This window comes from Lactuca sativa, chromosome 6 (assembly GCF_002870075.4).
Source record: "Lactuca sativa cultivar Salinas chromosome 6, Lsat_Salinas_v11, whole genome shotgun sequence".
NCBI lineage: Eukaryota > Viridiplantae > Streptophyta > Magnoliopsida > Asterales > Asteraceae > Lactuca > Lactuca sativa.
In genome coordinates, this window is record NC_056628.2 from 18,716,014 (window position 1) to 18,788,102 (window position 72,089).

Sequence of the window (72,089 nt, forward strand, 5' to 3'; positions counted from 1 at the left end):
ATATATATATATATATATATATATATATTTCAATTTGACTTTATCGCCTCACCTATGTCATGTGTTAAATATTTTTTTTCATTCGATATCTTGGACTTTGTATATTTAACAATAAAGCAAACAAAACTTTTGGACTATCTAAGAAGTTTTATTTAGAGTTAAATATTTATTTATCGGATAATGATTAATTTCTTTTTCTAATCCACCAGATAAAATGGTTTTTAAACGAAATATCCCACATTTTATTATAGGACAAATAAGAATCAATTACAATTGGAAAGTGATTTATAGACAATAATTTTTTGTCATACACAATAATTTATAAGTTATGCAGTACAACATTTTAAAGCACCAAGATAAATTTTAGTTATTTAACTAAAACTAGTTGCATTATTCATCTTAAAAACCACTTTCTCATATAAATTAAATAAAATATAAAATATTACCGAATAAACAAACCTTTAATCTTTATATGTATATTTATATTATTTGATTCGTCAAACCGTCGGCCAAATATTTCGCCGGAACCATTAACCAAGAACGCACGTGTGCATCCCTGCCAATTAAATTAATTTATGTTACTTCCCAAAATTAGTTAATAATCCACAATATCTTTATCTATTTAGTAATCAGATCTTCTGTATTATATAAAAGTTTCGATTTGAAGCTTTAGAGATATTGTTTGTTTGTCTTTAGTAAAAAGCCTATATCATTTGTTTTTTTAGATGTATTTGAACTTTGACATAGTTGACTTATTAGGACCGTTTCATATGTTTTTTACTGGGTCTGATAAGATGTTAAGTATAAATTGGTCAGATTTAGACCGTTTGATATGTTTTTTACTCGGTTTAATAAAAAGTTAAGTACAACTCGATTAGATTTAGACGATTTGATACCATACTTAGAAAACTCTTACTCGGCTATGATTTCTCCGAAATGCCCCTTAGTTGGTTTGATTCATGACTCGGTCAGTCGGAATTTGACTCAATTGGATTTGATTCGATCAACAACTATGAAAAAAACATAATCTTCTTTATTAATTAAGTGCGGAATATTTACTCACTGACTTTAGAAACAATATTTATATGATAAATATCTGTTCTTTAATACCATCTTTATGTCAAATTTGTTGTCATATTTTAAATAAGAGAATAAGTTCATAGTTGAATATAAAATAAACTTATTTCATCATGACAACTACTTGGCACCACATAAAAGTGGAGTTGTACTTGACACACAATTAATTCATCATTTTTATATGAACGTCGGTCAATAAGTTTACCAAAATGAATTCACCTCGTAATAATGGGACAACCAAATAAAAAAAAACATATTTGAAAAAAGAAAAATAAAAAATAAAATAAAAAATCCATGTTAGCATCAAAACACCACCATGTATAAATACATTGGGCATCGCCGAATAAAACTTGTAATATGTAACAAGAAGAAACATATGCTCGACATAGGACCATGACAAGACACCAATGAGATGGAACGACATGACACACATGTTTTAAACAATATTTCTTCATTTGCTAGCTATTTAAAAGCGTGAAAGATGATAGTGTCGGTGCACTTTTATTTATTTCAATTGAATATGTACTTGAATATAATTATGTTGGTTAGTTTACATCAAGTCATACGCATCGTCGTATGAGCTACTTCAATCTAATGGCATTGCATAGTTGTTAGAGCTTCAAGTGATATGTGCAAATGATAGTCCATCAGATTCTCAATGAACTGTTATGGTAAATGAGGTGATTGACTGGTACAATAACAAGAAAAAAAACCCATGATTTTCAAAATTAACTTTGAAAACACTTAGGACTCTTTAGGTTGGGATTATTTGAACATGTTATAAAGTTCTTCAGAATTTGGACCAAATAGCGTGCATGGGTCAAAAATGGTTTCTTCTCATGCATAAGTTATGGTTATTGGAATTTGGAAACCGAACTTCCAAGTTTCAACTGGAAAGAAGGTTGGGACTAGGAGATTCTCTTTCATCTTTTCTAAATGTATTGACGATGGAAGCTATTGACATTGATATTCGAGTTGTTGTGGCAAATGTGTTATTCAGAGCTCATGTTAGTTTTGATCGATTTTAGATTTCTCAGTTTTCTATGTTGACGATGTTCTTTTTATTAGGGAGTGGTCTCAAGAGAATGTTAAAAATATGGTACGTGTGTTAAGTGTTGAATTGCTTTAATTTGATGTTTTGTCTGATGATAACATTGCAAATGTCTAACTCGTATGGTATTGGTGTTAGTTGTAAGGAAGTCGAAGACTTGACTAGTATCATGGGGTGAAATCTAACACGACTTTCATTTATTTACGTTGGGTTACCAATTGTTAATATATGGTATGAGTGGACGGTGAATCTTATTATTGATACATACAAAAAGAAGTTCAATCGGTGGTTGTACTACTATATCAAAAATAATGTTAGGTAAATTGGGTTTATATATGTTTTTTTAAGTGTCGGATAAAGTTATAATATTATTGGAAAGTTTGAGAGACATGTTTTTTAGGGATGAGAAATAGATGATTAAAGGTTGTTTGATTTTTGAATTACTCTATGATAAGGGCTTTCAAGAAGAGTGATTCTACATTGAAGGTTGTTAGAAGAAATCAATAACAAAGATTATCATGGACATACGTCAAAGAATTCTATTTATTATGATTAAACCATATAAATATTTTAATTCCGTACGGTTAATCTTGTTTGATAGATTCTTACTTAGATTTGTAATCGTGTGAATCTGTCCGATTGTAAAGTATTTCATATTTGATCTCATTTTGTATGAGTTAACCGAATTAAAGTTACCAATAATGGCTAGGATGATTGACATTCATTTTAAGAAATTGCTTTTCGCTAATAGATTAAGGGTTTTTTACTTTTTTTAAACCACTTCTGATTACTTCTGGTTGCGTCACGGAGAACACACACACAACACTTGGGCATATATAGTTTGTTTTTTTCAAAGACTTATAACTTAAAAACTATTGTGTATATGTTGCGTGGTGCAACACCGAACCTTCATCTTCAAGCCATTTCTCACCTTACGTTAAGTTATATTATTCAACATATATTCGTTTTATTTTTTTTTCAACAAAATGTTTATTATTTAAATAATAATGTAAAGGATATTATAAACAATTCAAATATATTTTACATAATTTCAAAACCGTTTGGTAAATTTCATATAAATATATTTTTATGTTACATTGTCTATAACCAAATATTAATAAATTATAAAGTTAATCACAAAAATTATCAAATTTATTGAATATAACTGAAGAAATAACAATTGCCTTGGAAAATTTAACAAAATAACATGTTGTTCATCAAATTAACAATTTTATTTATTGTTATTTAGCAATTATTATATTTAATTATTTTATATAAACGTTTTAAAAATCATATCGTCATGATAATATTTATATATGATTTGCATATGATTAAAACTAAATAAAATTTTGATTTATAATTATTTTTAACTATTGTATAGTTAGTTTTAATTGATTTTTCTGCTTCACAAGGTTACAAATGTGATTCACAAATTACATACATTTTAGATTAAAAAAACAAACAAAACCTTAGTAACTTATGTTAGTTAATTAATGTAGTTAAACAAATATGATTTAGTTGATATAAATATAAACATATTATGATAAACCTTTTTTATCCGATATATATCAAAAAGATGTGAAAATACAACAACCATTTTATTTATTTGGACCATTAGAAACCCAAAGGGGTTATGTTGAAAAGAATGAAGGGGCAGAATGCATAACTAGATTAAAATTAAACTATGGTGGTCATATCGAGAACCTTGGAAAACTTTTGTGGCCAAAACTGATATCTTTCCTTTATGTATACACATACAGCCATCTAGATTTATATATACATATAGAGAGAGAAAGAGATGTATAGATATATTCTGCTTATATATAGATACGGATATAGAGAGAGAAAAACGCAGATTTCTATATAAACCCATGGATGCCAAATCCAATGTTTCTCAAATTTGAGAAAATAGGGTGAGGTTTTTGTTGCAAGATAGAGGGAGAGAAAGAGAAAATGGCGGATTCAAGCGATTCTATCTCCATTGACATGGAAACGAGCTCTCTCGCCGGAAAGGTTTGCAGATTGAAGCATCATTAATACCTATATATAATGAGATTGAATGTTTATGTTAAACTTGAGGAATGTACGTTTGTCTGTGTATTTTATATTCGTCCGAGTTTTTTCTTCTTCTAATTTTCTGCAATAATCATCGAGTAATCTTCAGATGACAGCAAGATTTCCATTGATCGATCGATTGATTGAATATGGGATACATACATTACAATTACAATTAAATTAATATCTGATTTTCCGTTTTGCTTTCTGTTCTTTGTCAATTAATTGAAGCAAGAATACGTATAAAGAAATCACACCTTAATTGTTAATCATAAAATTTCGCTTTACCTTTATTTATTACTTTTTGTTCATAAATGCATTTTGTTTATTCGTTTTGATTGCATTTCATCATGATTGACCACCAACTGTAAAGAAACAAATGATTTCTTCATCTGTTGTGCTTAATTTCATTAAAGACGTTGAAGTGTAATCTACTTGTCAATTGTCATTATCAGAAGTTTGTATTTCACTTCGAGGATCTGCTTTTCTTTTTGTTTAAGTTAACTTTTTCAGTGGTTCAGTAAATTCTAAGTAAATATTAGGTAATCTATGATTCCATGAATCCATCGTTTTCTTTGAAAGGGGGATTCGTGTTATTCATTGTGTACTAATTTGAATTGAATCTATATCTTAAATTCATGTTCTCATTGTAACACAAATTAATGATTTCATTTTCAGGAACACCTTGTAAAAACTTCCAGTGGATTTGTTTCTGTTGCCATATATGGAGACCAAGAGAAGCCAGCTCTTATTACATATCCTGATTTAGCTTTAAATCGTAAGTGATTCTGTTTATTCATTCTTTAATCAACAAAATTTTGTTAACATAAAAGAAATCTTGCTTATTTGTTTGCCTGTTTGAACAGATATGTCTTGTTTCCAAGGTCTTTTCTTATGCCCTGAAGCATTTTCTTTACTGATTCATAATTTCTGCATTTACCATATTAGCCCCCCTGGCCATGAGGTCAGCAATCATAACTTCATTTTTATTAATTTATTTATTTTTAAATATATAAACAATTCAATAGTTAAACAATTTGTATTCCTATCTTATTTTGTACATCTTTAAGAGGTTTTGCAGTTGGGAGCTGCAGCAATGTCATATAGTGATCCATTGTTATCTGTTGATGACTTAGCTGATCAGGTTGCTGAGGTTCTTGACTATTTTGGGTAATTTTAAATTTTTATAAAGAGTCTTTTTATTATTTATTTATTTATTTATTTCATTTTCTGATGAATTAATTTTGCAGACGTGGTGCGGTTATGTGCATGGGAGTAACAGCTGGTGCATATGTACTCACCTTGTTTGCTGTAAGGCGAATACTTTTTGTTTTATATATATTTCTAAAATTTTATTTAAATTCTGAATTTGCAAGGTTTAATTAGTCTTTTTACATATTTTGTATAACAGATAAAATATACACGGCGTGTGCTTGGACTCATACTTGTTTCTCCTGTATGCAAAACACCTTCATGGACAGAATGGTTGTGTAACAAGGTTAATTCTCAATACTAATAATAATAATAGTAATTATAATATGCTTTTTTTTATTTTGTAACTTGATTAGTTATTTATTTTGTAGCTTATGGGAAACGTACTTTATTACTATGGGATGTGTGGTTTGATAAAGGAGTTACTTCTAATCCGATACTTCAGCAAGGTGTATATCTTGATAATTATATGATTTTGATTCTATTTTTAAATCTTGATGAGTAATTCGATTTTATTTTGATAATGAAATAACAGGAAGTTCGTGGAGGAGCTATAATTCCAGAAACAGAAATTGTTCACTCGTGTAGAAAAGTAAGTACCGAGTATATAAATATAAATATTTTTTTTAAATAAAATGTTCTCACCATAAACTCGGCTTTTTACAGTTGCTTAGTGAGAGGCAGGGTCCAAATGTGTTCAACTATCTTGAAGCTATTAACGGGTAAGATTTTAATACTTTCTTTTTTATTAAAAAATCATTCGGGATGATTTTATAATTTTTGTCCAATACATGTCATGTCAGACGCAGTATAACCTGTCCTATCATATTTAGTCCTATCCTAATCCAATGTCTGTGTCAGATGCAGACACAGTACACAACCTGTTGTGTTTTGTTATGCGTTGTTTTATCATCTGACGCAGTACAACCTGTTCTGTTTTTTTTTTGTTCAGGAGACCAGATATAACGGAAGGATTAAAGAGGCTGCAATGTCGTTCCCTGATCTTTGTGGGAGAAAATTCTCCATTCAATTCGGACTCTCTCCACATGACTTCAAAACTCGATAGAAGATTCAGTGCATTGGTAGAGGTATTATTATTATGATATGCATTGAACTGAGACTGATGTCAGATGATTATTATTATATAAGTATAATGTTGGTTATATGTATGTATAGGTTCAGGGATGTGGATCGATGGTAACGGAGGAGCAACCAGATGCGATGTTGATACCATTGGAATATTTTCTGATGGGGTTTGGATTTTATAGGCCCTCACAGATGGATGTTAGCCCAAGAAGCCCGTTAAGCCCAAGTTCTATTTCACCCGAGCTTTATACACCGGAAAGTATGGGGTTAAAACTGAAGCCCATTAAAACCCGACATTCACAAATGTAATAATGTGATTGGTTTGGTTGGTATGTTTGCAAGATTTTTGTAATTCTATGTATCTCAGTGACGTGTGAGGATCCGATTAGTAGTGTTTGCATATTATATAGGGGAAGAAGAATGTTTGGAAGGGGGAGGTATATAGATATATAGGACACAAAATGATAGAGAAAGAGAGTAAGAGAGAGCAAAAGATTGAAAATTGTTTTGAAAAGATTTAAGTAGAAAAGGGATAGTATCGTGTATATCTTTCAAATAAAATGTTGTTATATACTCTATTATTATGCCTATTATGGTGAAAAAGAAATTAATAAATTTGAAGGTGAGAGGGGAATGACTATGAGTGCCTTTTCTCGTCTATCTTTTATGTTATTTGATTAATTACATATGAGGATAAGGGGATCTTTCATAGGATATGCATCTTAGTCGTCTTACTAGTATTTGATTCTGCGCTTTGCTGCGGGTTCTTACATGTTTTTTTTTTTTTTTTTTTTTTTTTTTTTTTTTTTTTTATCACAACTAAAAAACACTAAAAGTTTAAAAGAAATGAAAGTTGTATGAATTATTAAAAGTTGAGAAGAGTTTAAGGATTATTTTTGTAAGTTGGATTGTTTATGAATAATCTATAAGAATGTAGTGGTCATAAATATAAAAGGAAGTATTATAATGCGCATTATAAGGAACCTTAAGAAGAATTTAGGAACTATTTTTTACAATTTTTATCTAGTTTCTTGCCGATGTATTTGTTGCTAGCAAAATATGTAGGCTGGTACCATTATATATACCAATCTTGCAACGTGTATTTACAAAAATGTAGATTTTCAATATAAAAGATTGAAAAAAAAGTTATAATGTGGAAAATAGCAAGTAACAAAATAAAAAATGGTATCTATTGTGAAGAAGGGTAATAACTTATGGATTATAAGGGTAAAAAGCAAATAAAAAAAATAAAAAATGTTGCAAAGTGAAAGTTAAGTGGGTTATAAAGGTAAAAAATAAAACAAAAAAAAAAAAAAAAAAAAAAAAAAACTAGGCATGTTAGATAATTTATGAATAAAATATAAAACTGTAAGGACCATTTCTGAAAGTTTAATTCGAAACAATTGAAACATAATATTTGAACTGTAATTCAACCTTGTACACTATGCATTTTGTGTAGTACTTTTAGCTACAGTAAATTTGTAAGAGAAAATGTAAGTTACAATTTGTAATATTTATAATTTATGTTGGATGAAAATTAAAGAAAACAAATCATGTATTTATAATTGTAGAAATTAATTAATTTATGAAATATATTTTAAAAGATAATAGCAAACATGACAAAAAATAAACGGGAACATCCAGTTCGACATTTTAAAAGATAATAAACATGACAAAAAAAAATGGGAACATCCAATTTCAGTTTTTTGTGAATATTTCTCGAAATCTTTTTTTCTTCATTACTTTTTTCAAATAAAATATTCATGGTTTTTGGTAAATAATATGCTATACCTAAAAAAAAGTTATACTTAAAGTAATAAAATCGATTTATTCGCAAATAGATTTTTTTTTTCTTAAAACATTGATAAATAGATTTTTAAGTTTTTGTTCCGTTTAAAAGAAAGAAATAAGGTAGTGAATAGTGACATAGTGTTGTGATTGATGCGAGTACAATGTACATATCCTAGGTTGGTTGACCACTTTCTTTGTATCCATTGAGAAAAAAGACAAGTTTTATTAAAGGGTTATATATATATATATATATATATATATATATATATATATATATATATATATATATATATATATATATATATATATATATATATATATATATATATATATATATATATATATATATATATATATATATATATATATCAATCCGTTGAGAAAAGGCATATGGTAGATTACGATTTATGTCTTATGAGGCATATAAAGATCAAACATATAAGGCACTTTAAGCCAAGCTCGACCATAACTCAACGCTTATCTTTTACTGTTTGTGTATACATACAAAACTATCGTTTTCATATAATTTCAGACTCTTGTCATATTGTTTTTGGATAAACAACAAAAAAAATCAGTATAGTTATGTCCATTTTTTCCGAATTTACAGCACCCACCCAATTTAACATATTTTTATGATTCGACCACTATAACATTTAAAAAAAAACAATCAACCAAGAGGATACAACAATTTAACAAATTTCTTTGGTAGGGATCTGTCAAGAGAATACAACAATCAATCAATATCTTCTCTTGATTCTGACGAAATTCACTATGCTCTCTTCATTGTTTGTGGAATACAAAATTATATGAGGAATATGTGTGTAGTTTTTTCTGAACCCGAAATCTGGTCTTTGGTGATCCATTTATAGATATAGATCGACTGTTTTTCCCTCCGAAAACTATTAACCGAAAATAACTATCAACACAGTTAAAACGAATTTAACATATTTTTAATATAAAATAAAAGTCAAAATAGAAATTTCCTCTTTCTTTCAATGTGGGACAAGTCCCATAGAAAAAGTTTTCCATTTAACCAACAATATTCACTTCTACCTTTCAATCCCCTGTTACTACTAAGATATATACTAACCCCAAGTTGCTTCTTTTGGGTCATAATGGGTTTATTGAATTTGCATTCCTTCCAAACATCTTTTGAAAAAGACAAAACCTCCTTACATGCATTTGGTTTGTTGGCAGAGCTTTAACGATATGAGCTTTTATTAAAGCAAATTAGGCCTTTGATTGTGCTTACAACTTTAGAAATTAAACCAAAAGGAATGTGGCTAGTGGTATAGAAGTTGTTGGAAAGGTTCCTTTTAGCCAATAGATTGAGGGTTCAACTCCCGATTGGATTTGTTTGTAGTTGAAACTTTTAGAGATCATTACAAATACCTTGTAGTTACACAATAGTCATACCGATTTGATTGAATACCCCTCATATTGCTTTTTCCAAAATGTAATTGTGTTTCTGTGTTTGTTCGAGTTTCTTGATGGGTTTTTTGGTTTGTAATGAGAATTGTTGTTGTTCAAAAAAAAAAAGTTATATCGATTTGATCACATTCCATTTCGTTTGATACTTTTTCAACTCAAACTCTTTACACCAAATTAACACTCTCTTAGATAAAACTATATACACACCTTAAAGCTCAACACGACAGAACTTTATGACATAAATCATGAACAGTTTCAATGATGCATTATATGTATCATGTTAAGAAAAGAAATGGCTACAATGAGTCCAAGTGCAAAGGTTGAGGATAACTCTCTGTTCACATGTTTCCCAACTATTCACAAGTTTCCTAACTTCAACATTATTTTTTTTACTTCCTTTTTGACATGCATGGGATTCACATACTAAAGTATAAAGTATCATTTTCTATAACCAGAATATATACAATATACTTGGTGTCTTTGCATATCATAAAAAATCATTTTGAACCTTTACATACATATGCATTGTCCAAAAGTTTACTAAGATTGTTACTTTTAACTAATGTAGATGGTTTTGCAAAAAATGAATGGCAATCTATAAGAAACTTAAACCTTTTGGCTAATTGACATATGGTATTTTATTATTTAATTAAAGTTGATATATAGAACAAGTGGGCTTCAACGAATGATTGCTAGTTAGCCAACATTTATTTATTTATATATATATTTGTTAAATTAGATAAGAGCACCTCTTGATAACAACACTTTAACTCTATTTGGAATCTTTAATTAATTACAACTACCAATAAAATTATACAATTTGATTTGCGAAAGTCGATATCATTGCAACTGTTGACAATGAAATCAAAGAACTATTTGTGAATAATCGAATACTAAAACTAACCCCCAAATTTATTTGATTCAACAAAGAAAGAAAGAAATCAAGAAAAAAAAAAAAAAAGATTTACTAATTAAAGCTTCAACACCACCCTATCAGAATCTTTGACTTTTGGTGGTAGAAGTAGAAGTCATCATACCTGGTCCACCACCAGCAGCACCACCAGTTGTGCCGCCCATCGCCGGCCGGCGTAATGATTGTCATTAACTCATTCATTCGCTACCATGCAGAGAAGACATGGCCACCACACTCAATTTCTGAAGATTCAATTTTACGACAGTATCTGTAAACATCTTCGTATCCTCCACCGTGTTCCCTTCTGGTATATCAACAATGTAAGATTCCAAAACAATGGTGTAAACCTTTCCATCTTTGTTGAACTCATTGACAGAAGTAACAGAAAGATAGTTATTCAATCGGTGTTCTCCACCCACAACACGAAAACTCAAGATGTGTTTCTCATCGTCCAAAAGCTCGAGCCTTTCTGTGCTGGTGGACGCCGGAAGGCCTGAGATGACGGTGACTTCTCGGATACTCCCAACACCGCCATCACCAATCATGTTACAGCTCTTGATGAAATGCTTGTAGCTTTGTGGGTTGTCAAAGCGGCGTATCAAGGGCCACACCACGTGGGCGGGGGCGTCGATGCGCTGCGTGATCAGTGAGGTGCATGTGTTTGGCATTTTGTCGAACATGTGGTAGGCATTAATTATGGGTTTTAGCTCTGAATATTCATCTGGAGTCAGGCCTTGTGGGATTGAATTATTTCTGTCCATTTCAAGAACCAGAATAATTAGCAATCAAGCAACTGAGTAGGGTTAGCTAGTTTGAATGAATCATCAAGGAAGAGAGATGAGATGGGGATACTGCTCTGCTAAATTAAGAACAAGATCACATGGAAATGGGTTTGATTGTTTGAAGGTGATGGGAGAAGAGAGGAGAGGAGAGGAGAGGAGAGGAGAGAGGTTGGTGGATAGGACAATGGCACATGAACCATGGAGGTAGAAGGGTTTTCTTATGAATTTTTAGAACTTTAGGGGTCACTCCTTCAAACTTTTGAGTTATTTGCCCTTTAGGTTACAAGAAAGTTTATATTTGCCCCTCCTACTTTTCTTGTGTTTCTATTCAGTCATTTTTAAACCAATTATTCCATTTGGGTTAGCTTTACTTTATATCAAGTAATGATAAAATCCTTTAGCTTTGAAATTTATGGAAATCATTTCTAGTGATTTTTCAACCAAACACAACGTTGATGAATTTGTCCATTCCAATTCATTTGGACTTCTTCTATGTAAAACTGATTAATGCATCTTTTTGACAAACTAGATTTTAAATTTTCAAATTCTCAAAGCTAAAGTAATATATAATTTTTTTTCTAAGAAAACATTTTTTTGTAAAAAGATAAATGTACATTAGCTTTAAGAAAATGATTTATTTGAATTGGTTTCTATATGTGAATATGGAATAATTATTTACATGTCCCAACATCTGTAACACATTATTTTCTTGACTTGTATATGATAAGCAAATCCACCTTGCAAATTGTATACGATAAGCAAATCCACTTAACTGGTATGTGAATCAAGACGTTTATTGAGGTATACATGATGTATGGTTTTGGATAAGAAGTACGTATACTCTAACTACAAGGACCGGAATTGAAAATATATGAAACCAAGGGGATCAAAGTATGAATTTGGATATTGCTTAATAATTTATGGCCAAGTTGCGCAGGATTGAGGTTTCTTCCCAATTAAGGGATGGTGGATTTGATAAACAATTTGTTGAGAGTCAACTTAACTCTTCAAGTTTGTGCAACATGACCCCAGGCCATCATATATATTTATAATTTTTTATACAATTATGCACCACCCAAAATCTTCCTTAGAAGCTATATTATTACTATTTTTAGTTAGATTGTGACTTCGCCTTCCTATAATTAGAAACTTAACATCATTACTTTCTTGTAAAAATAATTAGAATCAAGTTTAATATATAAAAGTCTAAATGTTTTTCGAAATTAATTTCATATAAGGCTTAACAGATTGTAAATCTACATGACATGAGTTACATCATTATCAAACACATGCAACATCCTGGATATTTATATTTACTACAAAGATGAAGTTTTCTTTATAATTTGTCACAACTTTTATTAATATGGACATCATGACTAATTTTACTTGAAATCGAGATGACAGTCATCATTATTATTATTATTATTATTATTTTGTGATTGTGGTATGGATCTTTGTTTAATAACCCGAAAGGATAGGTGGAAAAAACATTTTTTGAACAAAATGTTTCATGAAAGTAATTGCTTATATGTTGTAAACATTTAGTACGCAGAGTTTAAATAACTAGCTTTAAATAATGCAAGTAAAGATCCCTACATATAAATAATAACATTTCATACCATGGTAAAATGCTCCTTAAGACCTTTAACCCCTTCATTTTGATTATATTACAATACATATTTATAAATCATATATTCATACCCTCCTACTCAAATTAATGGTATGATTTTTCTCCACTATTAAACAATTAGAAATGGCAAAGGTAAACACAATTTGACACATAGAATATTAATTAGCTAGTCGGCGTTGATGAGATATAGTTAACTTAATTAAAATCCAATGTATATAATAAGATTTATATTTATTTTGCTCTTTCATTTGTTGGTGGTTTTAATGTTACGTGACATTTTTTGTAATGGAAACTAACATGTGAGCTAAAAGACTTTTTATTTGTAATTTGAATTATAAGTCGGTACAATAGAAAAGCGGGGGTCAAGGGGCTCCACCCCTTGCAGGGTCTTTGTTGGTGATTTTAGTGTTATCAACATATTTTGGTGTAATTGGTATTAATGATGAGATAGGCCGAACTTCATTTACTAACCGAGCTTGGAGGTATGAGAGTACACACTTGGTGTGATAATTATGGACTCGGAAATATGGGGGTCTGGGGCAACACCCCTGGGTGCAAGGGTTTCAAGGGGCTGCAATTCCTTGGCTGGGTCTAGGGGCAGCGCCCCGAAACCTAAACGGATTTTACATTGGCTCCATGTAATTTTCTGCCAAAACTCTCCTGATGACATCTTGATGATGTAAGCGTTAGTTATGTCTAATAACTACCGGTTTTGGCGCCAAATATGAAGGCAAACACCACAACCTCTTTTCCCTCTAGTATAAGAACCTTTCTCTGGTTCTAGAAAAATGGTTGGAACTCATATACAGTAAAAGTATATTTTGTTCTCTCTATCTCTACAGAACACAAAACAACAAGGTATATTTATGTGTTTTGATTTTGGAAGTGGCCAAATTTCAAAAATGCATTTCTTGGATTATCCCAAAATGGATTTCAGGATACCCCAGGCATAAGGATTAAAATCACAGATTTTAAAAAGTGAGTGCAATCACGATCCTAGAAATTATCCAAGTTAATCAATATTCTAAGACCCGAAAATCTTACAGTCATAGGGGCAGCGCCCATAGAGGGGTCCAAGGAGCAGAACCCCCTGGCGGTAGTTTGGGGCAGCGCCCCAAAAGGTCTTCGGAAATTTGAATTAGTTTCATTATGGAAAAACCGTATTCTAGTGGGTGATTATGGTAAGATTGACAAATCTCGTCAGTTTTGGAAACCATTGATTAAGACATTAAGTTCAAGATTCTCCTAACTAATTTAGAAGATAGAAACTCTAATCTATCATGCATATATATGACTCGTCTTTTGAGTCGTAGAGAACCCTTCTCAACTCTTTTTCTTCTACAATAAACTCAGAATTAGTTTGACAATTTGACTTGTGTTTCTGTGCCTAGATACATAAATATCCTTTTGGATTATCCTATATTGGATTTCATGTAACACAAGCATATGGTGAAAATATCAGTTGGCAAAATGAACTTATACGATCCATAAGTAATTCGATTCTCCACCATCACCTTACTTATATTCCCCAACATCCAGGGTCGGCCCATGGGCCTAGACAAGCTGGACGACCACCATAGGCCCCCAAATGCCATAGGGCCCCCATTTTGTACTGGGTGTATTAAGTTACCCCATTATTTTTTAGCCTAGTCCACTAGTTTAAGGCCCAATCCTAACATTATTAGGCGCTAAAAAAACTGAGAAAGCGGGAGCTAGAATATGTAGCGTCAAGTGTGCGATGTGAATTCCAATTTCCAAGGATATGAATACCGATTTCTATGGAAACTCCAAATGCATTTGCAACACACTTCCACTCGAGACTGCATCCAACAATAGATACTTCGATCTCTCTTTTTTATACGATTGCCAATTTCTTATTATTCTTCTTTTTTGATTTCTGATTGCACGATTTCTTTCTTCCCCATCTGATGGATTTTTCCCTTGATTGAGAGTTGTCGAGATCTTGTCGCATTGACGCTTGCACCCATTGAGAGTTGAGAGCTGATCGATTTCCTCTATGATTTCTGATCCAACGATTCATATCTCACACAGTCAATTCTTATTTCTGATCTTGAAATACCTTATTGATTTCTATTTCTTTATGAAAGGCCGAATCATAGAGTTCAAAGACGCAAATCGTGCAATTAGTTTCTGAATCAATGTAAGTTCAAAGCTTCTTCTATGTTAAATTCGATTTATCTAATCTGATGCAAATTTGATTTTATTCTTACCATGTAATTCAAATATCGATATTTTAGGCTGTTAGCGTCAATTTTTTTAATCAGATGCAATATATGATTTTTTTTCATATATAGTCATATAGGTTTCGAAGTTAAATTCAATTTTTTTCGTAATCTGATGTTGTGACTTAGATTATAATAATCTAATTTCTATTGCATTCTTTGGCTGTCAAACTCAATTTTTTCTAATATGATGTTGTGACTTCAGTTATTCTGGTTTATGTTGTAATCTTCGACTATTAAACTCGATTTTGTTTACATATGTTGTTGTGACTTCGATTATTTTGATTTCTGGTGCATTTAGATTTTTTATTCTAACACAGTTACATTATGAAATTCACGTTTCTTATATAATAAGATAATAAGGTAATGTCACACTAAAGTCTACAAGCTAAGGGCTCCAGTTTTTTCTTTGCCCTAGACTACAAATTGTCTTGGATGGGCCTCCCAACATCATCTTCACAGAATCACAGTGGAATATTATTATATCTCTTTCAAATAAATTACTTCTCTGCTTTTGTTTTTATGTGATAAATGGTCAAAGATTATTCAATTGACAGTCTTTTCTAGAGGAAGTTCCAACAAAATAAAAGGTATATAACGTCAACTTGGTGGTGGTTTGAATCGAATAAGGAAAAGAGGAGGAGTAAAATGTGAAAAGAAAACAAAAGGAAATGAGTAAAAGTGGAGGGATCATTATTGGGACAATGATGAAGTAGAAGGGCCTGTTTTGAAATTACACATGTGAAAACTGAAAAAGGAGTTTGACAAAGTGCCAAGCGATCCAAACTCCCTATTTTGGAGGGTTCCGCCACCAGAGCAGCCTTAAACCATGCACCTCCTCGCATCTTTTCATTTCAATTGTGAGGTGTACTTTTTGTACCCCTTTACTTTCCTCATATGTATCATGCAAAATCAATGTTTTAAAAACCGGTGTTTTAGTTGAATCGATACGATAATCGGTTTCTGGTTCAACCGCCGAGTCAACCGGTTTCTATAGTTTTTATATTTTTTCCTATTTTCTTACACATACATACATATATAAATCATGAATTCGATGTTTATAAATTCAAACATTAAAAATACATATAAAAATAAGTTTAGATGAATCCAAATACATTAAAATAACAGATAACCATAAATTTTAGCGTTTTACATCAATCCATATACGTCAAAAAGAAAATAAAATATAATAACGTAACGAAATATAGTTTTAAATGAATATAAACACATCAAAAAACTTTATAACATTTATCATATGTTTTTATTTAAAGAAAATTAAATAGATATAAAAAAATAACCAAAGTTTATTATGTAAATTATTTTTTTTCATGTATTTTTATTCGATCTAACCGGTTCAACCGATTTATTTTGACCGGTTCAATTGGGTTTTTCTAAACACCGGCCGGTTAAATCCGGTTTAGAAATCAATGTAAAACCGGTGATAGTTGAACCACTCCCTTCTCTGGTTCTTGATCCAACCGGTTCAAACCGGATTTTAAAACATTGTACAAAATACACTATTTATCTCCAACCATGATACCTTCGTCTCCATATATAAAGTATAAAACGATACAACATCATGATATGAAATTGTATTCGACTAAAATTGTGTCCATATCTTATGGTAATTTTAATGTCCTCAAATCATTCAATGTAACCCGAATTTATGTAATTAAGTGTCAAAAATGTCGAACTAGTTTGAACCTGTAGACACCCTCTTGTGGGGGTCAAGTCTATGATTGTATATGTTTGCACATATTATGTTTTTTGTTACTTGATGACAATTACTAATGAGAAATTTCTAAAAAAGTCTTAAAAATTTAGGGGTGTGTATGGGGCGGTTTGGTTTGGTTATTGGTCAAAACCGAACCATAATCATTATGATTGGTTATCGCATCTTGGTAGCCATTGAGTATGGTTAATATTGGTTATGGTTAATGGTTTTTGTTGGTTAACGATTTTGATTAATGGTTAATATTGGTTAACCATAATGTTCAAAATAATATAAATAGTGAAAGTATATTGACATAAATGTTGAAAAGAGAATACAAAAATGTCATCGGCGCCAATGTTTGTAATCTAGCTTATAGTAATAGAAAAAATGTGTACCATCGATACTCAGAGTGAGATAACACATAGTTACATTCAAAATAAAGAACATTCAATAAAAATATAAAAAATTAAACAAAATTGACATTAATAATTTCATATATTGATAATTGATATTAATATTAAAATAAAGTCATACATTCATACACGTTCAATGCGATTAAATCAAAAACTATAAAATAAAATAGACAAACATTCATATTATGTGTTATCTAGATAAAAAAAATTCAATCGCTCATGTATATTCAATGTGGTTAAGTCAAAAACAGTAAATAAAAAAAAAAAAGCCAAAAAATTCAAAAAAAAAAACATTCTTAATATATCACAAAGTCAAGAAGAACCAAAAACTTAACTTACCTAGAAGTCTTGATTATAAATCAAAAAATCCTTCGAACATGATTATAAAGTCAAAATAATCTTCGATTAGGATTAACGGTGTGAGAAGCCTCCGATTATGATTATGAGTGTGAAGATTAAACTAATTGAAAATAATGTTTACAAATTGTAAAATTAGCCGATTAGAAATTACAACATTAATCAATAATCTAACTCAATGCATGATTGGAAGATTTTGTGTGTCTGTTAATGATTTGATTGCTCGTTCGTCTCCAAGTAAGTGAGATTAATGAATTGTATTTTGAAAATTTAATGGGTCTTAAATAAGTTTGACTATATTATTTTATATATAATCTGTAATTTTTATATATTAAAATATAAAGTTTACAGTTCGGTTAATAATGGTTCGGTTAACCTATAAAATCATAACCGAATCGTTAATTACCGGTTAACAAAAATTAGAAACCGAACCAACGGTTTTTAAAATGGTTCGGTTATACTGGTTAATTTGGTTTTGGTTCGGTTTTTCGGTTATTATGTTCACCCTATTAAAATTTTACCCTAATTTATGAAAAAGTTACAAATAAATTTTGTTTATGAAAAAACATTAATTAGCGGTAAAAATAGCGATTTGACCATTTTTTTCGGTTTACCGATTTCATTACTTACCTATTTCATTAAAGTTTCATTATTTTACCCTAATTTGCGAATAAGTCTCAAACTAAAATTTAATGATGTTTAGGCCATTTTCTCCATGTACCATACATTTTATCAGTTTCATTGCTGACTTAGACATCTAGTCATTAAATTAGCTGAAAAGATGGATACGATGAGTTACATAATGTTACATTTATTATAAAATTTGATATTCATCTCATCGGTTCATTTATGACTATGTATCTAGGTCAGTAATGAAACCAATAAAATGTGTGTTTCCAAGAAAAAAAAATGGTAGGAAATAAGTTGATGTCTGATGAGATGGATATATTGGGTTACATAAGATTAGATGTAACACCGTAAATTTTCAAACAAAATTTTCATTTAAAAATCACAATCATTTCATCATCAGAATAACAAAAACCCCAAACTATTTAGTTATCAAAACACATGTTCATAAATTGTTCAAAACACAATGCAGGATCCTCCAAATAATATCTCCACTCGTGTATGTACAATCAAGCGGGTGCCTTCTCTTGATCCTAAAAAGTACCTGAAACACATAACACATAACATGGTAAGCATAAAGCTTACTGAGTTCCCCAAAATACCACACACATCTCATTGGCCTCTCATGGCTATACTCGAATAAGACCCTCCGGTCAATGTGTCTCAGTGGAACCCTCCGGTCCCACAACTCGGGTGGACCCTCGGGTCCTAACTTAGTAAGCTCAGAATAATACACAACATAAATCATAGAGACATAATGCAAGATATCACAATACTCAATATAGGCACATAAGACCCTCCGATCACACAAAGGTTGCCACTCTAGGTAAGTATAGTGAGAAGACTCACCTCGTAAGCAAGCAATGAAACTGAATACCCCTCGAACAGTCTAACCCCCGCCGACATGTAATAAGCATCTCTAATTAACACTTAAAGATCACAACTATAAATAAACTCATGATAGTGCCTCTTTAACTCTTGGGATGGGTAAAAGACCATTTTACCCCTCCATGACCTCTATCCCTCAAGTTTGACCAAACCCTAAAGTCAACAGAAGTCAACACTCTAGTCAACAGTCCATGTTGACCCAACTCGTCGAGTGCATCTATGCAACTCGTGAGTCCCTTAGGTTCCTCAGAACCCTCATGAAAGTCCAACTCAACTCGCCGAGTTGACCTGTCAACTCGTTGAGTTACCGCGTGTTCAGTCTCATCGGGAAAACCCTAGCCGACTCATCGAGTCAGCTCATTGACTCGGCGAGTCAATTCAGTCTGTATTCTCATTCAGAAGTTTTAAGGTAGATCTACCACTCCAAACCCTAGATCTAGTCTCCCAAGGCACGAATGTCACGTAAAGCTTCGATCTTTACGTTCATGCATGACATATTTGCTCCATAATGCCAATACAAAGCTCCCACAAGGGTTTGGTGCTCAAAGGCTTGCCTCTAGCCCCATAAAGCTTGGGTCTTTGGACTCACAAGACCTCCTACAATCCTGATCTAAGGTTTCAACCTCAAGATATGCTCAAGGGACTCAATAACACAAGATGGATGGGGAAAAGCCCTTGAACTCCCCAAACTAAGATCTCACAAGAAAAATGATCAAGATAGCATTTTTCTACCTCAAAGAGAAGCTATCCTCTGAGAACCTCTAGATCCAAACGTCCCTCCTTGCTCCAAGCCTTGATACTTTCCTCTTCTTCTCTCAAGGTGCACCAAAATGCTCAAGATAGCCTCTCCTTCTCACACAACAAAGCTAAAACTGGATTAGGGTTCTTCACAATGCTCAAGGGTGATGAGGGAGGCGGAAATGAGGGCTTAAGGCCCTTTAAATAGGACACAAACCCGGAGATTTAGGGTTTCCTCGCACAACGCCAACTCGGCGAGTCGGATCTCTGACTCGTCGAGTTGGTCATTAAACCCACGTGACCAATCTGATTCTACTTGACTAGTCGGGCATACAACTCGTCGAGTCATTCATTCCATCCCAAAAATAAATATATAAATATTATACCTGAGAGTCGGGATGTTACATTAGATAGACAATTTTGAAATTTCTTATAAATGTAAAAAATAACGCAGTTGTTGCTAGTTTATGTCATTATTGCAATAATCTTCGTTGGATGCATTTTATATTCTAAAAAATATACAGTACATTAGGATATCAAGTATTATGGTAAACATAGCATTAAATAATTCAACATATCAATCTCATCAGCTCATTTAATAACTAGGCGTCCAGATCAGCAATAAAACTAGTAAAATGTATGTTACATAGAGAAAATGACCAAAAAATCACTAAATTTTAGTTTGGGAATTATTCGTAAATTAGGGTAAAATAATTGGATTTTAATGAAACATGTAAGTAATGAAACAGATAAACCGGGAAAAATAGGTCATATCGTCATTTTTACTGGTAATTAATGTTTTTTCGTAAACAAATTTTAGTTTGGGGCTTTCTTGTTAATTAAGGTAACGTTTTAAGACTTTTCTGTAGATTTCTCATTACGAATTTAGAATCAATCTAATTATATGGTACATAGAGCTAATGTTGGTCTCTCTCTCTCTCTCTCTCTCTCTCTCTCTCTCTCTCTCTCCCTCTCTGACCATGTTACGAGAGTAATTATAAATGAAGACTAATGTGAATGTTGATAATATTCACATGGATGAATAGGCATATTGTTAATAGCCAAATTCAAATGTATTCAACGATGACAAACATTGCATTGACTTAGTCTCAAGATGTCATTTCACGGATTGACATTGTTAGGTAAATCTTGAAATTAAATTGAGTCTGTATATCCTTCAAATTGTGATATATTGGCTTCTGAGTAAGTGTAGCATTATGTTTTGATGTAGTTAAACAATTTTCTAAACATCATACATTTAAATACTATTATCAGATATGATGTGAAACTTGATGATGAACCCATATAGTCAAGACATGATTTGTTCATCTACTTTTTGGAGTGTGATATAGGTCAAATTCCTTGATGAATCTTAATAGATTTTGAGTGTGTGGCTATCCATATGATCCAGCATGATGGTTAATTAATTCCAATGATCTTATTCATATTCACAAATCAAGAAATCAATAATTTGATCCATCCATCATGTTCAAGGATGTCAAGCAAATGAAGATTAAGACGACGTGTTGTTTACCGTTAATTGGTTGATAGAAGTTTTGTGGATACAAACATTGATTTATGGCTAGACAATGACGTTTTGTTTGGTGCTTAACATTATTTGCATAGTTGATTGTTTTTGTTCTTTGTACAAGTGAGAATTTGTAAGATCTAGTGTGCACGATATAAAGAATTTACTGTTGTTAAGTATATATGAACTTATAATGTCATATAAAAAGAACATTAATATAATAAATAATATATTTATAAGTATTAAATTTGTTATCTACTACTTAAAATAAATAGAGTAAATGAGTAATAATTTGTTGTTTTTTATTTGTTGATCAGAAGCAAAATAAATATGTAAATATGTTTATGTATTTCTTAAATACAATAGTTTATTTAAATAGTCGGTTAATTAATCAAGGAGTAACTAATTAATGGATTTGGGTTACTTAACCGGTTGACTTGAAAATGTTTTATTAAGTTCACCAAACAATTGAAATATGAGGGAAGACGTCTTGCTCATCTTTTTTTTTCGAACAACTAAATATTATCAAGAAGACTAGCTAGAGGCTGGAAAAAAAATTTCAAAGAAGAGATGATGCCACTAAAATAATTTGAAAAGATAATATAAGGATAAACTTAAAAAATGTTGACTTCTACCAAATATGTAACTTCATATATAAGGGTGTGAAGGCATAAAAACATGGCAATGAAGTAGTGTAGATACTAGCTTTTTTCACTTGTTTTTATACCTCCTTACTCTTGTTTCCTCTTTGTTTCGACTTATTTTGCTATTATATGCTTCTGACTTTATTATTACTATCTAATTTCACGGTTTGTGAATATGTATAATATTTACATGATTACCATCAATTTGTTTTACTTTTAAACTTTATTGTTTGTATCTGTTTTTTATATTTAATCACACACTATTGTTTATTCTTGAAAATTGAGTTTTCACTTCACATGTAAGAAAAAATAAATCTTTCGGTATGAGCTCGCGTTTGTTGTTATGTTGTGGGTCATCGATAGAAGCTATATATCTACCTTTATGTATAAGCTACCTACATCTTACATCTCCTTTTATCACATTCTTATTATCTTATAGGACTTGTGTTTTGTTGTTGTATTGATTAAGAAAATGATATTTAAAATTAAAATTTATAAAATATGTCTTTGACATGTAATTTACTACTGCTGTTACAAATGAAAGCATTTCTTGGTTTTAAAAGAAAGCCTTTTATACGCATTTGTTCTAAAAATAAATAAAACATCTTTGATAAAATTTTAATTATAATACTATTTTTTTCCAACGAATTTCTTAAATTTCTTTTTAAGCGAAAAATAATCGTAATATTTTAAGATATGATATTTAGTTATTAAAATGAATATGAATATAGTACTTGTGTTGGTTTTGGTTTATTGGGAGTGATGGATGGCATAACATAAAAAAGTCAAAAATTGAGTCATGAAGGTGGTTATTTGCATCATCATGATCATCATCATCATGTATGGAATACTTAAATATACATCCCAAAAAGTCAATTGCTACATTTAATATGAGGCGGATAAGAGAAACACCTTCAGAATTTAATTTATTTAATACAAATATCTGATTGTTTTTTAAATATTAAGAATAGTTTATGACATTAAAAAAATACAAGAAACTTATATAATTTAAGGTCGTTAATTTTATATAATAATTAGCAACGAACAAAACAGTGGACGCCATAAGCACTAAGTTAGTTAATTGCCTAGTGTCATATTTTTAAATAGAGAAGTTATTACCAATTATATTTTTAAAAATATATTAACAGTATTATTGTCGTCCAAGTTTGATCAAAATAATAATAATTAAAAACTTGAATATGACGAATTAGGGACAAGAAGACAAAGGAAACAAAGAAAATGTTAATATCCTAACCATTTTAGATGATATGAAATGATTCATGATTGATAAGCATTTTTTTTTAAATATGAAAGTGAGAATATTCTTAGAGAGAGCACAATTTATTTGAAACGGATACATGATAACTCTAAATATAAAAGTTTGGAAGACTTCAACTATAAAAAAGTAAAATTTTGGATGTTAAATTGACACCCTCCTTAAATATCATATGAACATTTTTATCAAAAATCAATTTATAATTAACTTTTTATAATTAACTTTTTCGTAAAATAATATAAATTTAACCAATGAAAATATTTAAATAATTAAATAGGGTGTCTACATGATAAATGAGTGTTTTTTAAGCCAAACCTAAATTTTTTATATGTGTGAGAATAAACATTAAAAAAAAAAAAAGATGTCGAATAGTGTGGCTATGGCACAGAGAAATATAGGAAAGGATGAAGAGGGTTTGAGTAGGATAGAAGAAAGTCGTGATTCCTATACATATTGCATGTCTTTGTGAACCATAAGTGCTTGTATTTTTTTTATGTTTAACCATTTCCAATAACAAAAATGTAAATTTTTTATATACTTTTAACAAATATAAATACTAACATCAATCTCCACTTTTTACCATATTTTAACGATGTAACCTTAAATACCAACTTCAAATGGATCGTCCAGTCTATTCCCCAACAATGTTTCCTTATGTCAGAAATGGTTCATTTTATAATCCATATGCACCAAACCATTTCCAATTCAATCCCAAACCACACCCATACCCAATCCGATTTTGAACAATTTGAGACAATTTAAAAACTCAATTCCAATCAACCAACCCGAAATCGATTCTTGAACCAATCCTAATGGTGTACCCAATCCTTAACAGTTAACCCAGCTCGAATATACGGTGGACCCCGAAAGAAGAGATTACATTAGCAAAATCATGGCTCGATCTTCCAAAAAGACCCAACAGTTGGGAAAGATCAAAGTGAGGTGATTTTTTATAATGAAATATGGAAGTGTTTCCTTGCCTAAATGAAGAAAAACAACTACCGAAGAAAACATTAAATCTACTCGAATTGAAGCAACACCAACAAAAGTGTAATGAAGTTCAATGGTTTGTTCATCAACGGCCAAGCAGTGCAAATGATGTAATCATCATAACAAAAACTCAACAACTTTACGAGAAAGAAAAGAAGAGTGTTTTTAAATATGTTTGAGCTTTGAAATATTGTGAATAACCACCTTCAACATCTTTTTGATTGATCTCTTCCCATGGGATGACTAGTCCTTGGAACCTCAATTGGTTCGTCTAAGTTGACGAGTAACCATAAAATAGCTTTTAAGTAAATACATCGGATATGGGTGATTCAAAAAGAACCAAAACCATCCATAGTCAATCCATGTATGGTTACTCAGTCAATTTAGATGAACCAACTGAGATTCCAAGGACTAGTCATCCCATGGGAAGAAGATCAATCAAAAAGATGTTGAAGGTGGTTCAAATCAAAGTGATGATATGAAATTGGGGAATATATAGGAATATCAAAAAATTGTTGAAGATTGCATCAAAAAAAAAAAAAAAAAATCCCGTGACGTTAAAGTATTGTTTGATGAGTCCAAAGTGTATTCATAAAAAAACCAAATTTAGTACAACATTTATTGTCTGTTAGGTTTTTAACAATTTGAAGGGCATTACACCCTAGTGATGTTTCATAGTTGATTATCCAACTGGTCTTATTTCCACAATCTAATACCGAGAAAGACAGGTTTTTATGCAACAACTGCTGCAAATAGAAACAATATTTAAAAGAATTGATCGGCCCGGGCTTCCTTTCAAAAATTACATGGAAAATTTGTTTTGTTTTGTTTTCCACTAGATACAAAGTACACCACCTATTTTTACATTACAAACCAACAAACAACCAACCAAACAAACACACAAACACACAAAAATTAGCTCACACCTCACCTCACCTGTTAGTTAGTTAGTTTAGTTGTCTATTGGTTAGATTGAATACCTCTCTCCCTTCTTTTCCTCCTCTTTCTCTTTCTCTTTCTTCTTCCAAACAAAAACACAACTTCCTATTACAGCAAACCAAGCATTGTACTCTGGTCTGGTCTGGTCTGGATAACCCGCATTCTGCATTTATCCAATCCAATCCAAACTTTGACCTGCTTTGGTCAACCTTCATGAATCAAAAGATCCTTAGCAATCAAGGCTATCCGTTGCTTTGCACTATCAGATCGCAGACCTTCTATTTTTATTCCCATCTGCTTGTGTTTTTTGTTATTATTGGAGTTAGTTATAGGCTGTTTTTAGAAAGCAAAAATAATAAAAGATACTATATTATATGTTTTGAAGAAGATAAAGATAATGAATGTTTGACCTCACTCTGACTATCCGGGGTGAACCACCGTAACAAAACTCCAAGATGCACTACCCCTGGAATTATCTTGAACAGCAATGGAGTTGTCACCTATATTTTAAAATCATATCATATCATATTTTTTCTTGCTTGCTTATAAGTTATATCCCATCCATTACACACCATCTATCTTATTAGTAAATTACATTTTTTTGGTCCCTTAATATACCTCTTTTTTTCATTTTTTTTTTTTTTTTTGCATAGTTGGTCCTTATTTGATGACCAGATCCAAGTAAAATGACCATATTTACCCTCCCATTCCAGCTAAAATGACAATTTTTGGGCAAAAATACAAGAACCTCAAAATAAGGCACAACTTTTCATTGCAAAAAATCAGGCATTACGAAAACCTCAGATAAGGACCAAGATAGCAAAAAGAGAAGTTTAGGGACAAAAGCCAAAAAATGTAATGTACTCTAAATATTATGTTCATAAATACAATACCATACCAGACTAAGAGCAGTTGTTCCAAGCAACAGCATGTACAGCTTCCCCTGAAATCATGTATGTATGTCATTTTCTGAACTAACTTTTTTTCCTTATGTTGTAAATAATGTAAAATAATATGAATATCTTTTGTCCCTGAAACAAACCTCAACAAGATGAAGATTGGAAGCACGACTCAGAAGGACAAAAGCAAACTCTCCTATTTGTGCTAAAGACATTCCAACCTGCATTTTTTTATTTCTTCAATATTACTTACTACATAACAACAGCAATGAACTATGACGAAAGCAAAGAGTGTTTTTTTTATTTTATTTTTTAAAAATGATTTTCAGAAAGTAGGTTGCTATATATAAAAGCTTACGAGAACTGAAGTTTTGTTGTTGTAGCCAAAACCTTTGACAACAATGGAGATGACAATTGTCTTGGCAATGACAACTAATAAAACAGATGCCAGTAAAATATCAATGTGGTTCCACAGGAAATGGACATGAATCAGCATCCCAATGCTTGCAAGAAACAAAGCAGCAAAAAAATTGCGTATAGGTTCTACCTGCATCATTAAAACAAACTTCAATACAATTTTTTTTTTTAAGATATAACTATCATAATATAGATTTAAGAGGAAATTACATTTTTTGGTCTGATTGGTTTTTACAATTTTGGTCCCAATTAAGTTTTATCATTTCAATTTTGGTCCTTATTAAATGTTTTTGCTCTATATTCCAAGTAAAATGACAACTTTTGGTCCCTGAGAAATTTGGGTCCCATAAATATTAGTCATATGGATCAAAAAACTCAAATTCGCAACAGAAAACTTATTGGGACAAAAATCGACTATACTCAGGGACTAAAAATGTGACTTACTCTAAATTAGTGAGTGAAGTTCATTTTTTATTTGAATGAATCTTACTTGTTCAAGTGTATGTTGAGCAAGATCAGTTGTTGATATCATAACTCCAGCAGCAAACGAACCCAACTCTAAACTTAATCCAAGCTTATCACTACTCTGCAATTTATCAAAAAAATACCTTTTTTTTTTACCCAGAAAAGAATTGTGATTATATAAAAAATAAAAAATCAAGTATCATGAAGAAAGACAAACCCAGGCTACCAGCAGGCAAAATGCAACGGATGCCAACTGATACAGTTCATTGGTCTGCACAAAAGATTAGGAAAATACGATTAAAAATATGTATATAATATTAAAATAAATAAATAAAAGTTGATGATGTGTCACCTGTGAGGAGAGGCTAATCATGAGTTTAAGGAACCAAGGCAAACAAGTCCGTGACAAAACGGATAAAACTGCCAAAAATGCAACCAACGCCACCAGCCTGACTAACTAACAATCAGTATGCTGAAATCAACAGAAATCTCTAAACAAACAATATAACATTTCAACATTTTTTTATATAATTAACTAAATTATTAGCCAAATTCCTCAGAATACCAACATACTTAACCAATATAAGCAATCTACTTTATTTATTACTCATAATACCAACATACTAAAAATAAAGTGCAATTATTATTGGTATAAAAAATGAAGTACGTTGCTTATACTGGTAAAAAGAATAAAGTAGGTTGCAATTTCTCTCAAAAATAAAAATAGTATACAAATAAACAAGGTTGATAACTTACGATTTGGTCATGGATATGACTCCTTGTAGAACACCTGAAGTTCCACCAAGAACAGGAAGAAGAGCAAACAATAAACCCACTGCACAATCTTGCAAGATTAGGGTTCCAATTGTAACTTGTCCATGAAGGGCATTAACACTATTCTTTTCCATCAAAAACTTCAAAACCTGCATAATTAAATTAATGTTTAATCAGCTACAGGTCGATGAGAGGTAGGCTTAAGCAAAAGAGTTCCATAATAGTAAGATTTTGCTTACCACTGCTGTTGATGACATTGAAAGAAGCACCCCAACAAACACCCCCTCAGAAGGCTTACCACCACATAACTGTTGATATTTCATACTTTATTACTAAATGAAACCAAAAAAAAAAAAAAAAAAAAGTTAAAAAGTCAACGGAATTAGAAGGTTTAGTCAAACTTACAGAGGCTGTAATTCCACATATGCACATAAATAGGAAGCTTTGAAGAAGTCCTCCAAGAACAGCAACAGCTCTAACAACTTTAAGCTAAAATTATCAAACAATTACTTTGAGTTAGACAGTTAGTCTCTCATGTGTATTAATTATCCAAGGCAACATTAATTACGAAACTAACCTTTGCCATGGAGAACTCCAACCCCAAAGCAAAAAGAAGAAAAATTACACCAAATTGTGCTACTGTCTCTACTTGGACCAATTCACTAACTACATCCAGCCCACCAGGCCCAACAACAGATCCTGCCAGCAAATATCCAGTAATCACCTGTGAAACCCACATGTGATTCAGGAAAAAATGCACAAACAAAAACAAAAAAAAAACATTATATGATCATAAAGATACATGCAAGTTGCAAGAAATAGCTACTTTACTCTTTTTACTAATATAAGCAATGTGCTTTATTTTTTTTACCCATAATAGCAACATACTTACATTTTCTTTATACGAAATAGCAACATACTTATGGGTAAAAATAAAAGTACAATGACTATATTGGTAAAAAAAAAATGCTATTTTCAGCAAATTTTCTTTAAAGATAAGCAGAAACAAAGATTGAAACAGTATTCATACAGGCTGTCCTGCACAAGCAAAGGCAATGCCACCACAAGTGGCAGATACAATGACAACTACAAGATCGGATATTAACCTGTAAATTCAACATTTATATTATATTAAATATTAATGTTGCTTTTGTAACATGTACTGATAGGAAGATTGTCATCAAGTAAAAAAAAAAAGTTACCTCAAGTCCAACTGTAGCACTGGATATTTTGATTTGAAATTGGATATGATAAAGACATTATCCTGAAAAAAGAGAATAAGAATACATTAACTACATGAAGCCAATACAATACAATATATAACAGTTTAAATATCAAAATTTACCTTTCTGTCAATTAGTGTTGGTGTCTCTTCTGCTCCGTTGTCATTATCCATAGTGAAAACATGATGAAGTTGAAAGGACCTATAAAAATTGTCTTAATATAAGTAGTATATTATAAATTGGATATTAATTCATATAATTATCATAGAATTAAGCAAGAAATGGATAAAAGATCATACTTGTCATCCTTTGTGTCATTTTTCTTGGACTTAACCCTAGCTACAGTTTCCAATACAGCCTGGTGAAAACACATGTAAATTAAAGATAATCAGCAAGGAAAGAAAATTAAGAAACATGCTTACTTTATTACAGCATTTAAAAGAAATGAAAATTGAAAGAGCAACCTGTTGCCCAGCAACACTGTTATTGAAGCTGCCTGCATCCTCTTCTGCAAATTCAGTTAGGATTTAGGAAGATTAGTTATTGGTTCTTTTGTATTATATCAATTCCACCTTTAAGATGATTATGTCAGATATTCAACTATAGTTTCTCTTCAGACTGTATTGGGCCATTGATAAAATATTTATATAAAAGTACGACCATTCCAAGATAAGTTTATACTTGATGAGTGTTGGAAACTTGGGGCCTAATACTTTTAAGTAAAGATTCCAAGATAAGCTAGGAGACATTACAAAGAATATGTTTGGTTCACAATATTTGTACTTAAGAAGGGCATTATCTCTTTAAATTATATTATTGCTTTTGGCGTTAAATCTGCAATTATGGATTTAGAAAGATGAGGTTTTGCATCAAAAATGAAAGCGTAAGGTCCTTTTTTGAAAAGAGGAAGGACCTCAATATCAGATAAGTAGATGCCAAGTCGCTAGAACTTGGGTGGTCAAAGTGTGGCCATTGTGATGCTTTGGATTCAAACAAGATCCTCACATCACAAAAGCTCAAGTTTGATAACCATGCTGATTAAGAGATCCATATAAGTTTTGAATAGTGTTCTTTCTTTCTAATCACAAGTCAACCTTGAGATTCCAGATGTAGGATCTCTAAAGTTAGGTAACAATATAGCTACAAAAGAATCATATAAAATGGAAGCCCTAACATTTTCAATTAAAAAGAAAAGATTCAATTCCTGAAGTAACCAATGATAATGGCTGATCTGTTGAATTCCCCTTTTTTCATGGAAGGAAGAAATAAAATTAAAAAAAGCAATTAAATGCAGTAATTAGAATCCTAGCAAGCAAATGAAAGCATACATTGTAAAACCCTAAATAAAAGCATCAGATCTAATAAGCCAACCTTCGGTCTGATCATTCTCAGTGAACTCTTTCTCCAGAGCACGATCGATCATACCAGCAAAGCTCCTGTCTCTATCCGTAGTAGAAGAAGCATTGTTGGAAGTGAGAGTGGCGTTATTAACAAAGGTGTCGCTAATGTCTTCAAGCTGCTCCTGATCTGTGTCGGCGAGGACAGGGAGAGGGAGAGAAAGAAAGAAGGAAAGGATTAATGAGATAAGAGATAGGAAGTAGAGACGGCGGAGGTGGGAGGAGGAGGTGGGTATCCCCCTTTTCATGGCAGGGACGGCGACGGAGGGATCCACACGGGTGAGTTTATGTGTGTGTGAATTTGTGTCGGTTTTGGTTTTGTTTCAGTGACGAATTAATTGATAGTGGAAGAGGAGAGACGAGTGGGGTCCGCATTGGAGTAACCTACACAACCAGTGAGCCAGGAGCTGGAGGATGACACCCCATGTTTTTATATGGCCTAGAAACTCAAGTGTTTATATAAACTACACCACATTATTAATTAAAGAAGATTACATTAAATATTCATCTAACTATCACAAATATCTTCATATAATGTTTTTAAAGAAAAATTAATTATATTAATTCGATTTTCAATATTCACAATTCATTTAACAAATAGTAATAGTTTACATCGAACTAGACGGTAAACGGACAACAAGTTGCGTTGTTAATTTTTTCTTTTGTTTTGACAAAACTATTTTTTTTAAACAACATCTACTGATCATAACATTACTATGCATGACTGGTGAGACTTTAATGAAAAGTTACACGGCTTCTGGTGTAAGGAAACCAAATGTATCAAACGTGAATGATATAAACACATATTGATTTTTCATACACGGTTTCTCGTGTTTTGTCATTTTTAAAGTTGTTTGCCCCACCGTGAAACCCTTATTCCTCATGTCTGCAAGAGGATAAACCCTTATTAGATCCATACAAACATGTTTCTATTTCACCCATCCAAAAACCAAAATGTCCATCACCATATTGTGTTGATACTTGAAACTTGGAAATTCTCTATAATATCCTGCATGTTTTGCAAAAGAGTTTAATCATGCCTTCCGGCAAACTAGGAATACCTCATCAACCAAAATTAAGAGAATCATGAAGCGATACTTATGGGTAGTATGATACTCCAGATGTGTCATGTGTTGGCTGACCCTCTATAGGATAGAGAAAAGAAAATCATGAGCATGTAGTGTCTATAGACAATAAAAACAACTTTCTGGTCTAACAGTTACAGACAGAAGTAGTGAAACGCATCATAGAAACTATTGTATGTTGTTTTTCTTCCCCTAAAGAAGGCTTAATGGGTTGAAGGTGGAGTTCAAATCTTTAGAGGGGGAAGAGAGAAAGTTCTATTTTATTATTCCACTATTTATCTTGTTTCCTTGTTTAACCACTAGTTTCCATGTTTTAGGTACAAAGGTTAATAACAGGAGATTATGGTGAGGGCATCGAATTGGAGTAATTAACATTGTAAGAGATTTCCACGAGTCACAAATATCAAGGCCCCTTTGGTTCTTGGTTTTTGCAAGGAAAGGGTATTGAAATGAAACCATCCCGACTTGTTAAATAAGTGGACAAAATAGAATGAATATTCATCATAAGATACACGACTCGTTCAACCCAAAAGGGGTATTGAAATGAAACCATGATGGATCTAAAATGAAGAAATTGTACAAACTACAAAGGAGAAATCCGGCCGGAAGCCAAAATTCCAAAATAGCCGATCTATAATTATTTAATTTGGTTGAAAGAGAAATAATTAGGTAACATTTCATTGTCACACTTTCGTTTACTTTGGAGTTGTTTAATCTTAAATTGGTTGATGGAGTAGTTAGAAATTACTTTTTCCACATAAAAATTGAATGCACATATATTGAGAATGATGTTTTACCTCGATAAAGTCGTTTCCTTCTTTCCTAAATTCATCACGTATCTTTAAATATCTTATCTTGATCAATTAATTCAACAATCTTGGAGTTAGTAACTTAATTGATTAAATTAAAGTGTCCCATATGTACAAAGGGTACGTACTACTATACATCAAATATGTTCTTGCTTGTATTTACAAATGCTGCTTCATCTAATCAGCCATAGGTGAACCACAAAATGCTTCTGGTTCAAAAGATCTTGCTGACTCATCACTGTAAACACCTGCAACTGCTCTGCCACCTGGTTCAACACCTGCTGTGATGGAGGCCAGCTTCTGGCTCTGGCTGCTGCTTTCAGTGTTGATAAGAAGAACAATGAACATGAATAAAGATAATGCAAGAGCCACTAATGTGTTCTTTAATCTGTTCAGCACTGGCTTCACCTGCACCACAAAAACAAGTAATTTTGATATTTGGAATTTGAAAGAATTGGAATCTGTGTTTGGAAACAATAAATAATAAAGAATGAATCTCTTACAGTAAATGATCCTAAAAGCCGATCCCTTGCCAACACTTCAGCAGTCTTCACCCAAATCTGTTTGTTTATCATAACAAGTTAACTTTCATAATCCAATCTTCTGTTACCATGTCATATGTATGCAACAAGAAGTAATATACAAAATCATAATCCAATGCCAAAAAAAAGTAATAAACTTATATGATTTATAAAGATATTACCTGTCCATCATACCATCCAGTCTCTTCATCTGTACGTACACATTACACAATAAGATATTATAACATTTACACGTTATAAATTTTATAAGTTTAACAATGTACTAAAAAACTTCATTAGCAAAAAACAAGGTTAGGGATAGATAGGGCAATTATGGGAACTTGAAACAAGAACTTACGCCTTCTGTGTTGCAAGAAATGGGCATTGAGTATAGATTGAAACCCTCTAAACCAATCAAATCTATTCATCTTTCATCGTTAAATCAGTATTATGAAATCTAAAAGGCTAAATGCTTCATTGAATCACAGATGCCTAGAACTAGAAGCATACTTCATTATCTGATTGCATATATCATATATGTGATTCACTTTCATAATCATATCGAATCAAAAGTTGAGATTGTTGTGTTTGTAATGGTAGAAAGGGAAGTATACATACATTCGACAGTGGCACTGAGCAATCGATTGCCGACATAAGCCCAACCCAAATACATCCTCACAACAGCAAGAGTAACCACCAATATTCCACTGCATACGGCTCCCAGGATCCGCTGAGTAGGTTCCCACCCGACACCGACCGACCCGTACCACGAAACAGGAAGCCCGACGAACATAGCAAACCCAGCGCCTGTGGCAAGTAACCGGGAGCAGTACTCCACGAAGTCGCCGGAGGCCCAGGAGAAAGGGGAGGAAGTGCACAGAGATTGGTACTCGTTGATCGGTTGTTGCTCTGGTGGGACGGGGCAGCCTGTTTCCGGCGGCGGCGGATCTCGGCTGCTGTAGGAGAAGCGGGTTTGCCGTAGGCGATTAGACTTGCAGGGTTTGATTGTGAGCGGAAATAGAGAAGAGGAGGTGAGCGGAGAAAGGAGGAGAAGCGGTGGCGATTGTGACTGTACCGGTGACGGTGTTAGTGGTTTTAGAGATAGGAGAAGAACCATTTTTGGACGTCTAAAGATTTTCAATTTAAAAAAATGTATAATATTTGACCAGATATATGATTTTAAAACTTTTTAATATCGATTTTTAACAATAAACATTTCTAATATAACGTAGAAAAGGTCAATTTGTCATTTAATTATGACTCACAAATCAATGGAAGTAGTTTCATTTGTTACTTCCATTGATTTGACGATTACATCATCTTTATCTTTTTCTTCTTTTAAATCTCAAACCAACAAAATATTGATAATCATAAATTCATAATTCATAGATACTAAAACATTTCCACAACTTATGAAAACAGAATATCCTTGACGCTACATTCAACGTTTAATTAATTCATAATAATAATAAGACAATATTACTTCTGAAGTACCCAAAAACAAAACGTACACCTAACAGTAACAAGTAACAACACAAAATCCACTAATTCTTCTAAACTCAAAATCCAAAATCCAAAATCCAAAATAAAACAAACTGCTACACCTCCATCATCCATCATCCATAATCGAATGATTTTTTTACCTCCTGAACTTAGGACGCTTAGGAGCACTGCTACTGCTACTGGGCCCCGCACGTGACTTCCCAAAAGCCTTCATCTTCCTTCGTTTCCTCTCTTCCTCACTGTCTGACTCAACCCCATTCTCCCTATCTGCATTGCTTGCTTCCCTCTCCAACTCCTCCCATGTCTTCCCTTCTTCCTCCTCAGAACCTTCCTCCTCCGACCCTTCCTCCTCATCGTCATCCGACTCCACCAACGACTCGCTATCCGACCCTTCATCTTCCGATTCTGATTCCGGCTCCACATCCGACGGCTCATACCCCTGATCTGATTCCTGCGAACCATCAGAATCGGAATCACTCGCTTCCAGGTTCAAAAACTCCCATCCGCCTTCATCGATGAAATTCTTCGGATCATCCGTAATCGTCTTCAATATCGCACGCCAGTTCATATTCAAACGACTCTCGTAATACTTGATATCAGTCGTGTCAAGCCATTCTTTGATTCCATCGAGCGAAGTAGACGGAATGGAATCAATCCTCAACACGTCCTTTTTAAAATCCTTGAACACAATCGCCATGTCAAAATTCTTCTGACCCAATCCAACTCTTTCAAGATTCACAATCTCAATCTCGTTCAAAGTCACAACAAGAAACGGAGATTCAATCAACTCCACCAAACAGCTTGAAGTCGGGACGATAAAAGCCGAAGCTTTATACGGTACACCATGGAATCCCAATTCCCGTAACGGTTGGTCAAACTCAAGGTCAAGCCCTTTGAACTTGGGTTGACCCCAAAGATCGTTAACCCGGTTCACAAAGCTTTGAAAATCCATATTGATTTTGTTTTTCCGGTCTCGTTCTCGTTGTTCTTCTTCAATCTCATCCGGATCATAAGCGGATCTTTTCGCACCTCCTAAAGTTTGAACAACATCCATCACCTCAACATAGAACTGAACATCTTTTGTCTTCTTGTTTCCAACCATGATGTGGTTGTGAAGATGAAAATGCAACAAAGTAATCATTTCCTTTTCAGCTGCTTGAAAAAACGCATGCTTTATATTCCCGAATAAAATATCAACACGTTCATCTGACCTCGAAGTCGAGTACCGGAACCCGTTATCATGAGCTTCTAAAGTCCCCGGAAGCTTCCGTCCCCGCCCGCCAAACACCGGGCGGATCCAAAGATCCGTTAACCGAATCGGTTTGAACTTATTCCCAGCAGTTACAAGTTTCTCTTGTGTCACTAAAGACGCACGTTCAGCTCTTTCAGACTCACGTGACACCACATTTTTTCTTAATGTCTTAATCTGCTGAACCACTTCAGAGATATGTCTCGGGTCCTTTGACCTAAACGAGACCTCTTTTAGAAAGATGCCGGTGTTGTTTTTCAATGAATTTGTTTCATGAGAGGAGAAAGGTGTCCCAGGGACATTAAATATGATCCGAATGTAACAGTTTCTAGATGTATCCGCCTGGCTGGAAACCGTCTTAACTGTCGCCACGTGGAATGGCACCATGGCGCCATATAACGGAATCAAAATTGCTTCGTTTCTTTGATCCACTACAATCATGATATCTTTATTAGGTGGGATGTCGTTTACATTCTTGTAAGCAACCAAATCGTTTGATGTTCTAGAAGATGCTCTCCCGTCCCCGCTGGCGTTCTTCCCGCCAGCCAAGCGCTGAGCTGTCTCTTCGTTTTTGGCACGCGCGAGTTCTGCTTGATGCTGTCTTCGAAGCTCTTCTTTAGACATTTCGTTGTTGTCTGAACGGAGTGTGGCTTTCGAGTGTTTTGGCTCGGTTTTTGGCTGTTGTACCCTTTCAACTTCTTCTTCTTCTTCACCATCATTGAAAGAGTATGCAACATCTTTGAAAGCTTTGGAGCTCAAAGAAGTTAAATTTTCAGGTCCTTTAGCTGATACAGTAACAGTATCAGCTAACAGAAGGGCGTAATTCTGGCTCTTTGTTTTGCTGCTTTTTGTTTGTAGGTTTTGAAACCCTAAACTCACATTCAAAACCATTCCCACTTTCAAGATTTTTTCATTCTTATCATTTAAAGACATCCCGGATTCACGAAACTCGAGACCGATCCCGGTTCCCGCTGACTTTGTTAAATTAGGAAGCAATTCAGGTGCGTCTTTTTCAACCACAGCAACAGCAGCTTTATAAACAGCATTTGCTTTGTTACCAGGCTTTAAAGCAGAAAGAGCAGCTTCATGGGCTCTTAATAGAACCTGATAAGCTTTACTTTGTGTAGCATTTGAATCGATCAAGAAAGTTCTTGCAATATTTGCACAGTAGCTGTTGTAGCGGGACCCAAGTGCACAGATTATCACACTTGCAGAATCATAGTACAAATGGTAGTCATTACTTGAAGCACTAGGTTTCAGATCGAAATTTCCACCACTTTGAAAAATAGGAGGATAGCAGATATCAACATTATCAGCTTTCAACTTCACCTTGATTCTAGCAGGTTCAAGAATCGCCTTTTCAGTGTCGTCCATTAAAGAAGAATGTGTCACCTTCTTTTCTTCATCGATTACCTTCTCAAGTTTTGGAACAACAAACTGTTTCATAGCAGAAGCAGTAAGATAAGCAGCTTTTTTCACATTTGTAAGCTCACCAGCTTCTTTCACAGCAAAAAGATCTGCTAATCCGTTTGTGATATCAGAAAGCTGTAATCTTGAAGACTTCATCTTTTCAGTCCATTTCTCTAAAAGCTTCCCTTCAGGTGCTTCTTTTGCTATATAGCCAAGAACAGTGTCATCACCATCACTGATGGCTTGTAATATGGCATCCATTTCTTTCGCCCCATCATCACTTTTTGAAGCTTTGATATGCATCACAACTTCTACACCAACTGCTTCTTTTGCAGACTTTTTCACAACACTTAACAAATCTGCCTTCTTCTGGCTGCATAAGAAGTGAATCTGTTTCTCTGAGAAAACCATTATTGTTTCTGGGAATTCGTAACCAAGAAGCCAAATGTTGAGAGATGAAGATTTTAGATAACGAAGATCATCAGAAGGAGGTGGGGTGGCTACTGCAAAGGCATTACAAGAACCCCATAACTCATCTTTGTGTTCCCTCCAGTTAGAATACATTAACTTTAACCTTCTGCTCATAGTTTCTGCATCAATTGAGTATGCACTTCCAGCTCCAGCTCCACCTGCACCTGCACCTTTACTGGCTGGTGGATGATTCCCACCATTGCGATGATCAGCCATCTTCAGAAGTTACCAGTGCAATGAACCTGATTACAACATTAAAAAAAAACTGATTAGTTCCTAATACAATTATATAACTGTAAAATATGACAAGAATCCTCCCACCTTACAACGACTAAACACCACTTTCTTAATAGAAAATTATGTAAACTAGCTTCTTAATAAGCTAGGAAACCTCTAACAACTTTAGAGGACACTGCTAATCTATCAATGGGAAATCAATGTAATACATAAATGAATTCTTGATATGTTGATTGCAAAAAGTTTAAAGGTTATCAAAGCTTTTTACTAACTTTGGTCTGTTAAGTCTGTCTCCAGGAAAATTTATTGGGCTTCTATGAGCTAGGAGAACCAAATGGCTTCTATGAGCTTAAAACCAGTGATTATAAATCAAAGTATAGATGTATGTACATATATCTATGAATTTATCCTTGTGCATGGATAAAACAAAATTTTCGGCTTTGTAACATTGGTGTTTTGTGACACAGGGAAAAAAAATATCCTGGATCCGCCTACTAGGTATAGAACATAAAACTTTAGATTCAAAAAGCCTTTTCGTTCCAAGTCACTGTCAAAATCGAAATACGCAGATTATAGCTGAATAAATCAGAAATGAACAATCGAAATTCAAAGTTGTAGCCTAAAAATAAAAAATCAGAATATGGGCGAAAGTTGGAACCTACGCGACGATGTTAGTAAAAAATCAAAAATCAAAATAATCAGCGCTCGTAACAATCGATACAGCAGGATGACTAATTTCTCGAATTGGAGCCTAAAATCCATCTCCGTTTTTCTCACTTCAAAATTAAGAAGAAAAAAAAATTGTTCCCCTATTCTGTATTTCATTTCATACCAATTTCTACGTAAAAAAATCGTAGATCTGGAACCCTAAATTCACAAATTCGCGATAAAAACAGAAATTACCTGTTTGATCGAGATATTTAGATGAAAATCAGGGACGCTATGCCAGAGAAGATGTGACGGTGGAGCAGAAAGTGATGACGGCGGAGGGCGGTAGCGAACGGAAGACGAGCGTCGCAGAATAGGGCAAGGGCATTACGTGTTTTGGGTGATTGTGTGAGTGTTGTGTTTTGACTTCCCGGACTATTGAAATGAAGTAACCCTCATTTTTCATCATCGCCTTTTATAGTGTCGTTTTGGAGGTTCTTTCACCCGCCTATTCCCCAAAATATCACTTGAATTTTTGAAGCTTCGTATATATTCATTGTTATTATTATTACATTATATTCGACATACACTTGTGAATGTGGCGAGTCTTGAATACTTTGTTCTAATTTTCATTATATCATTTCATTATCATACATCATACATACTTGTAAATCTTATGCATTTGAAACTTTCATTCTTTTTTCCTTTCACTATATTCATTTAAAACTTCCATGACTTTTCAATTTCTTTATAATAATAATTATAATTTGGTAATTAGGTTAAATAAATATCAAATTTAAAGTGTATTCATATATAAACTAAATTTCAATATTAAAATAATATTTTCAATTCTACTTATAAAATTATGTTTTTTAACTTTTAACATATTATACTTAATTTATTGGTTTTAATATATTGTTGGATGTAAACCATTATCATTTTAAAGGTATAATTATTGAACAATTTGTATAAAATACTTAAATTATTAATTAAAATATAATATTATAGGCTCAACTTAAATATAAATTTTATTTAACTTAAACAACCCAAAGATTATTTTATAAATAGTTAAAAGTGATAAATTGTAGTGTTTTTCTAATAATAATTAAAATAAATATCAAACCTAAAGTGTAATCATAAATAGATTAAATTTCAATTTTAAAATAATATTTTTACTTCAATTTATAAAGTTATGTCTTTAAATTTTAATATATTATACTTAATTTATTAGATTTAAAATGTTGTTGAATGTAAACCATTATCAGTTTAAAGCTACAATTTTGAACAGTTTGGACAAAATACTTAAATTGTTAATTTAAATATAACATTACAGTGTCGACTTAAATATAATTTTCAGTTCCACTAAAAAAAACCAAATAATATTTTGTAAATAGTTAAAAGTCATAAATTATAGTGATAAATGCAAAAACTAAATTATAATATCAGTTTAATAAAATATTTCCTAGATATAATTATATAATCATTAAAAATTTTCAAATAAGTAGCTTAAAATAACTTATAATAACAATAGTTAAAATAACTCTATATAAATGATTATATTGTTACCTTTAAAATTAAAAAATAATGTTTGATTTTTTAAATAATTTTAATGATAGAAATTAAAACATTAAGTAAATAAATTTTAAAAAATTAGTTAAAAATAACAACTATAAATAATATTAAACCATATATGATATTTAATTTTATTGATGTGTAACTCACGAGTAGAAGTCATTCAAACGATTATGATTATGACGTTATAATAGATTTATATATATTCATATAATTTAAAATAATCAATATATTATATCAAAGTAATATACGAATTATTATATCAAATTTAACAACAACGTTAGTGTTATATTTTAAAATATATATATATTTGTAAAGACTTCAACTATATAGGTGTTTCTACGCATTACAATGTCAAGTTAAATATGAATTAATTTCAGTGTCATTTAAAAAAACTAAAGAATATTTTGTAAATAGTTAAAAGTGATCAATTGTAGTAATAAAAGCAAAAACTAAATTGTAATCTCAATTTAACTAAAATATTTCATAAATATATTTTTATAATCTTTAAAAGTTTCCAAATAAGTAGCTTAAAATAACTTACAATAACAATAGTTAAAAACAACTCTATATAAATAATTATATTGTTAGCTTTAAAATAAAAAAAAACAATGTTTGGTGTTTTAAATAATTATAATGATAGAAATTAAAATATTAAGCAAACAAATTTTAAAAAGTTAATTAACAATAAAAACAACTATAAATAACATCAAATCATATATTATATTTAATTTTATTCATGTGTAACTCGCGGGTAAAAGTCATTCAAACGATTGAGATTATGAAGTTATAATAAATGTATATATTATTATATAATTCAAAATAATCAATATATTATATCAATTTAGTATATACAAATTATTATATCAAATTTAACAACAACGTTATTGTTATATTTAAAAAATCATATATTTGTAAAGACTTCAACTATATAGGTGTTTATGCGCAACGCGCGAACATTCGCCTAGTATATATTTATAAAGGAATCATTTTTCCTTTCACCACATTCATTTGAAACTCCCATGACTTTTCAATTTCTTTCTAATAATGATTATAAGTTGGTTAATAAGGTTAAATAAATATGAAACCTAAAGTGTAATCATATATAAACTAAATTTCAATATTAAAATAATATATTTTCTTATACTTATAAAGTTATGTTTTTAACTTTTAACATATTATACTTAATTTATTAGGTTTAACATGTTATTGTATGTAAACCATTATCATTTTAAAGCTACAACTTTTGAAAAAATTGTATAAAAGTACTTAAATTATTAATTTAAATACAACCTTACAAGATCAACTTAAATATAAATTTTAGTGTAACTTAAACAACCCAACAAATATTATGTAAATAGTTAAAAGTGATAAATTGTAGTATCTTTCTTGTAATGATTATAAGTTGGTTAATAAGGTTAAACAAGTATCAAACCTAAAGTGTAATCATAAATAAACTAAATTCCAATATTAAAATAATATTTTTACTTCTACTTATAAAGCTATGTCTTTAACTTTTAACATATTATACTTAATTTATTAAATTTTAATATGTTGTTGTATGTAAACCATTATCAGTTTAAAGTTATAACTTTTAAACAGTTTTGACAAAATACTTAAATTGTTAATTTAAATATAACATTATACGGTCAACTTCAATATAAATTTCAGTTCAACTTAAAAAACTCAAAGAATATTTTGTGAATAGTTAAAAGTGATAAATTGTAGTGCTAAATACAAAAAACTAAATTGTAATATCATTTTAACTAAAATGTTTCTTAAAGATATTTTTATAATCCTTAAAATTTTTGAAATAAGTAGTTTAAAATAACTTACAATAACAATAGTTAAAAATAATCTATCTAAATGATTATATTGTTACCTTTAAAATAAATAAATAAATATATATATATATATATATATATATATATATATTAAATGTTTTAAATAGTTACAATTATAGAAATTAAAACGTTAAGAAAATAAATTTTAAAAAATTAATTAACAATAACAAAACTATAAATAACATTAAACCATATATTATATTTAATTTTATTCATTAGCAACCCCCAGGTAGAGGACATTCAAAAAATTGAGATTATGCAGTTTTAATATATTTATATATTATCATATAATTCAAAATAATCAATATATTATATCAACTTAGGCTGTGTTTGGCGCACCACAGCTAGCTTATTTTTCGAACTTTTTTATGTTGTCGTGTTTGGTAAGCCAAAAAGTAGCTGATAAGATAAGCTAGTTTTTTGAAAAGCTACTTAGACTAGCTTTTTAGGAGCTTTTTAAAAATTTTCAAAATACACCCCTTAATTAATTATAGAAACACATAGTCTTACATGTCCTTTTATGTAATTTTATATATTTCAGCTAGCTTTTCAGTTAGTTTTACCAAACGTTATTTTTTATCAGCTAGCTTTTCAGCTATCAGCTAGCTTTTTATTTAGCTTATAAAGGAGGAGAAATGACTCTAATTTTGTCTTCTAAATTCTATCTCTATGTTTCATGCGTTCATGAAGCTACAAAAGGGAAAAGATTTGGCAAATTTGGCAAATTTTATAACATCGATTTTCAAGACGTTTCTTATTTTGGGATTTTGGGTTGTAATGTGATCAAGTAAATATCTTTGGCTTTCTTTGTGCTTTAAACCAAAGGGTAAAATGAGAACGTGATATTTTGGACTTCTTGCACGAATTAACAAATTTTAGTTCAGTATGTTTTTAGTATAGAGTAATTAGATATAACTGTGACGTTTGTCAATACCTTCGTGTGCATATAAAGATCATTGAAAATGGGGTTAAAACGAAAAAGTTACGATTGTTTGAAGCTGGAAGGGATTTGGGTGAAAACTGTCACCACATAATGGAGAGCATATCTCCAAGGTGTGGTGATCACCATGGACTGGAAAACAAGTTCCACAGAGTGGATGGAGAGCATATCTCTATTTTCATTATTTGAGCTCTTCAACTTTCCTCTCCCCTCTTTTAGATGCTTTTGGTGGTATTTTGATGAAGTTTGAAGATCAAGGAAGTTATTTTGGTTGCAAGGAATGTTGTTTCTGATGGGTTTTGGTCATAAGACATCCTGTGTGCTCATACAAACCCTAATGTTTGGATCTAGGTTTCTCTATTGTACATGCTTTAAATCCAAGACTATAAACCCTAATTCTAGCATATGGAAATCAATATTAACATATAATTAGGTTTATGATATTACCTTGATTGTTATGTAGCAATAACAATCCCAAATCCTCCTTGAATTGACTTTGGAAAGCTTAGAGTCACAAGTGTCACTCCTCTAATGGCTTACAAACACCAAGAGCAAATGGAGAAGGTATAAGGAGAGAGGGGAGGTATTGAATTCGTTTCTAGGACCTCTTGGGAAGGCTTAGACGAATTCATGATTCTTAGGGGGTTTATATAGGTGTAAAGATTAGGGTTTTAGTCCTTATCCTTATCTAGTTGCTTGCCCACCAAGCAACCATAAGATAAGTCTTAGAAACCCTTATCCTAGTCGAATTCTAAGGCATTATCTCCTTAAATTCGTTCACCCTATATTTAAGATAGTCCTTACCTTATTTTGTAACTATCACATAATTATAATTCAACTCCTCTAGTTTAATTAATGACACTTGATCACAAAATTAATTCTTAATTAATTATTGACCAATATTAATTAAACAAATATGATTTCTCCTTTAATATCTTATTCTTATAACATATTAATAAATCATAATAACCTCTCTCTCTATTTATTTCTCCAATCAAGTTGCTTTGGTGAAGGCAACCCAAAAGGACCATGCACTATCGGGTCAAGTACATACCAAAATAGTTATGGACTTAGACACTAATCCAACAGTCTCCCACTTGGATAAGTCTAACAACTATTTTGCGTATGACTTCGGATCCCGATCTGCAATCGTAGCTTTCCAAAGCCGCTGTCAACTTTGATCATATCAAATACGCGTGTCCTTAGACAAGGGATCATATATTCCTCCATTCTAGATATCATATAAGACATGATTTCAAATCATTCTCTTTGTACTACTTTTCGATTTCTGATTTATGACGACTGACTAATTGAACAAATCAAATTAGCCCTAGCCCGGCCGAGCATTTACGTTTGTCATCACTAAACCATCGAGAGGCCCAAAGATATCACTTTTATTTTACTTTGAATAAAAGGAAAGGATAAAATTTGATACAATGCTTGCTTGCACTTACTAACCAAATCACACACAACAATATGTTTTATAACACCAAGTTACTAGTGCGTTTACATATTATCAATGTGCAACCGATTTGCAAGATACAACTCACACATCTCGGTTTCAAGAATATAAGATGTTATCGTCTCACCAATCACTCATGATACAATCCATGGAGTGATCCAAGTGAGCGTAGGTTTAATCCAATGCTCAAATTCATATTCATAAGCACTCATGAACGTTGCAGCAAACATTTGCTTATGCCTAATACCTTTTAGACAATCCACACACCAATTCACGATAATTTTCATTCATATCTACTTCCAACATATGAACGACTGTGGCCCGTTTGAATAATTCGATTATTCTTAATAAACTCAATTATTCTGGAAGTCAAAACATGCAAATGTGAAACACAAGAATAATACTAATCCCATATGGCCTCAACCCTTTGAGCATAAATAAAACACCTTTTATTTATCACCATATCGATTACTCATTATTTGTTGTTTCGGTTAATCAACTTCTTACTTGAATTACAACACTTGTCCCATGCTCCTAGCATGCACACAATGTTTACCTATGGTTCTTTCTTTGTGAAATAGATCACATTGAACACATTTCCAATCAATCTCATTTCACAACTCCAAATCCTTTTCCATAAGTTAAAGAATATCAAATTCTTGCTACTTATAGAATACGCTAGATTCTAACATTCTATGCAACTTATCATTTCGTAATTTCACTGCACCAAAGTCACAAAGATTATTGCCAATGATATTACAAAGTCCTCTATCGGATATTGTTACAAGACAATTCCATAGACGTGATGTCTCTCACTCAAAGTACATTCTTTGAACATCCTTTTGCATAGAAGTTTCTAATCTAGTCATAGATTTCTCAATATTCAATTCCCAATATGGACATACTTCCATATGTTCCATATGACAACTCATTCTTAATAGAATCTTATCTATTCGTAATGATGTCGATATGGTCCATCCAATATGGAAACATTTCCATATTTTCCAATACTATACTTCCAACTACTCACAAGCGACCAATCCTCGTCGAACTTTGGATTGTCCTTTGATAGTTGTTTAATTATTTTAGTCAAAACCAATTCTAGTCCCTTTTCCCTCTAAATGCGCTAGACATTTGGAAAAATTTAGAATGATCAAACATTAAAGCATTTGCAATCGATTCTATACCCGAAGCGTATGGGATACGACGCATAATGTTTTATTTGCTATGTTCTCAAAATTCGAATTGTGAAGAGGAATGTCGTAATCATAATCGAAATTTTAAGAACACACTATGTACCTTTGACTAAATTTTATTAACATTCCACAACCTAAGCCTTTAGATTTGAAATGAAGCATAATATTCTCTCCCTTAATTATAGCAAAACAACTTTACAACCCTTACAACTTTGCAAGGTATAACTCTTGTTTTCTATAATTAATATTGCCAACTTGCAATACTTTCCATAATAATCATAACTTTTATCCTCCCACTATCATGATGATTACTATAAAACATAACACTTATGCTCCCACTAGCTTCGACATGTCTTTAGAAACATCTTAACTTTCAGAAAAACAATGCTTATTGAATTTATTAAGTTCACGTTTCTAATACTTAGTGCTTTGATAATCTTTTATCAAGGTTTCTTGAACTTATACACCTTTGCCTTAGATAGTTCATATGTGTGTGTAAACAATTGCCAAACCTCACAATTCAAATTATGGAAAGGGATACCGTAACCATAATCGAATTCGAGAATGCAAATTTACAATCACTATCTTCTTAAATCTTTCTTAGTGAAAGCATTTCCTCACAATCATTTTCATGAAGGAGGAAATCTTATGACACTTAGATTTGAGCGGTGTATGTGTTCCTATCCATGTGAATTTGTTGAAACTAAGGTTTACGACAAATTCAAACTCATATGGACCGATCTTTCTTAATCTTGATTTCTTGCCTTATGGTAGCACAGCTGCCCACCATGTCTTCCAATCAATTAAGCAACTCACCCTTTCCTATCAATGTATCTTTCATTGATTAAGGTGCTTTGCCTTTTATGCGTTCAAAATGAGAACTCATAGAACTCACATGCATAATCAACTCAATTGGAACAGCACAGAAACAAAATAATGTCAACACGATAGGTTGTAAACCTCAACTCGTGTGCTAGTGATGATGGATAAGGTTTATTTGATTTGTTCTTGAAACCTTTCAAGACCATTAAGACTCCCACTTACTCCTTGTCATATAAGATTATTTTGTCAATAAACATTTTTTGACAAACAAATATTCAAGAGTTAGTGTAGTTTTTATCAAACTCTTCATAAATTGGTCCTAGATGGTCTTTGTCTTATCCAAGACATCACAACTTTCCACATTTGATGAATGTTATAAACCTTTTAATACTTGTCACTCATTGTCACGATCTTAACTCTAAGACTTGTTTTGGAACGAAGTATGATTGACTTCTTGATTTAACCATTTCTTTAATTCTTGATTCCTCTTCTTAGGCATACAATTGTACTAAGACTCATTTAGATGATCAATTGAGATATGGTTCTTAATCATTAAGACCTATCATAAAGCATAAAAGGTACTCTCCCTTGTTCTTAGAATGGAGAAACTTTTATCTTTCTGCCTACTTGATTCTTCTTATTCGTTCTGCTATTGATCTAAACCCTTTAATCAATTCAGACTTACACTTAATCTCATATTTACTAAACCTTTAGTAAATCATGACAAATATCTTTGTTACTCTTATGGTGGACTTGATCAACACGCAACTTTGTGTGTTCGATCTCCAAGTCCTTCACTTGACACTTTGTCAATGAATTAGTCTAATTTCTAAATATGAAATTTCTCATTCATCGTGCAACCAAGTTGCATGATTCCAAATTTCTGTCCAATTGAAACTTGGGCGATGAGAAACTCTCCCTATTTGGTAAATTCTCGACTTTTCCATAAACACCATAAATAAGAATCATATCCATTTGTTGTAGAAATATGCAAACACCAATTTTCATAACGATTTCATTGCAAGGAAATAAACAAATAAATAAATAAGTCAAACGAAAATTTATTTTATTTATAAAAGCAGCGGAAAACATTTGTCCTTACAATGCAAAATCCATTGAAAACTATGTATGTCAAAAGAAAATTTCTAACAACTCTATCATAACTATCTAAGCTCAAAATCTAATCTTCAAGTCCATGCGATCAAGATCCATTCCTTGTGATTAGATTCTTCTTGCTCTTTCACCAAGCTTCCTTTCTTTTCACCGATCCTGTAAAACATTCAAATGCAATCTTATTACATTATGTATTAAGAATTATTGAATAGGAACTTAATGGAGTTAGTGGATTTTACCTGAAGCGCAGCCATACTCTTTGACTCTCCCATATTCTGGACTCTTCAGGCTCTTTGGGCAGACTTGTATCCAACGCCCTTTCTTTTGGCAGCAAACGCAGGTCGGTTCTCCTAGAACGTCCTCGGAAGCATGGTCGATTGACTTTCCCAACGAATACGCTCCATTGCTTCGCCAAATCATTTCTGATTCAGCAACAATGAGCATGTAAGTTAGGTCAATGAGGTTGTCGTCATGATCCATCATATAATACTTTCTTTTGAACTCATTATATGATTCAGGAAGTGACTGCAAAACCCAATTCACAGCCAACTCATATGGGAATGACACACCCAACATTATCAACCTATCAATGTGTGATTTCATTCCTAGAACGTGGGCACACAGGGGTTTACCATCTTCATGTTTCATTTCCAATAGGGCTTTAGTGATATTGAACCTTTCAATTCTTCGATCTTGTGGGTTGGGGAGAACAATAGGAGGAGGAGGAGGAAGTGAAACATGATTTCTTGTTCCTCGATTGAATCGTGGAATACCATCTTCATGTGGAAAGCTTGTTTCACGGGTTTTGGGAAAACCATAGTTGTCGAACTTTGACATCTACTAAATGGGAGAAAAACAAATTCAAGTTAGTTGATAGATTGAGTCCTTAGTAAATCACCCAAATGAGATACTAAGGCTAGGACCCAACACAATATTCTACAACTCGGGAGAGGGATGTCGTAACCCTAATTGCAGAATATTTGAAGGTAAGTGAATGACGATTCACTAATTTCCACCACGAGAAACGAAAAGAAATTTAAGTTTTTAAATCTATGAAAACTCCTAGATCCTTTGAGATTCATTGAACTTTCAATGGCATGTTCAAATCTCGATATGCTCCTCTTGTTTGTGACTGTGATGCCAAGGATCACAAAGCGGGTGTGAATAACCATGCAAACTTACATGGTGCGCTCACATGTTATAATCACCTATTCGATGTGCCGGTAAACCACACACGCTCCATCGAACTATGACAAACATTGAGTCACCCTTTGCTACCTTTGCTTAGAACCATTTAGTGTGCCGGTAAACCACACACGCTCCACTAACGTCTTCGCAAGGGCACAAAGTGTAATTTCATGGAATTGCATCAATTCACTTTTGCCTAAGTAACTAAGATTGGGAATTTTATGAAAACACTTAATTACTTTTATACTTCATTATACTTATAATGGAAGGTTTCGTCCTATCCTACCCGTTCGGCTAACGACCCTCCACTAGTCAAGAGTGCGGTGGGTAAGAGTGGATACCCATTCAATCGCCATTTTATAGGCAATTTCCTTAAACACCCCTTATAGACCAGCTTCGTGAACGAGGCCTACTAACGGTAAGACTGACTTTTACTCATACATATATATAATGTTAGACTTTTAATGTTATATATAGTATATGGTGTATTTTACACTTTTAAAATATTAGGTGGTTAAATTTAACAATTATACTTTTAATTCAATTAAATTGTAAACCTAAACTTTTATGGATTTATTAAACCTCTTTTAATTAAACACCTTAATTAATTAATAAAACCATAAGGGTGTGATTTGAACTTTTCAAAACAATACTAGTGTTTTATAATTTAACATTCCTAATTAAACTTTTAATCAACTTTTAAATTCCAAAACTTGAGGGCAAGTTTTGAAACATTTCAACACATTAGGGTTTAGAATTTAAATATACATCAAAATTAAACTATTTAATCAAAATTTAAATTCCAAAACTTTAGGGCAAGTTTTGAAACCTTTTTCAAAACATTAGGGTTCTAACTATTTAAATTTCAAAACAACAAAACTATTGGGTTCAAATTTAAACTATAAAACCTAAGGGGAAAATATGAAACTTTTCATAACAACAAGGATCAAATAACAAATAATTAACATTTAATCACATAATTATCCATATTTGATTTGTTTAATGATTTCTTGCAAAACAATTTACCAATTTAGTCAAAAATAATTAATCAATTATCTTATAAGGAAACAATTATCTTATTAATTGATAAATATCTTCAATTAGATCAAAATTATAGTCAAATATATCATATAATCGGATTAATATTGATCTAACATGATAAGGTAACTATCCCAATGCAAAAACAGCAAGAAATCCCGAATATACCTCTGTCTGACGCACCGACTTGCCGAGTCACCCTCTGGAACTCACCGAGTAGGGACAACTCGCCGAGTCCACAGTGGGACTCGCCGAGTCCATCAAGCAGAACACCAAAAATCAAATTTTTTTCAAACATCTCAAGCATCAATACAATAGAAACCAATCAAGGCTCTGATACCACTGATGGGTTTTGGTCATAAGACATCCTATGTGCTCATACAAACCTTAATGCTTGGATCTAGGTTTCTCTATTGTACATGCTTTAATCCAAGACTATAAACCCTAATTCTAGCATATGGAAATCAATATTAACATATAATTAGGTTTATGATATTACCTTGATTGTTATGTAGCAATAACAATCCCAATTCCTCCTTGAATTGACTTTGGAAGGCTTAGAGTCACAAGTGTCACTCCTCTAATGGCTTACAAACACCAAGAGCAAATGGAGAAGGTATAAGGAGAGAGGGGAGGTATTGAATTCGTTTCTAGGACCTCTTGGGAAGGCTTAGACGAATTCATGAGCCTTAGGGGGTTTATATAGGTGTAAAGATTAGGGTTTTAGTCCTTATCCTTATCTAGTTGCTTGCCCACCAAGCAACCATAAGATAAGTCTTAGAAACCCTTATCCTAGTCGAATTCTAAGGCATTATCTCCTTAAATTCGTTCACCCTATATTTAAGATAATCCTTACCTTATTTTGTAACTATCACATAATTACAATTCAACCCCCCTAGTTTAATTAATTACACTTGATCACAAAATTAATTCTTAATTAATTATTGACCAATATTAATTAAACAAATATGATTTCTCCTTTAATATATTATTCTTATAACATATTAATAAATCATAATAACCTCTCTCTCTATTTATTTCTCCAATCAAGTTGCTTTGGTGAAGGCAACCCAAAATGACCATGCACCATCGGGTCAAGTACATACCAAAATAATTATGGACTTAGACACTAATCCAACAGTTTCAAGTTTGGATCCATCAAAGTCACTTCATTGTTGGACCATTATGAGTATAAAGTTCATAACTTGCGTTTTATTTCTTTATATCTTGTCATGTAACACCCCGTTTATTTAATAAACAAATAAACAAATTAATGAATGAATTTTAGCTTATGTGAATTATGAACTTTGGTTTGGCTTGCGGAATTAAAGAACACACAATGAACATGGTGATTTCAGTTTTTAAGAGATGCATTTGATTATGTATGGTGTTACAAAAAGGGATCTAGATCTAAATCTACATAAATAACACACACTTACACACTCAATTTTACATCTCTCAAGCACACTTCCATAAGTGGTATGAACCCACCTTATATAGAGGTGTTTACACGTCTCTTTCTCACTCTCTATCTCATGTCATAAGGCTAATGCACCACATGCAAGTGGTCTACAAAAGTCAAACCATTTACAAAGTCATACATGGATAACTTTGTACCCCAACATTCTCCCCCTCAAAGTTAGGAATGGATGACCCACTTCAAATCTTCCAAAATCAAGCAACTACGCGAACGAGCCTCAAGCGTGACACATGTTGAGATGAACTTCAAATCTTCAATTCTTCAATGATTTTTCAATTTGGGCTCTAGGATGTGAGACCAAACGAACCGAGCATCAACGAATGATCCAGAGCTTCTCAAACTCTAAATAATCACCCTAAAGTTGAGAATAAAAACACACCCCAAAAATCTTCAATAATTCCAAACCCATCTTGAATCGAAATCACTTCCGAATCTCCAATCGCATCATTTCATAAACTTCAAAAAATTCAAGGTCACTTTGGTCTTCAAGTCCACGTAATATGAAAAATTCAACTTTCGAATTTCCATATATATATATATTTCTCCCCCTTTTTTTATAATCGAAATTTGATTATAAAACCAATAAGGAAAGATAGCATGCCCTAATCGGAATTTTTCTTGTCAAAACTCCCCCTTAACATGTGACATAGACTTTTTGCTTCAATCCGGAAAACCGAAAAAATCTTCAATTTTTAGCTTCGTTGACGGACCGTCTTTGACAAAAAAATTTAAAATTGGGTAGAAATTGTCAATTTCAAAATTCTGCAGTGACCCGGTGCGCCCAAAACAGCCAAAAATGCGAAACTCTCTCCCTTCTTCGAACAGGGTAGAAAGCGTCAATTCGCATAAACTTCAGGGGCCTAAAATGAATTTTCTTCACCTTCTCAACAAAATCAATCCATTTTCGAATCTGGGCAAAAACATCCAAAATTTCAAAACTTCGGGGACTGCTTTCGAAACTTCTTCCAATTCCTTCTAATTATCGAAATTATACCCTAAAATTGAAACTGGATATAATGTGTAAGATTCTTAAAAGTACAGGGATTGATTGCAAAAATTTGTTCTCACTTCACAAACATAACGAAAACACCCATTTTGTCGAAACAGGGTGAAAGATGTAACTTTGCAGAATCAACAGAGACCAATTTCGAAATATTCTATCATCTTCCCCATTATAACGAAAGTAAACTCAGATAGCTAAACATCACTCATTCGCTACTCAACCTCAGCTTTTCGTTAACAAAACCCATCGAATATTCGTTAATCAAAGCAAACAACAAACTTTCAAAACTCGTTAGCAACCAAGGCTTCATTACTAGACCATCTATGATTCGTCCTTAAACCATCGAGTGCCAAATCACAGGTCTTCGTTAGAAATTGACATTCACGCTTCAACTGTTGAATTCATCGTCAAGAAACGAGCGAACATTTTCAAAACCCAACGAACAAACATCTGAGATCGTTATTCAGTGCATTCCCAAACTATCGAAACCACATCCATCGTTAACAGGACTATCAAAAATCCATCGACTCAAATATTTAACTGTAAAATCCATGGCTTCGTTCTTCAATCGATACCTCATGAACGAACCCCAAAACCCATTTCGTTATCATGACCCCATCGTTATGAGTTACTCGAGCTATATCCAAACCCAGTTCGTTATCAGACTATACTTCATGCGCTTTCAAAGTCATCATGCTTCCCAGTCGATACCAAGCAATAAACCCACATCGACATCAACAAGTCGATTTCACCACTTCGTTACCATTCATTCATCCAAACACGACTTCATTTTCCAGTTCATCAACCTCAAAATCAAAAATCACAAACTAATTCCAGATCAACATACCAACAACAACTAAAATGGATCTCAACGACTTCAAAGGATTCGACTATCAAAATCAAAATTGACTTTCGTTCCTGGAACCACAGTTGAAATCTCGATTTCGACCATCAATATCGACCGCAAACCCAACCAATTTCGAAATCGATTTTAAGAGTCAAACAAAAATCGTATGAACTATCATCGATACCAAGAATTCCAATCCAAGCCACTTCGAAATTAAACTTGATTTCGACATTCATATCCATATTCAACTCAAATCCAACGATTTCAACCTCCAATTCTTTGATTCATCACTTAAAAATCGAGTTTGACTTTTTGATGTGTTTGACTTTTCGAAGTCAAAGATGAACAAACAGCAAATGGATGATTCAAACACCAAATTTTGGATCAAAACATGATTATCCGAGAGTTTATCATCACATTCATGACTTCTTTGTACAAGTTCATCAAAATCAAACATCAAATTTGACGATTTCTTCACTTGAACTTGTATGAAATCGATTTCTTCATGTCCCAAATCACATGAAATCGTAACAAATTATCTGATTATTGATCGACATCAACCAAAAGAAAGAAGGAAAAAATGATCGAGAAAACGAGAAGAATAATCAAATGCAATCAATTAAGAAATAAGAACATAAGCGTATGAGTTCTATGGTACAACCATTTGAAGCGTATGACTAAATCAGGGACAAGTTCAATAAACCATACACTGTAATCGAATTTGGGCTCACACAATTATGATATCGGATCAAATAAGAAATTTGTATGGGCTCAAGAATTGTGAACAGTAAAGAGTTCTTTTAGATCTTAAACAAATGAAAATTTTGGGCTCTTGATCATCACACATATCAAAATTATCAAATAAGAATATGAATTGGGCTCAAGTTTCATTTATGAACAACAAGATATTATGAATTTGGGCAAAAAATTAGATCACAGTGAATTTGGGCTTATAACTCGATTCAAATGAACAACTGTAATTTGAGAATCAAATCGAACAACAAATATGAGATTTGATGGGGCTTTGATCAATGAAAAAATTATTGGATCATAACAAAAAGGTTTTTCAAAAAAAAAAATTGATCCAATGAGTCAAAATGATCAAAAATCAAGAACGTAACACATGAATCAACGAGATTAAGAAAGATCATAGAGAGAGACTCACCATAAATGCTCCAATTGTGACAAATTTTGCCAAACCGAGAATCGTTTCTTCAAAAAATCGTGTTAATCTTTGAAGACCTGCTCTGATACCAATTGATGTGAATTATGAACTTTGGTTTTGCTTGCGGAATTAAAGAACACACAATGAACATGATGATTCCGGTGTTTAAAAGATGCATTCGATTATGTATGGTGTTACAAAAAGGGATATAGATCTAAATCTACATAAATAACACACACTTACACACTCAATTTTACATCTCTCAAGCACACCTCCATAAGTGGTATGAACCCACCTTATATAGAGGTGTTTTCATGTCTCTCTCTCACTCTTTATCTCATGTCATAAGGTTAATGCACCACATGCAAGTGGGTCTACAAAAGTCAAACCATTTACAAAGTCATACATGGATAACTTCGTACCCCAACAATAGCCCTAAAATTAATAACTATATAGCAAGTTGTTGGTCTCGACGAGTTAACTGTCATAATTTTAGAAGGCGAGGGTTAAAGTGTTAAATTCGGACTTAATTTGTAAGTAATATCGAAGACAGGGGTTACTTGGTAAAAATTAGGACTCAATATGGAAGGAATTATGGAAGCAAGGGATAAAATGTAAATTCTGGAATTATATTGTGAAGAATTATGGAATAAGGGGTTAAAAAGGTAAATTTCGGATTTATTTTGGAAAAAGATAAGGGAAGGAGGGACCAATTTTGTTAAAATCAGAAAGAGGTTATATTGGAGACGGGTTTAAAACCGTCATTGGCCTCCCCTCCCATAAACATGGAACCCTAACCCTAAGGGCACCATTCAGCAGCCGTCACCATCAAGATCTCCACCAGCCATTGTTGCATCATCGAATCCCCTGCTGCCGCTTTTTTTCCGCCATCAGAATGCCACCACGAATGTCGGACATCGTGATCATCGTTGGGAGCAAATGGGATGACCGTCGGGGGGCTGACGAATGGACCCGGTTCGCTGTTGTGTGGTCGTGAGCCACCAGCAAGGTCTCCTCGACGATTGTCGATGAAACATATGCATGCTGAAGACCGATGTTTGGGCAGTGTTGTTGTTGACAGTGGGCGTTCCTTCTCCTCCTTCTTATTCAAGTTTCGCCATCAGCCACGTCGTCGATGTAGCGAGATCCTCCGTCGTTGTCATCCTCCTCCATGTTAGAAGTATATATGTGTGGTGGGTGTGCTGTTTGTGGGTGTGTGCAGTGTGTTGTCTGTGGTTTTATGCGCGTTTCAATACTTTTGGTGTGTGCTAGTTGGCCAGAAAACCCGAGGAAACCACCATGGCTACCAACCATGGTGGCAGGCGCCGCTAGTTCCTTTTATGCCACCTTAACTATCATGTATGGGTGGTTGTGAGTGGGATACAGTCTTTGTGTACATGTGTTTTACTTGTAAGAGTTGTAGGATCGTTTCTTCGCTGGAGATTCGAAGAAAACCCCCGCTACCACCACCATAAGGTGGTGGCTGCCACCAGGTGCCATCGCCGACCACCATAAGGGTGGTTGTGTGTGTGATTATTTTGAGTGTGTGTGTTTATTTTTGGTTATTTCATTGTAAAATGTAATTAGGAATTGGAATAATGAAAAGAAACCATAACCACCACCATGAGGTGGTGACTGCCGCCACTAACCGCCGTGTTGGGTCGTGGTGTGCTTGTTGTGTTTGATTCGTTAGGATGTTTGGACAAGGGACTAAAACCCTAATGGCCCTAACAAACTCTAATTGATCAAAAGACCTAGCTATTGGGCCTATTGGGCTATGATTGGGTTGGAAACCCTAATTAGGGTTTGGAAAACCCTAATTTTGGGATTATTGGTTTGGACTTATCAGTACCCACATTTTGGAACATTGGGGTGGAGTTATTACTCAAACCCGATTTCATTGTATGTTTGGACTTAATGGATTAAGTCCTTAATGGGCCTATTGGGCTATGATTGTTGCATCATCGAATCCCCTACTGCCGCTTTTTTTTTCACCATCAGAATGCCACCACGACTGTCGGACATCGTGATCAGCGCTGGCAGCAAATGGGATGACCGCCGGGGGACTGATGAATGGACCCGGTTCACTGTTGTGTGGTCGTGAGCCACCAGCGAGGTCTCCTCGATGATTGCTGACGAAACTGATGCATGCTGAAGACCGACGTTTGGGCAGTGTTGCTGTCGATAGCGGGCGTTCCTTCACCTCCTTCTTATTCAAGTTTCGTCGTCAGCCACGTCGCCGATGTAGCGGGATCCTCCGTAGTCGTCATCCTCCTCCATGTTAGAAGTATATATGTGATGTGGGTGTTCTGTATGTGGGTATGTGTGCGTTTCAATACTTTTGGTGTGTGCTAGTTGGCCGGAAAACCCGAGGAAACCACCATGGCTACCAACCATGGTGGCAGTCGCCGCTAGTTCCTTTTATGCCACTTTAACTATCGTGTATGGGTGGTTATGAGTGGGATACAGTCTTTGTATACATGTGTTTTACTTGTAAGGGTTGTAGGATCGTTTCTTCGCCGGAGATTCAAAGAAAACCCCCGCTACCACCACCGTGAGGTGGTAGCTGCCACCAGGTGCCATCGCCGACCACCATAAGGGTGGTTGTGTGTGTGATTATTTTGAGTGTGTGTGTGTGTGTGTTTAATTTTGGTTATTTCATTGTAAAATGTAATTAGGAATTGGAATAATGAAAAGAAACCCTAACCACCACCAACCGTCGTGTTGGGTCGCGGTGTGCTTGTTGTGTTTGATTCGTTAGGATGTTTGGACAAGGGACTAAAACCATAATGGGTAACGAACTCTAATTGATCAAAAGACCTAGCTATTGGGCCTATTGGGCTCTGATTGGGTTGGAAACCCTATTTTGGGATTATTGGTTTGGACTTATCAGTACCCGCAATTTGGAACATTGGGGTGGAGTTATGACTCAAACCCAATTTCATTGTATGTTTGGACTTAATGGATTAAGTTCTTAATGGGTTAAGAAGGAATACTTAACCCTAATCATCATTTCATGTGAAAAAAACCCAATTGGGTTTTGGGTTCTTATTGGGAATTTATTGGACTAAGTTGATGTGGGCCTTTGTGGGCCAATTGGGAACATATTAATGGACTAAGGTAAATTATTAGGCTTCAGGATAATACCCATTAGAGAGGCTTGGGCCCAATTTGGAAAATTGAGCCATACGTGGGCCATGTTTGGGCCTTAAGGATTATTAGCCATTAGGCTATTAGAATGACAATTGTTTGGACTAGAATAATTGGTTGGGCCTTGAAATAAGTCAATGTAGAGGCTTGGGACCAATTTGGAAAATTGGCCCATATGTTGGGCTTTGGCCCATTACTTGCCTAATGGGCCTTTGGAGTGTGAGTTGGACCTTAGGCTTGGAACCCAATTATTAATTGGGCATTGTTTGGTGCTGACAGTATGTAAATTTGTCATCCAGCAACTAGAGTTTTATTCGCGGGACTTCAGCAGTGCAAGGTGAGTCTCCTCACCATACCAATGGGTCTAAGGCACCAAAGTCGGCCCATTTTATGATATGTGGTACACTAGATGAAGTTGTATTATATGGCATGTTAGTTGGTTATGTGCTAGGAAGTATGTTAGTGATATATGTGTTATGCCTGTATGGAAGACCATGGGAGAGCCCATGACACCTGGATGTAAGACCATGTGGAGAGCCCATGGCTTTCCTACTATGTTGTAGTGTTTATCATAGATTCACTACTGATATGTCTGGTATGTATATATATACCAGTGATTACGTGGTATGTTAGTTGTCTTTGTGATATTTGCATGGAAGACCATGGGAGAGCCCATGACACTCAGATGTAAGACCATGTAGAGAGTCCATGGCTTTCCTATCAAATACCATGGGAGAGCCCATGGTACTTAGGTGTAAGACTATATGGGGAGCCCATGGAATCCTAGAGTAAGACCCTGGGGACGAGCCCACGACATCCGTATATGTTGATATACATGGATATGTGATTGATATGGTTTATGTAGTTGTCATAGCTGATATGGATTATATGGTTATATGGATTGTGTGGGGTATGCTCTGGGGAAATCACTAAGCTTCGTGCTTACAGTGTGGCAAGTGCGGCAAGAGTCATGAGGGGGTTTGCAGAGCAGGGTCTTGCTACAAGTGTGGCAAGGAGGGGCACATGGCCAAGGATTTCCCCAAGGGGTTTGCAGTTTGTTTTCACTGCAACCAAACCGGACACCGAAAGGCCGAGTGTCCGCAGTTGCGGGGGTCAGCACAGGGAGCATCGCAGGGATCTGCCCCTGCTGTCGTTCGAGCTACAGAGAGTCGGCCAATGCATGGTTGTAAAAGTCACCAACACCCATAACATTCCATTTTCAACACTTAAGAGCTCATAACTCAAGCATCACTCCATAACAACGACCAAGTTGGGATTTTTATGGATCAACATCACACATAACACTGAAATGTGACATATATAGGTCCATGGAGCTAGGCCTGTCAAATCGTGCCATCGTGTCGTGTTTTTGTCTGACACGAAACGACACGACAATGTTTTTTGTAACATGAACACGACACGACACGATGTCGTGTTTTATTTCACTAACACGAAAACGAACCAATTAAAAAACGACAACACGACACGACACGACACGACAAAGATAATATTATATAACTATTATTTTATTTAATTCATATTTAATCATATATAACACGATAAAAACGAAAAACAACACATGCTCAATCGTGTCAATTTCGTGTGGATTTGTAAACACGAACACGACACGATACGACATCGTGTTTTTTATATTTGACACGAACACGACACGAAAACGAATTCGAATTTTGATTTCGTCCCAATTTCATTTCGTGTCGTGTATTTTTGTCGTGTCGTGTCATAAATTGACACCCCTACATGGAGCCCCTCTTGCTCACAAAATCTGCACCTTTGGGACTTAAACCCTAGAAATGGACCCTAAAACACCAAACCAAAATAAATATGAAAGTTCTGAGATTTTTACCTCAAAGTGAAGCTCCTTCCTCTGAAGAACTTAGATCCAAGCTTGAACTTCAAACCCTAGCCTCCACAAGCTCCTCTCCTTCTTCTTCACTAACACACAAAGGCACCTTTAGCTCGAAACACTCACACACAAGCTTTAGGACGAAGGAAAGGCTCTCTTAGGGTTTCACTCTCTGATATGGTGGCTGAGGATAAGGCCTAAGCATTCCTTTTACAGTGCACAAGCCACAATTAGGGTTTGCATCTGGGCCCGCTACGCCCAGCGTACCTAGGCGAGTCTGCGTCCAACTTAAGCGCATGAGTACGCGCAGGGTACTCTCTAGTACGACCAACGTACTCATTTGCAACATTTTCCACTCAAGGGCTAATCTTGACAACTTGACAAAAGAGAAGGGTTAAATAGTTGTACCTGAATTTCGGGATGTTACAATTCTCCCCCACTAGAACTAGACTTTGCGCTCGAACTCTCATGCTGAAAACAACTCCGGATGTTGCTCCCGTATCTCTGACTCCAGCTCCCAAGTCAGCTCGAACCCCCTCCGATGTCGCCACTGGACCTGAACCAGAGGCACCTCCTTGTTCCTCATAACCTTGATCTTTCGGTCCAAGATCGCGGTCGGTCTCTTAACATAATTCAGACTCGAGTCCACCTGGATATCCTCCAACGGCACCACTGCCGACTCGTCGGCTATACACTTCCTCAGTTGAGACACGTGAAAGGTATCATGAATTTGGTTCAACTCCACAGGTAGCTGCAAACGATATGCTACCCTGCCCACCCTCGCGGTTACCCTGAACGGCCCAATATACCGGGGCCCTAACTTGCCAGTCTTCCTTAATCGAATCACTCCTTTCCAAGGAGACACTTTCAGGAGCACGAAGTCTCCCACCTGGAACTCAAGCTCGGATCGTCACCTGTCCGCATATCTCAGTGCTGCCCATCACTCACTGCCCTACCTCTCCCCAACAGATGGGAGTCCGACACCTCCTTCCATACAACAACTCGAAGGGAGGCATACCAATGCTCGAATGGTGACTGTTGTTATAGGAAAACTCAGCCAATGGCAAATAAGTGTCCCAACACCCTCCGAAGTCCAACACACGCGCCCGAAGCATTTCCTCGAACGTCTGAATCGTCCGCTCACTCTGTCCGTCCGTCTGTGGGTGGTAAGTGGTACTGAAATGCAGCCTCGTACCCAACTCCTCATGGAACTTCTTCAAGAACCTAGAAGTGAAACGTACATCTCGATCTGACACAATCGAGATCGGTACAGCATGTCACGATACCACCTCCCTCACATACACCTCCGCCAGCCTCTCTGCGGAAGAGCTCTCACTGATAGCAAGGAAATGAGCGCTCTTTGTCAGCCGGTCGACGATCACCTAAATTGCATCGACACCTCTCGCGATCCTATGCAATTTGGTGATGAAATCCATAGAAATATGTTCCCACTTCCATTTGGGAACCTCAAGTGGCTGCAACTTTCCATGTGGACACTGGTGCTCGGCCTTAACCCTGCGACAGGTCAAGCACCTCTCTACAAACCACGCCACATCCCTCTTCATACAGGGCCACCAATAGTCTCTCTTCAGGTCCAAATACATCTTAGTGGCCTCGGGATGGATCGAAAACCTCGACCTGTGCGCCTCCTCCGTCAAAATGGTACGTGCCCCGCCCTCAAATGGCATCCAAATCCGGCTCTGGATGGTCATAAGCCCTCGGCTATCGGGAATGAACTCAGATACCTGCCCGATCACCCGTTCTCTATTGCGGTTCTTCGGTCTCATGGCCTCTACCTGGGCCTCCCGAATGGTGTCCAACATCGGAGTCATCACTGTCAACCTCATACAAACATCTCGTATCGGGGCATTCTCTGCCCTACGACTCAAGGCATCGACTACAACGTTAGGCTTGCCCGGGTGGTACAGGATCTCGCACTCATAATCCTTTACCACATCCAACCATCTCCTCTGACGCATGTTCAGGTTGGGCTGATCCATCAGATACTTCAAGCTCTTGTGGTCCGTGTATATGGTACATCGAACCACATACATATAGTTATGCCAGATCTTGAGGGCGAACACTAGAGGGTCCACAGAGTTATGGGACGGGAGGGTCCCACTGGGACACTTTGACCAGAGGGTCATACAGAGTTATAGCCTTGAGTGGCTAATATGTGTTGTATGTGGTATTTTGGGGAACTCACTAAGCATTTATGCTTACAGTGTGGTGTTATGTGTTTCAGGTGCCAGTGAGGATCGCGGGAAGGCGCCGACATGATCAGTACACACATGAGGAGTTTTTATACATTATGATCTTGGGCTGTGTTTCTATGGATTGATATGTGATACAATGACATTTTTATAATATTTATGAATGAAAGTATGTTTTTAAAATGTGAAAAATTGTTGGAAAATTTCGGTGTTACACCATATCACAATTGATCCTCTAAGGACACCTTAATGCACTAGTATGGCTAAGAAGAGGAATCAGAAATTATTGAAATGGTTAAATCAAAAGGTGAATCATACTTCGTTCCAAAATCAAGTCTTAGAGTCATACTCCAAGATTATGACTTGAGTGACACATCTTAAGAAGTTTTGACAGACTCATCAAATGTGGAGTAGAAAAATGTTTTTCTTACTCTTGCACGTTTGAAATTGGTAAGTTGTGATGTCTTAAATAAGACAAAGATCAACTAAGACCAATTGTGTGTAGTGTTTGTCTTGATAAGAATCTGCACTAACTCTTGAATATTTGTTTGTCAAGAAATATTTCTTGACAAGAGAATCCTGTATGTCAAGAGGTCAATGAGGGTCTAAATGATCTTGAAAAGGTTCAAGAACTAATCAAGAGTAAACCTATTAGACACTAGCACACGACTTGAGGTTTGTAACCTATCGTGTCAACGCATTCTTGTTTATGTACCATTCCACTAAAGTTACTTATGCATATGAGTTCTACGAGTTCTCAATAGACTGCATAAAGGCAAGTGCCTTGTTCAATGAAAGTACATTGACTATTATAGGTGAGTTGCTAAATAACTTGGATACAATGGTGGGACCCTTGATGGCAAGAAATTAAAGAATGAACAGGTTCAATCCATATGAGTTTGGATTTTTCTCAAACCTTGTCTTATGATTATGGTTATGACAAATTCACATGATTAGGAACGCATACACCATAAAATCTAAATGATAAGGTTTCTCTCTCGCTTCATGAAAATGATTGTGAGGAAACACTTTTGCTAAGATAGATTTTATGGAGATAACTATTGTGATACTTGCATTCTTAAATTCAATTATGATTACGACATCCATCTTCATCGTTCGAATTGTGAGAAATGGCAATAAGTATGAATATTCGAGACATATTGGTGTAGGTTCTAAAATAGTTTAGAGACACATGTGAGCTATCTAAGGAAAGGTGTATGACTTTGAGAAGTTAGATAAAGGCTTATCGAAGCATATCGTATTAGAAATATGAACTTTGGAAGTCAATAAGTATTGATTTCTAGAAGTCAAGCTATTTTCTGGATACATGTCATATCTAGTGGGAACATAAATGTTATGCTAATATGGATATAATTATCATGTTAGTGGGAGCATGATTATTATTTTACGTGTTGCAAGTTAGACATATTAATTATAGAAAACAAAAGTTTCACTTTGCAAAGTTGCAGGGGTTGAAAAGTTGTTTTTCTATAATTAAGGGAGAGAATATTATACTTCATTTCAAAATCTAAGAGTTTGGATCGAGAAATTTTAATCAAATTTAGTCAAAGGACATATATGGAGGTTATGTCGAATAGATTCAACTTAAAAGAATTCTATATATGGCAATATTATAGCAAGAAACTGGTAAAGTATCACGTTTTTCATTATGAATCGTGTCCCATACGCTTCGGGTATAGGATCGATTGCATATGCTGTAATATTCGAATGTTCTAAATTTTCCAAATGTCTAGGGCATTAAGAGGGAAAAAGGACTAGAACCGGATTTGACTAAGTTAATTCAACAACTGTCAAGGATAATCTAAGGTTCGCCTAGGACTGGTCACTTGTGGGCAGTTGGAAGTATAGTAACGAATGGACCATAATGACATTATTATGATTATATATGATTCTATTAATAACGAGTTGTCGTATGTCAAATATGGAAATGTTTCCATATTGGGAGTTGGATATCGAGAATCCATGTCTAGATTATAAACTTTTTATGCAAGAAGGATGTTCAAATGAATGTACTTTGAATGTGAGAATTCATATCAATGGAATTTCCTTGTAACAATCTCCAATAGAGGACTTTGTGATGTCATTAGCAAAGTCTTGGTGACTTTGGTGCTTTGACATTACGAAATGATCGTTGCATAAAATGTTAAAATCTAGTATATTCTAATAGTGGCAAGAATTTGGTATTCTTACACTAGTGATAAGGATTAGGAATTGTGAAATGAGCATCATTAGAAATGTTTTTCAGTTGATCTATTTCAAAAAGTAAGGATCATAGGTAAACATATTATGCATGCTTGGAGCATTGGACAATTGTTGTTATAATTCAAGTTATAAGTTGATTATCCGAAACATTATACAATTAATAATGAATAATCAATATGGTGATTTAAATAAAGGTGTTTTATTTATACTCAAAAATTTGGGCCCGTATAGGATTATTATTATTCTTGTGTTTCACTTTGCATGTTTTGACTTCCCGAATAATAAGATTATTCAAACCATCCACAGTCGATCATACTTTGGAAGTAGGTATGAAAGAAGACTGTCATGAATCTGACTGTAGATTGTCTGAAGCGTTTTAGACATAGCAAAAGTCTGTTGCAGTGTTCATGAGTGCTCCTAAAATGAGATTTGAGTATTGGATTAAACTCACGCTCACTTGACTCACTTTGTAGATTTTATCACGAGTGATTAGTGAGACGATAATATCTTATATTCTTGAAACTGAGACATGTAAGTTTTAGTTTGCAAGTCTGTTTCACATTAATAATATGTAAATGCACCAGTAACTTGGTGTTATAAAACATATTGTTGTGTGTGATTTGATGAGTAAGTACAAGAGAGCATTTGAGTCGAAGTTTATCCACTCCTTTTACCCAAAGTGGGATAAAAGCGATATCTGTGGGCCCCTTGATGATTTAGTGATGAAACCCTAAGCACTTGGCCAAGCCTGGACTAAGTTGATGTGTTCAGTTGTAGTCTGTTGTCACTCGTCATAAATCGGAAATCGGGAAACAACACATATACAGAGATATGATTTAAATCCATGTATCAGTTCATACGATATCTAGAATATAGGAATATATGATCCCTTATCTAAAGGACGCGTTACCGATAAGATCAAAGTTAACAACGACTTTTGAAAGCTACGATTGCTAATCAGATTCTGAAGTCACATGCAAAATAGTTATTAGACTTATCCAAGTGGGAGACTGTTGGATTAGGTGTCTAAGCCCATAACTATTTTGGTATGTACTTGACCCGATTATGAGCATGGTCCGTTTGGGTTGCCTTCACCATACCAACTGATAGGATGAACTAAAAAGAAAGAGGATTAATTATGATTTATTAATATATTATGTGAATAATATATTAAAAGAGAAATCATATTGTTTAATCAATATTAGTCAATAATTAATTTTGTGGCTAAAAGAGATTAATTAAATAAAGGGGACCGATATTGTAATTATAAGATAGTTACAAAGATTGGGCTTAAGATCCATAAAGGAAGCATGGACGAATTCTATATGAGAATCCATATAAAAATCGTCCAAGGGCCTTTTGGAAGGATCTTTGGGCTGCTTGAGGACTAAGCAGCTAGATTAGGATTTCCTAGTTGATAACCCTAGAAGCCTAAGTATAAAAGGAACCCGTAAGCCTCAAAAAACATGCCCAACCTTCTAAGATAAACCCTAAGACGTTATTGGTGCCTATTTCTTCCTTCTTATTCATCTTTGATGCTTATGGTGTTTGTGATTCCATTAGAGGTGCAACATTTGAGGCACTAAGCTTTCAAGAGTCAAGATCAAGAAGGTTTGTGATTGTTATTGCTACATAACAATCATGGTAAGATCCAAACCCTACATCATATGTGTTTTTGGGATTTGTATGCTATTCAATTAGGGTTTATTGCTTTGGTATTCAATGTTGTATGTTTACTTAGAAAAACCTAGATCAAAGTCATTAGGGTTGCATGAACACCATAGGAATGATGTTATGCTCATAACACATCAAGACCATGGAAGAGCCCATGACACCTGGATGTAAGACCATGTGGAGAGCCCATAGCTTTCCTACTATGTTGTAGTGTTTATCGTAGATTCACTACTGATATGTCTGGTATGTATGTATGTATTTATGTGTATATATATATATATATATATATATATATATATATATATATTATGCCAGTGATTACGTGGTATGTTAGTTATCTTTGTGATATTTGCATGGAAGACCATGGGAGAGCCCATGACACTCGGATGTAAGACCATGGGAGAGCCCATGACACTTAGGTGTAAGACCATGTGGGGAGCCCATGACATCCTGGAGTAAGACCCTGGGGACGATCCCACGACATCCGTATATGTTGATATGCATGGATATGTGATTGATATGGTTTATGTAGTTGTCGTAGCTGATATGCATTATGTGGTTATTTGGATTGTGTGGGGTATGCTGTGGGGAACTCACTAAGCTTCATGCTTACAATTTTGTTTATTGGTTTCAGGTACCATCGATTTGGAAAAAAAAGGGCTTAAATCGATCGCAGTGCACACACCCATGTTTTCCGTATTGAATGATTTTGGGATGAACTCTGATAAATGTTTTAACTAACGATGTTTTGGATGTTGGAATAAATGATATCTATGTTTTGTCTATATTAAAAATGAAATTTTTACCCTCGATTTTTGGGCTGTTACATGTCATTTGTGATTTTTGGCACTTATGGTCCATTTTATGGGTGGTCTTGTACTTGAGATGACCCAACCACCTTTTGATCAGTTTGGAATGCTTCTTAGACCTCATCGACTAGGAAAGTTTGGATATTTTGCCTTACCTTGAAGACATGCAAGGTATCTTTGTCCTTTAGGTCATTTTGTTGTATTAAAGTTTGGACTTGGATGTTTGTGGCATTATTATTGATAAAGTTGGAAACTTTATCCATATAAACATCATGTTGATCCACATATGAAGATTGGAGGTTTGGACTTAATGGATTAAGTTAGAAAGATGCATTTTTGGTCCCTTTGTGACTTAAAGTTTAGATTCTTGGTTGTTTAGACCATCCTAATGGATAAAGTTGGAAAGTTTATCCATTATGAAGTTGGTAGATACCATATCTGAAAAGTTGGAAGCTTGGGTATTAGGGTTAAGTGCTTATCCCATTAAGTTGTTAGAATTGGTTCCCATGGAGTGACATGTTTATCGCCATGACGTGGAGCCTGGTGTCACCATGATTGTTTGTCGTGTAGCTGCCACGTCGTGGCCTATAGGTGTTCACGACGTAGAGGTCAGCTTGAGCTGACTTTAACCATTGTCTTTTTTGACCAGTTTGACTTTTTGTCAAACTTAAATAGGTGTTGAACTATAGTATGAGGTTTAGATTATGATTAGTTTAGGAGGTTCATGTAGCTGATTATGTGGGACTTTAAGTAGTGGATTTTAGTTGTTCGTTCAAGTGAGTCTTCTCACTATATCACATATATTACAGTGTATGCATCCCAAAGCTAAGCATATGGGTTTTATTTTGTTGATTGTTGTTATATGTGTATTTGAGTTGTTGATAGCACCATGACTGCTGATAGTCCACAAGGTTGCTAATAACCTGTAGGGTTGTTATGAGCTCATAGGACTGCTGATAGTCCCAATGTTGCTAATAACCCATAGTTGTTTATATTTTTTTGTGTTGTATGTAATGTTTAGTATTGTTGATAGTCCAAAGGGTTACGGATAACCAATATTTGACTATTATGTTGTGATGTATGTGATATTTTGGGGAAGTCGCTAAGTTGTGTGCTTATAGTTGTAGATTAAATGTTTTTCAGGCACTTATCGGATTACGAAGGCGGGATTGCACACACATATCAACGGTTTTATGAATTGAGATTCGTATTGTCTTCCTAAAATTTTTGATTTTGAATCATTGGTATGAACAATTGATTTGAATTGATGTAAATTTGTAAAAATAAGTGTTTTTTCTATTTTAAAGATGAAAATTTATTTTGGAATTTAGGACATTACAAGTTGGTATCAGAGCTCTAGTTTAAAAAATTTGGATGAACACTCATGTGATTCCAAACTCAGACTAAGGATATAAGGATTTTCACGAGTCTTTGAAAAGAATAATTTTAAAAAGGTGAAGAGAAGATGCGATGTGTGTAGTCATCCGGAGCTTAAATAAGTGATTCCTAAAATACACATACATGTTTTATATGATATTGATGTTATAGTATGAATTGCATGCTAGAAGTAACCAAAGGATATGCTCAGGGTTACATGTTAGAGTTTCTGCTTAGGAGATATACCTTTTCGTGTCTGATACGTGAACTTTTAGAGATGCATGATAGTGTGTAGGCTAAGGATCTTCAGGAATTGCGTGTTATGATTGCCTAATCTTTATGATGCATTTTTGCATGTTGGATTTTTTGCTTGACTGTTGCTTGTTTTGTGTTATGTGAAACATGTATTGATGTTATTTAACTATTAAGTGAATATGTTAAGTTGCACGCCATAAATATTAAATAGTTTTAGAATGGTTGGTTTGGCCTTATTGTGCAACTCTTGTTTGAGTCCAACCGTTATAGTGCATGATCTTTCAGTCAAATGATTGTTTAATCCTTGCTGCATGTAATCGTATTCATCATATAGTTAGTTGACATTGGTAGATGTGTCTTCCGCAACTGATAACGGGGTAGGGTGGGAATTCATAATGACCTAGGAAAAGTGCTAGAATGTACTAGTGTGGGCACTTGCGTATGAAGAAACCTAAGGTAAAAATCTAGGAAGTTTCTGGTGGCTTTTCTAATCCTATAGGTGTGTTGGTACACGTGGCCGTGATGGAGTTTCTAGTGACCTAAGAAAAGTGTTAAGGTATTATAGTGTATGCATGTGTGTGAGAAGAATCCTAGAGGGAGAGTCTATGAACGATGGTAGTGTGTGCTTGTGGGAGCATGGGTATCTACATTTGGTAGTGGATATGTGTAGTGACGTTGGAAATCTGAGACAATTCTTAAGACACATGCGTATAGGTGTCAAATGTAGTATGGGCCTGTACTACCGAAAGCAGAGAATCCGTACGGGGATCAGGAAGAGTCGAAAAGGTTCCAAGGAACTAGTGGAGGATAAATAGTGTAGTATAGCACTTGCATTAATTGTAGTTGTCTTCGTCACTTCCGGACTTTCGTTGATGATCGTTTAGGATGAATGCGAGTCTTCATTATTGTTCGGGAATTAAGTGCCAAGGCAAATTAGGTCTGATTAGTGTAGACCTGTTAGTTAGATTATTCAAATGTCTCAAGGGCCTTGGTCAAAGTAGTTCCATTTTGAGTCACGAGACTAATGTATGAAGCGATTGTGATGAACGAGTTGAAGATTATAGCCTGAGGATGGGTGATCTGTTGATGGCTTCAGATGTCTTTTTCAACGATAGGGTTATATTTCTCTAGCATCCCATGCTCGAAGGGAAGAGAGAGTGGGCATATGATTTCAAATTTGAGGTGTATAAGTTGATGTGTTTTACATGTAATAATGCGAAAAAATCCTTATGCTCTTAAGGGTACATGCAACCTACTTTGATCTATTTCATAACACTATCGAATCAACATACTATTGAACAACACAATTATGTACCCTAATAGAAATCGAAATTCACAAAAGAGCAACATGCATCTGATTTATTATTGTAAACCAACCCTTTGATTCCAACAAGATAAATCCAAAAGTCTTTTGAAAACAAGCTCTAATTGTGTGCGAGCCTCTAATGATTCACACTCACAACACAAAAACTCTAGAAAGATCAGGATAAAGGGGAGAAAGGATCAAAATTTTAGATCTGGTATATGGAATAAAGTGGCCTAAAATTCCAAGGTATAAGACCAAATTTATAGTTGATTAGGAAACATCTATAAACTCTAACTTAAACATAAACTAATATTATTTCAAGTAATTCAGTTATCTAGTTCTTTAATTATCTAAATGGAGGCTTCCAGAAACCTCAATAAGGTCTCCTATAACTATTGTTTTCATTCAAGTATTAAGTTAATTAATCGAAACATTATACAATGAATAACGTGTAATCAATACTGTGATTAAAAGGTTTTACTTATATTCAAAAGTCTTGAGACCATATTGGATTCGATTATTCTTATGTTTCACTTTGCATGTTTTGACTTCCCGAATAATAAGATTATTCAAACTATCCACAGTCGATCATACTTTGGAAGTAGGTATTGGAGTAAGACTGTCATGAATACGTCTGTAAATTGTCGAAAGTGTTTATACATAACACAAATTTGCTGCATTGTTCACGAGTACTCTTATAATAAGATTTGACTATTGATTAAACCCACACTCATCTGAATCACTTCATGGATTTTATCACGAGTGATCAGTGAGACGATAAAATCTTATATTCTTGAAACATAAACATATAGTTGCAGTTTACAAGTCGGTTGCACATTGATGATGTGTAAACGCACCAGTAACTTGGTGTTATAAAACATATTGTCATGTGTGATTTGATGAGTAAATAGAGCAAGCATATGAGTCAAACTTTATCCGTTCCTTTTACCGTAAAAGGGATAAAAGTGATATCTGTGGGCCTCTCGATGATTTAGTGATGACAACCCTAAGCGTTTGACCAAGCCTAGACTGATTTGATATGTTCAATTAGTCAGTCGTCATAAATCGAAAATCAGGAAACATGAACAGAGAGAATGATTATAATCCATGTCTCAGTTCATACGATATCTTGTAGAACGGAGGAATATATGATCCCTTATCTAACGAACACATCATTGATTTGTTCAGAGTTTGACAACGGTTTTTTGAGAGCTACGATTGCTAGTCGGTTCTTCGAGTCGTACTTGCAGTTATAGTTATTAGACTTATCCAAGTGGGAGATTGTTGGATTAGGTGTCTAAGCTGATAACTATAACTGGTATGTACTTGACCCATAAATAGCATGGTCCATTTGGGTTGCAACTCTCTGGAACAATTTAATAGGATGGATATTTGAGAAAGAGGTTATTAGTGATTTATTAATATATTATAAGTATAATATATTAAATGAGAAATCATATTATATAATTAGTATTGGTCAAGAATTAATTTGGAATTAATTTAGTGATCAAAAGAGACTAATTAAATTTGCAGGGACTGATTAGGCAAATCAATGATATTTATAGTTTGAGCTAATGATCCATGTTGATTAGAAATGGACTAAATCTTTGTGAGAGTCCATGAAGAGTTAGTCCATAAGGCTAATAAGTTATTGTATTAAAAGCCCAAGTAAATTAAGGTTTATAAGTTTAAACCCTAAGGATTCCAAACTATAAATAGAGCCCCTAGCTAGCTAAAATCGCGCCTATGAGTTATAAGAAGAGCTTAGCCGATTTGTGTCTCCTAAACCTCTCTCTCAAAGTCCTCCTTTTGTTTTTGGTTTGTTGTAAGACATTTGAGGCATCACACTTGGGATGCTAAGCTCTCGAAAGGCCAACATCTACAAGCTACAACAAAGAGGTAATCTTCTAACTTACTTTTATGATTCCTATGTCAAATTGTATGCTAGTTGTAGGCTTCATGCTTTGGAAATTTTTTATTGCATGTATAACTAGAGAAAACTTAGATCCAAAGCATTTAGGGTTGTATGTGCACCATAAGAGTGTTATAGCGCATAAAACTCAACAACTGCTACTTTAAATCAACTCCTTGCAAAAGCTGAAGCGAACAAGTTCAACAAAGAAGGAGATTTAAAGTGTGTTTCTGATAGGATAAAATGGTGGATATTTATTCTTATGACTTTATTGAATACTCTTCCGAAGGTGTTTGAAGCTGTGAAGAAAACTGAAGAAAAGACCATAATAACAACTTGACACAAAGGGGGAGATTGTTAGGTTTCATATATTAGTTGTGTCTAGTTGTATGTGTTGTTCTCGTTTGATTGTAATTTTTAATTTCTTTTCTTAATTACGAATTGGGTTGTTGTTATTCCGATTTTGGAATGTATTTAATCTTAGGTTTGCAGTTCTGAACTGTAGACTTAGGATTTCTTTCTAGTGCTCCTATGTCACCTATATATAGGAGCATTAGTTAGTAGAGAGGGTAGAGTTTTTGACACAAAATAGTTCAACGCAATCTTTTGTAAAAAATTGTTCTCTCTATCCTCTGATTGAAACATATATTATTTACATCTTTGTGTTCATCCAAATCATTTACATCTTCATATGGCGTTTTCATTTTAGAATCTATCATTTCTATAATTCTTAAAAAATCATGAAAACAAGGACCAATAACAACTAAAATGTTATATCTAGCAACATACATCCATAAAGCTTTAAACTTAATCACTTACAGAGCTTGAAGAGGCCACAGGAAGGTAGAAAATCTATGTAGTTTGCTTCTCTTGACACAAAATAAAAACTATCTTCTTAAAACTCACTTCAAGGCCCCAAAACACAAATAAAGGGGAAAAGGAGGCTAGGGGTTTGAGGTTAGGGCTCTCTGGAATGGAGACCGAAGGAAATGACTAACCTTATATGTTATGTTTCTTAAATATGGTCCAATACCCGAGACCTAGGGTTTTGGGCTTTGCGACATTGCGTCTTGCATCTGACCTAGGTGTGTGACGCCCTACATGGCACTTCGCATCGTGACCATCAAAAACTCACGTCGCTCT

General features: G+C 33.9%; 5 protein-coding genes across 5 annotated transcripts; 1 reads left to right on the forward strand and 4 right to left on the reverse strand.

The window, feature by feature from the left end:
- The first annotated feature begins 3,929 nt into the window (after positions 1–3,929).
- Positions 3,930–7,115, forward strand: LOC111906070 (protein NDL2). The gene is made up of 11 exons (XM_023901802.2): positions 3,930–4,141; positions 4,862–4,961; positions 5,050–5,147; positions 5,265–5,353; positions 5,434–5,494; positions 5,595–5,681; positions 5,767–5,844; positions 5,931–5,987; positions 6,062–6,117; positions 6,348–6,483; positions 6,572–7,115. The coding sequence occupies exons 1-11, from the start codon at positions 4,082–4,084 to the stop codon at positions 6,788–6,790; spliced, it is 1,041 nt and encodes a 346-aa protein (XP_023757570.1). The 5' UTR covers positions 3,930–4,081; the 3' UTR covers positions 6,791–7,115.
- Positions 7,116–10,455: 3,340 nt separating this feature from the next.
- Positions 10,456–11,607, reverse strand: LOC111906069 (abscisic acid receptor PYL2). Its single transcript, XM_023901801.3, has one exon. It carries the CDS (start codon positions 11,375–11,377, stop codon positions 10,814–10,816), a length of 564 nt encoding a protein of 187 aa, XP_023757569.1. The 5' UTR covers positions 11,378–11,607; the 3' UTR covers positions 10,456–10,813.
- Positions 11,608–25,210: 13,603 nt separating this feature from the next.
- Positions 25,211–30,994, reverse strand: LOC111906068 (K(+) efflux antiporter 4). The gene is made up of 18 exons (XM_023901800.2): positions 30,535–30,994; positions 29,628–29,671; positions 29,463–29,521; positions 29,286–29,364; positions 29,143–29,204; positions 28,971–29,046; positions 28,518–28,664; positions 28,346–28,429; positions 28,180–28,248; positions 27,923–28,089; positions 27,519–27,615; positions 27,384–27,437; positions 27,192–27,287; positions 26,643–26,831; positions 26,428–26,505; positions 26,284–26,328; positions 25,796–25,885; positions 25,211–25,679 (listed from the first exon to the last, which is right to left on the reverse strand). Exons 1-18 carry the CDS (start codon positions 30,806–30,808, stop codon positions 25,590–25,592), a joined length of 1,800 nt encoding a protein of 599 aa, XP_023757568.1. The 5' UTR covers positions 30,809–30,994; the 3' UTR covers positions 25,211–25,589.
- Positions 30,995–32,522: 1,528 nt separating this feature from the next.
- LOC111906066 (uncharacterized protein ycf36) lies at positions 32,523–34,136 on the reverse strand. The gene is made up of 4 exons (XM_023901799.3): positions 33,594–34,136; positions 33,158–33,186; positions 32,958–33,014; positions 32,523–32,862 (listed from the first exon to the last, which is right to left on the reverse strand). Exons 1-4 carry the CDS (start codon positions 34,090–34,092, stop codon positions 32,632–32,634), a joined length of 816 nt encoding a protein of 271 aa, XP_023757567.1. The 5' UTR covers positions 34,093–34,136; the 3' UTR covers positions 32,523–32,631.
- A 204-nt stretch (positions 34,137–34,340) lies between these two features.
- LOC111906065 (FACT complex subunit SPT16) lies at positions 34,341–38,949 on the reverse strand. Its single transcript, XM_023901798.3, has 2 exons — positions 38,749–38,949; positions 34,341–37,850 (listed from the first exon to the last, which is right to left on the reverse strand). Exon 2 carries the CDS (start codon positions 37,822–37,824, stop codon positions 34,615–34,617), a length of 3,210 nt encoding a protein of 1,069 aa, XP_023757566.1. The 5' UTR covers positions 37,825–37,850; positions 38,749–38,949; the 3' UTR covers positions 34,341–34,614.
- Positions 38,950–72,089: the final 33,140 nt, after the last annotated feature.

Bases quoted from the DNA above. Each gene is read 5' to 3' on its own strand.
- LOC111906068 (XM_023901800.2), bottom strand. From the start codon at position 30,808: ATGAAAAGGGGGATACCCACCTCCTCCTCCCACCTCCGCCGTCTCTAC. The intron at 27,616-27,922 runs GTAAGTTATCAA...TTAGTTAGTCAG, and splicing joins GTCATATCCATGACCAAATC to GCTGGTGGCGTTGGTTGCAT. The intron at 26,329-26,427 runs GTTTGTTTCAGG...ACATGATTTCAG, and splicing joins CCAATCTTCATCTTGTTGAG to GGGAAGCTGTACATGCTGTT.
- LOC111906070 (XM_023901802.2), top strand. From the start codon at position 4,082: ATGGCGGATTCAAGCGATTCTATCTCCATTGACATGGAAACGAGCTCT. The intron at 5,682-5,766 runs GTTAATTCTCAA...TTTATTTTGTAG, and splicing joins CAGAATGGTTGTGTAACAAG to CTTATGGGAAACGTACTTTA. The intron at 6,484-6,571 runs GTATTATTATTA...ATGTATGTATAG, and splicing joins GATTCAGTGCATTGGTAGAG to GTTCAGGGATGTGGATCGAT.
- LOC111906065 (XM_023901798.3), bottom strand. From the start codon at position 37,824: ATGGCTGATCATCGCAATGGTGGGAATCATCCACCAGCCAGTAAAGGT.
- LOC111906069 (XM_023901801.3), bottom strand. From the start codon at position 11,377: ATGGACAGAAATAATTCAATCCCACAAGGCCTGACTCCAGATGAATAT.
- LOC111906066 (XM_023901799.3), bottom strand. From the start codon at position 34,092: ATGGTTCTTCTCCTATCTCTAAAACCACTAACACCGTCACCGGTACAG. The intron at 33,187-33,593 runs GTATGTATACTT...GTGTACGTACAG, and splicing joins GCTCAGTGCCACTGTCGAAT to ATGAAGAGACTGGATGGTAT. The intron at 32,863-32,957 runs GTAAGAGATTCA...TTTGTGGTGCAG, and splicing joins GGCTTTTAGGATCATTTACT to GTGAAGCCAGTGCTGAACAG.